This window comes from Tachypleus tridentatus, chromosome 4 (genome assembly GCF_004210375.1).
Source record: "Tachypleus tridentatus isolate NWPU-2018 chromosome 4, ASM421037v1, whole genome shotgun sequence".
NCBI lineage: Eukaryota > Metazoa > Arthropoda > Merostomata > Xiphosura > Limulidae > Tachypleus > Tachypleus tridentatus.
In genome coordinates, this window is record NC_134828.1 from 7,093,028 (window position 1) to 7,165,116 (window position 72,089).

A 72,089-nucleotide genomic window follows, 5' to 3' on the forward strand; every position below is an offset into this window, starting at 1 on the left:
GTGTGAAATTAAACAAATATATAAGAAATAAATCTAACTAATGAAATTCAGCTTCACAATAGTAAACCATGTTTATCAAATTGACAACTTTTTAAAAATGTTTTGGTTTGCAACATATAACTAAAGAGAGTTATCCTATGTAGCATTTAACTAAATAACCATATATAAAATAATGTATTAATAATTAAATAATCCTTCAATGTCTTTCGTGTTTAGGCTTTATACAATAAACCATAATACTCATTAACAATGTTTCAACAATTGAAAAGTAGAATGTTTTTACTTTTCTACGTTCGTCAATAGACAGGTAAATGACAGATATACAGAATGTCTCTCAACAGGTTTTAGGACCTAAGTTTTTATTTTACAAATACAAATTAGAACTTTGTTTATAGGCTCTTTGTGACTATAGGATTCACGATGTAACACTCAGATGTTTTTATGACATAATTTAAGGTGTTTGATAAATCGATGATTTGGTGTTTCCAGCACATTATTTTACAGGAAATTGTCTGTTTTATCAACAAGGTTATTTTTATATATCTTTTCTACATAAATATATTTTGATTATTTTGAATTTTGACCGTTATTGTGTTTGATGTAGCACAATAACAGCTGATCGTTACAAGTGTGTTGTTAGCGGTGAGCAGAGAAATGGGTTCGGGTCCCCTGAAATGTCGTAGTCCACCAAGTCCATTAATCTAATTTAAATTTTGTTTATACCTCCCCTCACTCTGCCAGTTTAGAAAAGTTGAGGCTAGAATTGATTATGAAACTTCTGTAAACCTATTACAGAAGCTACGTCAGTAAAATCAAATAATGAAAATTACTTACTGCTCTTTTTTGGTACTTTTAATTTGCCTCAGCAAGTTCCATCTTCGTAATAAACACTTAAGGTTTGTATACTAAGCGCGCGAACGTATTTCATCTTGGCAGGGCTTGCTGAATGGATAAGGTATCAGCCAATCAGGAAGCGACGACTTTACACGCTTTGTCGAACAGCTAAGTTTCGGGAATGAGCGTTAGACTGCAGTGCTGTGGTGATTTAGGCCTGACGATGGTTGTGGTTCGGCGGGAACGTTTGCCCCATGAGAAAACTAACTCCATCCGACTGTTTCAACAGACGGTCTGCTAATAATGGCAGAAGGGCTACATGGCTTCATGTCCCCTAAAACACTCAGCATACTGGTAAGCATGTTTGCTTATGATTTTCTCGAAGTTCTGTCTCCGTCGTTGCTTTGTGCGGGTGCATGAGTTCACCAACCAACTTCAGGCTGCAGAGTCAGGTAGTCCGGACCTTTCGGGCTGCATCGAATAAGTTACCGGCTTATTAAGAATTCTGTGAAATTTATTTAGAACGTTTTCACTCATTTCACAGTCATAAAAGGTTGTCCGAATGTTGTTGAAATATATTACAATTATTTTATTTACATTTATAAAGATTTAAGAAAAATGGAAAGTGATTTTATCATCAGCAGGCCCTGTATTATCGAACGCTGTTTATTCGCACCGAATTTTTAGATGTCATAGTTCTTTGAAGTTTGTGTGATTTTGCATGCAGCGTTACATCTAAGTAAACGTTTCAGATCTTGTAATGAGGAACTCGTTAATTGCAATGATTCTAAATGCTGGTCTTCTTTTGATTTTGTGTGTACTATTACATTACTGTTATTAGTAAAAGTTTTATACGAATATTTAATAACTATCAAATGCTCGTATGTAAATATTACATCTGTTTAATACTTTTGTTCTCAAATATCTGTTTTTAATATTCAGTTGGCCCGGATTACTGGAAGTAAGAAGAGGATATTTAATTTTTCCCAACCTGTTTCGTAATATTACTGTTTTTTTTTTTCTTCTTCAGATTCTTGGTTTATGTATCACCAAGTTGGCAGGACAATACAGACGAGCTCCACTCTGTGTTAATACAGAGGTAAGTGACGCGGGTGTTGTTTTTTGGTCTGTAAAATGTTGTAAATGCCCCACACATTTATATTTCCTAATGCTTGACTCACACAATCATCAATTTAGTGCGCGGTTTAACTTAAATATTTTAGTTAAGTTGAAACAAATTGTTCGTGTTGTTTGAACTGGTTGAATGCAAGGCTTACCCGAGTAATAGTTTTACATTATCGATAATATCAACGCCCTAATTACCCGTACCTGTTTACATCTGCTCGACTCCATAGCTATGGCTGGGTTATAGAGTTAGTTAGCACGTTCAATGCCACTAACAAGTTGTCGGCTCGACTGAGTGTCACCTGGGCTGTGGGTACTTGACATGGCGACTGCGGGCCTTCGCACTACATCATGTTTAAATGGAGCACTCCCAGTGACAGCGGGTTATCCCGACCGCACGGAGTTCGTAACGTCCCACACAGAGAACACGTACAGCTGCGCCGTGAGCTCGTCTTTGAGTGAAGCCGCCATGGCCACAAGGGGCTTGTCACGTTCCCGAATTGCTAGATGTAAGGGTCGTTCCGCACGGTATCATGGTGCGCCTATGTGGCAATAGTCGCCGCTCAGAGCGTGTCAGAGGTAGGAACAGCGGGAAGTTAGACAGTCAAGTGAACTTGCTGCTCTGTTCGAGTAATGGCAAAACTCTTTGACCTTGTGGTTCACAGCTGAGTGGAAATTAGTCGCAGCGGCCGTCGTAACATGACGTAGTTTGACCAGGGTTGCTGGTATTTCATCCAAAACCTAACATAGCACGTTCTTACATTACATTCTACATGCATTTAATAAATGTGAACAGTAACAAAATACTTGTTTCTGAATACTATTGTCGTGAACGTGTGCCATGCGCCTGTTTTATAGCAGTTAGGCTTCGCTGCACGAAACGTATCAGTTAAAAGTAACGTTTTTTCTCTGACACATTAACTGGTAAAACTGACATATGGTTGGATAACTAAATTTCATATTTGATAATAAATGGAATATTCCTATTTTACGTATTTCAAAATGAATACCTGTTTATGTTAATTAATCGTGTTTTATGCTAAATTTAATCCATTATGACAACACCTATTTTACCTCATCAAAATATATAAATATACAATTTTTAATCAGGTGGCGCTTTTCATTTTGTGACAAGTGCAGCTTTTACACTTAGAGGTGAATGATGTATCCAATGGCAACGAGGCCAAATAAGGTTTACCGAGTTTTCTGGGATAACTACAAATATAAAATAATATTGTGATATTAGTTTTAATATGGGATGACCTAAATTGTCAATCGTGTAGTTTTTAGAAAGTATCCCAGCGGTAAGTTGACAGAGTTATAACGACAAACTTTGGTTCGATTCCTCGTTGTGGCCAGAACGCAAAAGATTTACTCTAAGACAAGAAAGCAAATAAAATCCTGCTTAACATTATTTTGGTGGCACTAATTACCATAAATAACTATTAATGTCAAGGACACGTGCAGAAGTATCATGTTCGGCATTTACTAGTACTTTTAAATTGCTTGTAGAAAGTTATACATTAAAATCGTTAGTGATGTCGAAAAAACCGACTTGTAGAGAAAAAGGTACATGTAAACACAGCTCGTTTGGGTTGAGAAAATATTTTACGTAAATATTTTATGAATATATTTTACATATATTAAAATCGTTGTTATTACTACATGTATTCTAAAAACAAGGCTACGATTTGCCAATCACATCTATTTAACAAACGAGAATGTCTTCTTGAAATGTTTTCGTTTTTGTTTCTTTTTTTACGTTTTTTTTATATTTATTTTCAAGGAAAATAAAAGAAACATAGCAATAAATGAGATGGAAGAAATGGCCCGTTCATTTTTTTTCATTAAATCTTTTAATTCTTTGTTCTTATGAATTTGACAGAAAAACAAACAAATCTTCCTGCTTAGGAGAAGAGCCCCATTAATGTTGTTCATCATCTTACAACATTCTAGTCACTATCAGTCAGTGTGGTAATGAGATTTGCCAATTTGTTTCCGGCAAAGGAAACAACCTCTCTCGCCGGTAGGGCGTTTTTAATTTAACGTAAGACGTAATTATGTGAAAATTCGATTTATACCATTTTAAAACCAGTATCACGAATATTTAGTGTGGATAGTACATATCTGACACAGAATTAGCCGAAACATCCAATATGCTGTTTTTTATTAACGAACGAATGTAAATAGTTATCGTCATTTTGATTCAAGTAGTGGACCAATGAATGGTGAAGTTGACAAACATACACCAAATGTAATATGAGTTGATGCGCTTTAACTTAAGAGGTATTTACTTATTTTGAGGTTTTAATTATCTGATATTGTAATGTGTATTACAGAACAATTAGTGGTATGTAATGTGTACTATAGAGGGATCTGTTTTAGTATGTGTGCTATGGAGGGATCTGTTTTAGTATGTGTGCTATGGAGGGATCTGTTTTAGTATGTGTGCTATGGAGGGATCTGTTTTAGCATGTGTGCTATGGAGGGATCTGTTTTAGTGTGTGTGTGCTATGGAGGATCTGTTTTAGTATAATGTGCGCTATGGAGGGATCTGTTTTAGTATAATGTGCGCTATGGAGGGATCTGTTTTAGTATAATGTGCGCTATGGAGGGATCTGTTTTAGTATAATGTGCGCTATGGAGGGATCTGTTTTAGTATAATGTGCGCTATGGAGGGATCTGTTTTAGTATAATGTGCTATGGAGGATCTGTTTTAGTATAATGCGTGCTATGGAGGGATCTGTTTTAGTATAATGCGTGCTATGGAGGGATCTGTTTTAGTATAATGCGCTATGGAGGGATCTGTTTTAGTATAATGCGTGCTATGGAGGGATCTGTTTTAGTATAATGCGTGCTATGGAGGGATCTGTTTTAGTATAACGCGTACTATGGAGGGATTAGCGGTATGTACTATATACTATTTCATTTTTCTAACATACAGACTGACTAAAAGGTTCACCTATAAGTCACATTGTTTCTACACTTCCTTCTAGAAGTGTTGTAATATCTTCGTCTGATAGTTAGAAACTTTAAGGTGATAATTGTTTCTTATGAGACTTTTGTTTTTTAGACTACTCAAGTTTATCTGTGCTATGCTTTACTAATATTTAAGAGATAAACTAGTGAACCCTACCCACCGACAGCTACTTTATTATTAAACTAGAAATCATACATTACCCTTATAAACATCTGCCTGTCAAAAATGAAGTTTTAAGAAACAGCTACACAGTTTAAGAACTTCCACGATCATGAAATCCTTTCCTAGCCACAGTTATATATTGAGTCGTCAGCAGCGGTAGGATATAGAAATACTTTGTATCTTATATACATGTAAGGAAGCTTTATAAATCGTTGTTTTTAATAAAGTAAAGAATTCGAGTTTATCTGATATGTTGATTTTTGTGTTCCTAGTTTTGGATGTGTTATTTTGTCTTGTATGTGTTATAATTTCGTGTAAGGATCTCACCCATTACTGACTTCTGTCACGTTCAAAACGTTTTATGTAAGTAGTGCAGCAATGTACGATCAGCTGCGTTGTCTAGGCGACCGACTAACTTCCTCAGAGCTTGGCAAGAAAACCCATTTGTTCTTCATCTGTGGAGATAATTTGTCACTTATCGGCATGCAGTTATTTATTATGTAGATTTACAGAAAACGTGGCTGTATATTATTGTGAAAGTGAAGTCGTTGCCAACCACGCCCACGAAGTAAGCCGCTGTGTGGTCGCGCCCCAGGGAGTCGAGGTGTGTAGATTGAAATCACTGATAACAAACTTTCTTATTCATAAGTCTTTCGGAGCCGATGAGCGAGATTTAATTAAAAGTCCTTCTTTCAACGTTTATTACAATAAACAACAGGAAGTCTGCCAATGTCGAGTCAGGGTAAACTGTCAGCTCCCAAAGTACTTTAATACATTGGTTTGTACAGCTTTCATGGTTGATATTAAAAGTTGTTTTATTTCTTCTAACATGTTCAAACATGGGTGTCTACATCGTAACACATCTCGCCCGCGGCTAGTAAGAAAAGCTGTTTTAACGTGGGTGTAATCACAGCTGGTAAGAAAAGCTGTTTTAACGTGGGTGTAATCACAGCCGGTAAGAAAAGCTGTTTTAACGTGGGTGTAAACACAGCCGGTAAGAAAAGCTGTTTTAACGTGGGTGTAAACACAGCCGGTAAGAAAAGCTGTTTTTTAACGTGGTGTAAACACAGCCGGTAAGAAAAGCTGTTTTTTAACGTGGGTACATGCAAACACAGCCGGTAAGAAAAGCTGTTTTAACGTGGGTTACGTAAACACAGCCGGTAAGAAAAAGCTGTTTTAACGTGGGTTACGTAAACACAGCCGGTAAGAAAAGCTGTTTTAACGTGGGTTACGTAAACACAGCCGGTAAGAAAAGCTGTTTTAACGTGGTTACGTAAACACAGCCGGTAAGAAAAAGCTGTTTTAACGTGGGTTACGTAAACACAGCCGGTAAGAAAAGCTGTTTTAACGTGGGTACGTAAACACAGCCGGTAAGAAAGCTGTTTTAACGTGGGTAAAAACACAGCCGGTAAGAAAAGCTGTTTTTTAACATGCCTGGGTTTTCGTACCTTTAGTGTTCAGTTTACTGGTCCTGTTGTGAATTGAGACAAGAGTTCGTTAGGTGCGTGAATATGTGTTCAATACCTTCATAAGGTCGATACTTTGTTTGTTCAGACACCAGCTCCAAGTCAGTTAATTAACAACTCGCTGTCCTGCCTCTAGTGTTAATACGAGATTGTAATCTACACAATAAAAATGTATGTCGAAGCTGGAGCAGGACCCATGAGGCAAACCGTATGGACCGACCAATGAAGTTAGACCTTATTATGATAATCCTTCGGGTTCTTACCAATAGCAGCTTTAGAACCTTACATCACGTGTGTGTGTGTGTCACAACTGGACAGCCTCAATAAGTTCTTGATTTATCCTTAAACACCGGGTTACGCTGACATTGAAAAGACATTACAATATTTTCCATCCCGCTCTATACGGGTAGCAATCTAATGATGAAATCTCTTTTCGTTTTACTTCTTTCTGTCGCTCTAGATTCACATATATTAGTTGGTAGCTTTACCTCGTGGAGGATGATGATTCACAACCACTATTGTTATCAGCTGCTGAAACAAACAAACCTTTATCATGGACAACCGAACCTTGCTTGGCCTTTCGCTAAGTTTGTTAGAACTAAAACAGGAAAGTCAGGATTTTTATCACTACCCAAAGCGACGAATCAAGGTAGTAAAAAAACAAAGGAACGTGAAGCATGTCAGTTAACTTAACTCTAGTATCATTTATAATGACGTCATAATTATAACGATTTTATTTGTGTATTACTAATTACATAGACGTCCCCTTAACGCCATTTTTTTTTTTTTTTTGAGTATTGTGAAAAGCTACACTAGTTACTTGTGCTAGCCGCTAACTAGAGAACAACACTTACCAACAACTATTGGACACTAGTTACTTGTGCTAGCCGCTAACTAGAGAACAACACTTACCAACAACTCTTGGACACTAGTTACTTGTGCTAACCGCTAACTAGAGAACAACACTTACCAACAACTCTTGGACACTAGTTACTTGTGCTAGCCGCTAACTAGAGAACAACACTTACCAACAACTCTTGGAATACTGTTTTATCAATCAATAGTGGTATTAACCGTACGTTATAACGTCCTTCATGACTGAAAAAGATAAACCTGTTGGGTGACATGGATTCTAACTCGCCACCCTCAGTTTGTGGGTGGAGCGCCTTGGTAACAATTATATAGGATATCATTTTTCATTATGTCAACAACAGCCTTTATACAATTATATAGGATAGTTGTCATGGTAACAAAAGCATTGATACCAATAATATAGGATAGTTGTCATGGTAATACCAAGAATAGTATTGATAACAGTTATATAGGACAATTGTCATGGTAATACCAAGAATAGTATTGATAACAGTTATATAGGACAATTGTCATGGTAATACTAAGAATAGCATTGATAACAGTTATATAGGACAGTTGTCATGGTAATACCAAGAATAGCCTTGATAACAGTTGTATAGGACAGTTGTCGTGGTAATACCAAGAATAGCTTTGATAACAGTTATACAGGACAGTTGTCGTGGTAATACCAAGAATAGCTTTGATAACAGTTATATAGGACAGTTGTCGTGGCAATACCAAGAATAGCATTGATAAGTTATATAGGACAGTTGTCGTGGCAATACCAAGAATAGCATTGATAAGTTATATAGGACAGTTGTCGTGGTAATACCAAGCATAGCATTGATAACAGTTATATAGGACAGTTGTCGTGGTAATACTAAGCATAGCATTGATAACAGTTATATAGGACAGTTATTATAGTGGTAATACCAAGAATAGCCTTGATAAGAATTATAGAGGAATGTTTTGATTGTTATCCAAGAAACAACCTTGAGAACAATTATATACGATAGTCAAAACACAGTTCCTATTTGGACAGTGACCGAGCTATGGTTTTGTTGGCTTCTTTACTGTAAGGGCCTGGCATGGCCAAGCGCGTAAGGCGTGCGACTCGTAATCCGAGGGTCGCGGGTTCGCGCCCGCGTCGCGCTAAACATGCTTACGCTCCCAGCCGTGGGGGCGTATAATGTGACGGTCAATCTCACTATTCGTTGGTAAAAGAGTAGCCCAAGAGTTGGCGGTGGGTGGTGATGACTAGCTGCCTTCCTTCTAGTCTTACACTGCTAAATTAGGGACGGCTAGCACAGACAGCCCTCGAGTAGCTTTGTGCGAAATTCCAAAACAAACAAACAAATCTTTACTGTATACATGAGTTTATTACTTTTTTTGGAAAATGACTCCCTGTTTTTTTTAAGGGATGACGCGATGGATTAAAATGACTCCGTGCTTTTTTTAAGGGATGACGCGATGGATTAAAATGACTCCATGCGTTTTAAGGGATGACGCAATGGAATAAAATGACTCCATGCTTTTTTTTTAAGGGATGACGCGATGGAATAAAATGACTCCATGCTTTTTTTAAGGGATGACGCAATGGAATAAAATGACTCCATGCTTTTTTTAAGGGATGACGCGATGGAATAAAATGACTCCATGCTTTTTTTAAGGGATGACGCGATGGATTAGACCATGAACCTCGGTCCTATCCCATCATGCTTCACTGTAGGTACATGTTATACAATATAATTCATACATCTCTCCGAGAAGTTGTTGTCGTGGTTGACAAACATTGGAATAAACTTGTGTCCAATGGTCATCTGTACGTATGTCCACTTTTGATCATTCCACGGTTTGTGGCCTGATGGCCATTTCGATCTTTGGTTTAGTTTTGGAAGAGTTACACGTTCATTGAAACGATGTATAACTTAACTGATGTTTGCAAACGATACCGAAACGAATATTTCAACTAAGATCTGTAGAAACAGATATCCTGAGATAGTTGTCCTTTACGTCCATCACTTCTATTATTAAAAATACGCTCCAGAATATTTCCTTTTTTTTACCACTTTGTGTATTGTTGACGAGTGAACAGTTTCTTCCTCATCTTTTCCATAGTTATTTCCAATACTGTACACATTGCAATGTTCCCAAGGAAAATCGAGTAAGTTTGTGTGAAAGAGATGTTATTTTCTGTGCATCAGGACAGAAGAGAGTTGAGTTGTGGGTTCCACTTGGGGTAATAGCGAAGGTATATGATAAGTATAGTAGTACAGCGGAATATCTGGATAAAAACATCTTAGCTAATTATATGGTTTATATGGTAAGTTATTTAAATTATATATAATATTAGTAGCGTTACAATTTTAAACTAGTATGCGTACATTTTGATCACTTTGAGCTGATGTCGTGAGCACAGAAAGGAAACAAAACGAGTGGTGTGTGGTTACTTATGACGTTAGTTATTTGTGAGGGTAGATAATTCATTAACACTGGAATATAAAATTATTTAGACGTGCGTTTTTAATTTGCACATTTCGTACCAGTATTTCTAAAACTTTGGGTTTCATAGAGATACTTCCACAATATGTATTTAATTAAAAATGTCGTTCCCAAACTATAGGAAGCAGGACGAGCCGCAGTTGAAGTTGTTTAAAAATTACTTTAAAAATTATCATTTCAGGGAAACCTCTCACCATTAGATCTGTTCACTGTTGTCTAGCGGCGCCACCGTGCGAGTAATTGTAAAATCACCTAATGCTTCTATTTTTATACGGTTAACAATGGGAAGAGAGTCCGACTTAACATATTTTAAAAAATTGATAAAAAGTGCTATCGTGACCTAACGTTGTTATCAAATGTTAGAAATGAAAACTAATACATTATTTTAAAAAAAGGATAAAAGCATTTCTTGGAAGGATACGAGGAATAAAAGGATAAAAGCATTTCTTGGAAGGATACGTGGAATAAAAGCCGGGTATGGCGAAGGAGATATGTTTATACTTGCGTATATTCATACGACAGATTTTGTACTATAGATACACTGCTGGCCAAAGTCTTAAGGACAATGAACATAAAGACAAAATATGCATTTTGCGTTGTAAGACTTAACCACTTATTTGAGTAGAGCTTCGAAAGATGAAAATAAGGAAAGGGGAAAAAAATTTTTTTTTTAGCATTTAACAGGGAAAATGTGAACACTATGAAATTAGCCTAAATACTAGCTGGTCAAAAGTTTAAGACCATACTGAAACGAAGCGTTAATCGGTAAACACGTAACGAAATTTAGTCATTTGTGTTCAAGCACTAGCGTTGTCAACATCTCCCACTAACATCTCTTGTGTTACATTGGGTAAAAAAATGGCAAAGGCTAAAACGTTGACAGAGTTTGAACGTGGCAGAATTGTCGAGCTGCAAAAGCAAGGTCTCTCTCAACGTGTCATCACTGGAGAGATTGGGCATAGTAAAACTGTTGTTGTAAATTTCTTAAGACCCCGAGGGATACGGAACGAGAATTTCAAGTTGTCGGCCCAAGAAAATGTTGCCGGCGTTGAGCAGGAGGATTCGACGGGTTGTCCAGCAAGACACCAGCTGATCGTCGAACCAGAATAAGGCCCTTACGGACACAGAATGCAGCTCAAGAACAATAAGACGGCATCTACAAGAGAAAGGCTTTAAAAACCTTAAATGTCTTCAAAGGCCACGCCTCCTTCCACACCACGAAACAGCTCAGTTAAACTTTGCTGAGAAGCACCAAACATAGATGTAGAAAAGTGGAAGAAGGTTTTGTTCTTTGATGAGAAAAAATTTAACCTGGATGATTCAGATGACTTCCAACGTTACTGGCACGATAAGGATATCTCACCGGAAACATTTTCTACATCATGATCTGGGGTGCTTTCTTCTTCCATGGGACAATGGAGCTGCAGGTTATACAGAGGCACCAAACAGCAGCTGGCTACATTGGCATGTTGGAGAGAGCATTCTTATTGACTGAAGGGCCCTCACTTGTGTGGAAATGACTGGATCTTTCAGCAGGACAACGCTGCAATCCACAATGCCCGCAGGACAAATTACTTTTCATGGCGAATAACGTGATTTTTTTTTTTTTTTTACTATCCAGCGTGTTCATCCGAGCTGAACCCCATTGAAAATGTTTGAGAGTGGATGGCAATGGAAGTCTGTAGAAATGGACGTCAATACCAAACAGTGCATGATCTTCGTGAAGCCATCTTCACCACTTGGAATAACATTCCAGCCAGCCTTCTGCAAATGCTTATATCGACCATGCCAAAGCGAATGTTTGCAGTTATTCGCAATGACGGCCGTGCAACTCACTACTGAGACCTCTTGTTGGGCATTTCCTACCATGTTTAGAACACTTTTTTTTGGTATGATCTTAAACTTTTGACCAGCTAGTATTTAGGCTAATTTCATAGTATTCACATTTTCCCTGTTCAATGCTTAAAAAAGTTTTTTATTTTGATTTACCTTTTCTTATTTTCATCTTTCGAAGCTCTACTCAGATAAGTGGTTGAGTCTAACAATGCAAAATGCATATTTTGTCTTTGTTTATTGGCCTTAAGATTTTGGCCTGCAGTGTATAAGTAACTGAGTCCCATACCATTCAGTGTTACTGCTAAATGAAAGAAGACCAGAACTGCTCTTTTGAATGTAATTAAAGGGTGTTCAACCTATTCTTATAATACACCCAAGGTTTCTAAATGCGAAACGTTTTGGTGTTGTTGTTTTTTGCCGGTAACGGACACGAACCACAAATCGTAAGCTCCACAGTCTGGCACGCTGGTCACTGAGCCACGCATAATTCTATTAATAACAGTATAAATCGAAAATCTTAGCTCTTTTTGGGATCATCTCAGTAGATTTACTAGTCTAATATTTCGGTACATTTAACAATGAAAACAAGACCACCTGAAGAGGGGCGTTGGGGGTGGGTGGGTGAGGAACCCTTTGACTTGATGTGCGGAGGTGTCACGCATGTGTGGTTTTCATAATATACAGTGGTTTACTCTACAAACTATTGTTAATGATTGAAAATACATTAAAGCTCAGTCTGAATAAACAATAAAAGAAATGATAAACTGAATTCTACTCGGTGGAGTTTCAAACATAATAAATTAATACTGTGCGTAATTAGCTGCTGTAGTTTACTGATTCTCCCTAGGGTTATTTTGAGAGGTCACAGTGACACGAAAGTCGAGTTTGAAACCATTAGTTTTCCATGCGCAACTGAGTTTTTCAGCTAGATCGGTGGCGTCAAGGCGGCGACACGTATAGTAATCTATATATAGGACCAGTTTAAATTGGTTGATGTCATTTGTGGACTTTTTTGTTTCTATCAAACTGGGGTGATTTAGAGATTATCTTTCCATTCGAATCTTTCAGTAATAAAACGTTCCGAGTAATTGTATACACTGTACATAAGATTGTAACCCGCTGTTGGCAGACGATTCCTGTTGACTAGGGTTAGCTGGCACGTATTACTTCTAATTGTTTTTTTATAGCAGTGTATTATGTTTTTCATGAAAAAGTTCTTTGTTGTGTAGTAATGAGTCAGAGTCTCTGCTGTCCTTCCCCGTCTTAAGAAAAAACCACTATATATTTTACATTAAATACCGAAGAGGTCTTTCCTCAAATCCCAAGGATCTACACGCCTGCAGTATCCTCGTAACTCTCTCATTTCTTTCTTAGGTTATCGCTAAATCCCCTCCATTTGCCACTGTTTATTTACAGCTGACGATAGGTAATGTAATTTTTTATAGTATTATTTAGTGTAAAATCACATCTTGTGTTGACAGTATAAAGCCTATCCGCGTTGCAAATGCTGAACTTATACAATTTATCCTGTAATTACATTTCATCCTGTATTTTCTAGAGAACTTAAATAACTTGGGCTTTGACAGCATTAATGTCGTTATTCTCAGTACTGACTAGTTAAGAACAAGGTGTGTAAACTGTCGCTCTCACTAAGTTGTCAATTATACGTTAAATTGTAGAGTATTTTAGTAACGCCGCATAACCAAAGGCTGTACGTGACCTAGTAAGTAACGAGTCCGGGGTTCGAGACGTAAAGCCATTGAACAAGCTTTGTACTTTCTGTTATGCGTGAGTTATAAAGCAATAGTCGATACCATTTTTGGCTCAAAGGGCTGGACAAAACTGTTTTAATGGCGGATGTTGCTGGTCAGTAGCTAGGGGTGGCTGTGTCCGAACCATAAATACCTTTCTTCTGGGATGACTTGCCCACGTGAGCATGTAAGGTTACGCCTAGGTTTAAATTTCCTAGTCTGTGTTTTCAGATGAAGTCTACTTTATAATCCTGCGTTTTGGGAAATAAAGTCAGCCTCGTACCTGTACTTCCTAGATAGTATTTCCTTTCAGGCTAGACTAATAACTCGAGGGTATCGAGTTAAATTTTGTAGAGGGAGCTCTCGTATTTGAACTCCCGATTTTCATCTTCAGCCATTTTAACAAGTTAACAGGTTAGTAACATTGTACGCTTCTAGCGTACTCAAATGGAAACAGTCCACAGATATTAGGTATCTTATAATAAACTTTTATTAATTTGAGGAACAACCAACAGATAAACACTTTGGGAAGACACTATGAATTATATTGTGGTTTTACGAACCAAACTTCGTTTCAAACGATGGGTAGGTAGCGTTTAAAACACTGATTCTAATATTTATAGTAAATAAAACGTAATGACAACATTATAGTGTTAAATGGTTCAGCAGATATTTATGAAATAACAAGTTCTAAAAACAGTGACAAAAACTTGCAAAATAATATCTCTAAAACTCGTTGTATATAATTTTTATCGTAAACGAGAAGAGATTCCAAAGTAATACACATACAAACTCATTTTGTTACTAGCAGATGCCAGTTACAACTGTTCAACGGTAATTTCCCTAAAAACAGTGACGAATAAATATAAAACGTACAGTCAACTCAGTCGTTTGGATCATAATGTGTATCCAGTATGATTGTCTAGTGGGTTATTTACAATCAACCGTCTTTTGTCATTACCTGTGTTATTTACATAAGAAAATTTAAAGTGTGTTTGTTTTTAAGCAAAGGAAAGCAACTGCAACGTATTGTTGACAAAAGTGCTTGAGTTTCGATGCATTGAGTACATCCAGCAAATCAGATCGCTCAGGTTTGCTTCATAGTCGCTAGGAGTTTTTTTTTGCAATGGATGCTACCGTTCCTTGTTATTTTACTGAGCGCAAGTAAAGATTGTTATTGAAGTGAACGTTTTCTCACAGTTGCCATTTCTGTAAAAAAAACATCAAAGGAGGGATGTGTAGTTGAATTCAAAGCAATTAATTCGACATGGTATAATAAAATCTTGCAAGTATGTAATATCGACACGAGAGAAAAATTAAAAACCTAAAAACAACTCGCACACGTCGCTCTCTTAATGCGTTTTTTTTAATATCTTATGAAATATTTGTTTCAAAGATTCGACGAAGGAAGTCTCGTTTGTGTCGTGAAATTCCATCACTAAAATAAACATACAAAACTCAATATCAATATAAAATTGTAGAAATTACAAAAAATGAACAACATTCATGTAATGTACTCTTGAAAAGAAATATTTTGACGTGTGTGTGTGTGTTCTACAGATCTTTGACTGTTATACACTTATAACAATATTTAAATAAAAAATGATTGTGACATCCAATTGAAATGTCTTCCAGTGGAACAGCGACATCTCGCGGACTTGCAACGTGGTGGGTAGAGCACAATAACTCGCTGTAACTGTGAGTTTAACCTAATTTAAATAAACACGACAGAATTTTCTCGCGGTTAACCAAGTTATGATACAGTTAGCTATTAAAGCATTTTACCACAATATTGACAAAACTCTGGTCGACACATTGTTCACGTTCATCTGTTGTCGTTATTTTATCTTTAGGGGATTTAAAATCAAAATTCACAGTCTTGGGATGTTTTCTAGTAGCCACGTTTCACTGACTTGTTACATTGTTTGTGTTTCTCTCTGTGTGTCTGTTAGTCTCTTTCCATCTTCCTTCCTGCGTGCACGTGACCAGTAGTGCTGCTATCAGTTGGTTATAGAAGTCAATAAGTATGTTAACATATTTGTAAGTTTTAACGTGGGTTTCTTTGATAGCTCAGGGCTTTGGACAAACACTGCGGTCGTTTTTCCCTAAACCCGTACCTAAACCCGTGACGAATTTGTAAATATAATGGCAGGAAGCTACAGAGAATAATTTAATTTGTGTTTTTAGGAGTAGCCTTTGTTAAAATACTCAGCTATTCTGAGTAGGTATTTGTTCGACATGTCCAATTGGTCAGCTTATTTAAGTGTGAAACGGAAGGTTCAATGTATATGCCATGCACTTTCAACTAGGGCCGATTTATAACTGTAACAGACAATCATAGTACTCTTTAAAGGTACTTGAAAAGATGGCAGGCGAGGCTGGCTCCCTCTCGTCAACTGCCCTGTAGGTTTTTTACGAAAGTATTCGTTTGTAAAGAAAATGTTTTAATTATAGCCGAACAAGTAACTATCACGGAGTGAGTTTGTGACCAGGTGACGGTCATATAGTAAGTTCAAAGTTCTTGGTCAGCACCCTAACCTCCGAGATGTGGCCAGGTGACGGTCATATAGTAAGTTCAAAGTTCTTGGGCAGCACCCTAACCTTCGAGATGTGGCCAGGTGACGACATATTGATATAGTTAGAGAAAATTCATATTACTTGCGAATAGTGCTACAGTTTAGGTTCTTATGTTTCATAGGCATGTGACCTTAATTTATGGATTTTATTTCGTTTTACATTTAGTTAATATATATTTCCGATTTTCTCCACCCTTGTTTTTACACGCACATTACGCTAACTTCTCCAAGTTAACTTTCCACATTCAAAACTAACCAGGTTTTTCTTTACAACAGGAAGGTCCCATGTCGTTTCTGTGGTCTGTCAATAAGGATCCGCCTTCGTATTTTTTTGGTACGATTCATGTTCCTTACACAAGGGTGTGGGATTACATTCCTGCCAGTGCCAAACATGCCTTCCAGCAATCTGACAACGTGTTCTTCGAGTTAGATTTGATGGACCCGTATACGTTTAGCGCTCTGAGCAAGTGCCAACTACTACCACAGGGCAAGAATTTGGTCGACGTACTCCCTAAAGATCTGTATAGACGGTTGAAAAGTCACTTAGAGTACGTGAAAATCATGTTACCGTCGTGGCTGACTGCAGACCAGAGGAACCGAGGACTGTACGCTGACTATGTGTTCAACATGATGACGTTTAACTGGGAAAGGAAACGACCAGTGTGGGTCATGTTGATGGTGAACTCTTTAACAGAGAGTGACGTCAAGTCACGAGGAATCCCCGTGCTGGACCTTTACCTTGCTCAAGAAGCTGAGAAACTGAATAAACGGACGGGCGCCGTGGAGCACCCAGAAGAACAATGTCTACCACTGAATGGCCTCAACTTTACTCAGGTAGGTTTAACTCACACAACTTTACTTTCCAAACGTAGGCCTAACGGTGGTTATGTCTCGACATATATTTATAAAGTAAAATTTAAATAAAAGCCTCACATATATATATTAATAATATAATTATTTTGTTTGTCGTGATGTTACCCCTCCCTCGCTGACTCAGCGGTAAGTTTGTGGACTTAAAATACTAAAATCAAGTTTCGATACCCGCAGTGGACACATTGTGTTTAATTCCAACCCATTAAACCCAACATTCTTGTGTATATTTTTCAATACGCTTAACATGTACAAATATGGTCTTTTTTTTTTTTACTTGTTGAAGACAATATGCAGTTTCAGGGGTGTATATGATTTATCAGCAATTTATGGGCGAAGAAAGCTATTCTCTGGCTGATCAGTAGAGAGTCCAGTGTTCGACTGCCCGTTGTGGACGGTAGACAGAGAGAAACCCGTTGTGAAGTTTTGCACTTAGCTGACATCATACGATATAGATTAGAACTAAAATGTAAATAATTCCTACCGACAGATACACGGGTGTGTATCATTAGGAACAATTTTTGATATACAGGGGTCGATATTTGTTCGTTCAGAAGCTGATAGATTTGTTACTAATGTATAAGAGCTTATGTGTTTGTTTTGAACAAAGATCTGTGTTAATAATAGTTAAGGTGCGATACACTGTAGTCTATGTACGTGTTTTTTAGGAGTGTTGTGTGCTATAATACAGTAACCATATGTTCGTTGTGGACAAGATGTGGCATACAGAAGTCTTTATATATCCATTAGAGACAATATGTGGGTCTGTATATATGTTTCATGGCGACCAATTTAAGACATAACAAGTGTATTCGTATTTTGTGTATGTTAATATTTTTCACATTCATGTCAAGAGATGGTGTTGTTCGCACTTGTTATTTGCAGTTTGTGTTTTACGTCAATCGTTTGTTGTATCAGCTGTTACTAACCTTACAGTTTAAAACAGCATGCCTTGGGAAATTTGTGTTTGCTAGAGTTTATCCAACGTTTTCACTCTCTTTTGGTTATTATACATGAAATGCCAAACATCCCAGGTACTCTCGAGTCAGAAGTGCTTTACGGAACTTAGTTCACGGACTCTCAATCGTAGTTATTTCTTTGAATATGTTTATCAGTTAAGTAAAAAGTAGATATGATATTTACGTTTTGTTGTTTCCACTGTCACTAGATCGCGCTGCGAATTCCTTCGCTCGTAAAAATCTAGTACGGTGAGTAATGTTACTAGGAAATACTGTACACTGAAGGCTACGCACGTGTAACTCATTTTCGGCACTCACAATTTATGTCACACTCTGGCACCGTATCGCCTGATATAAAACCATAAAAAGTAGTTACTCTTTGAAAGATGTACTTACGGTACATAAAATTATTATTTGTGGTTTTGTGACACAAAATAATAACTCTAAAGACTACGTTATCGTGTTTTAATTGAGAATATAGGAACGTCGACGTTTTCAGAACTTTGAGATTCTATTAACCGCCTCTCGAAAGGGAGTCATTCACCATGTGGAGTTTAATAACAAAGTCTGTAAATAAAAAAGAATGTAACGTTTGTGGCTTCAGTAAAATATACGATTGACGTGTGTACAAAGTGTAAACAGCTGGAGGACCACTGTTCTAAAGTATAACATTGCAGTCTGAGATAATACTTGATCTGAATCTCACCAGGTGGCGGCACCTCATGTGCTCTGGAGACTTGCGGGTCGTGAGAGCGTGCAAGGAGATGACATGTTAAGTAAAGGTTATTCTTTTTGTAAGCGGTACTCATTAATAGAGTAACGAGAGAAGATAGAGCCCCGACTTGTCGACTGACAAGTTTATGTTACACCCAGAGTGAATGGTACTTACAAAAGATATGAATCAAGCAAACTCTCTTTTAATGGGTGTTTCGGTGTGGGCGAAGTACCTGACTACTGAAAATATCCGTTATGATTCCAGTAGCCCCGGATCATGAAAGTCAAACTTTAAACAAATATGAATACCAAGTAATGGGGAAGACCACACTAGGTTCATGGAGATTTCTTTAAGTATCTTGGGTTCATGTAGATTTAGTCTTTATAAATTAGCCTGGGTTCACGTAGATTTAGTCTTTATAAATTAGCCTGGGTTCACGTAGATTTAGTCTTCTTTGTAAAGTAGCCTGGGTTCACGTAGATTTAGTCTTCTTTCTAAAGTAGCCTGGGTTCACGTAGATTTAGTCTTCTTTCTAAAGTAGCCTGGGTTCACGTAGATTTAGTCTTCGTTTATAAAGTAGCCTGGGTTCACGTAGATTTAGTCTTCTTTATAAAGTAGCCTGGGTTCACGTAGATTTAGTCTTCTTTATAAAGTAGCCTGGGTTCACGTAGATTTAGTCTTCTTTCTAAAGTAGCCTGGGTTCACGTAGATTTAGTCTTCGTTTATAAAGTAGCCTGGGTTCTCGTAGATTTAGTCTTCTTTCTAAAGTAGCCTGGGTTCACGTAGATTTAGTCTTCGTTTATAAAGTAGTCTGGGTTCACGTAGATTTAGTCTTCGTTTATAAAGTAGCCTGGGTTCACGTAGATTTAGTCTTCGTTTATAAAGTAGCCTGGGTTCACGTAGATTTAGTCTTCGTTTATAAAGTAGCCTGGGTTCACGTAGATTTAGTCTTCGTTTATAAAGTAGCCTGGGTTCACGTAGATTTAGTCTTCTTTATAAAGTAGACCTTGTTCAATGAAATACGTTGGAATATTGTTGTTTCACTTACAACTCTGTTTAGTTTTAAAACATCCAACTGTTATTTTTTCATATAAAATGAGAAATGCTGTTCTGTATATTGCTAAGTAGACAGTCTTCGAAACATTTAGTGTTTAGATAATTCCATGTTTGAAAAAAATTCGTAAGTTACCCCTATAATTTCTGGAACGATGTTTGAGGGTACTGACTAGAGAATGTGGAGAATATTGCGTATCACGGAATAATTATTTGTAGCATTTACTCCGTCAGATATATGCGTTTATAATTAATGGTGTCTGAGCGAGGCCTAATGTTCATTGTAACGGACTATGAATTCAACGGTTAATCATTTACGTTCAATTGTCGCAAATTGCAAAACTAACACTTCGCATTCTGAAGCGTGGGTGAGTTGTAGGAGAGAGACACATCTTACGGTTTTATTAAATTAGCTCAACGGTTGGAGCTGCTTTCCCTCCAATCTATCAGTTCGAAATTATAGATGACTGTCGCAGGTATCCCTTGTGTAGCTTTGCACGAATTTGTGTGAAATCCAACCAATCAGACGTCGTTTTCGAAACCGATTGTCCACATCACGCTAGAATAGTGATTCAGCTGTTTTGTAAAGTTTGAAAATCTGCACAAGAGATATGTAATGGGTTCGTAAACGTGGGTTGTTTCTCTGAATATTTTAAACATACACGTACGTGACAGAAACAGAGTGAATAAAAAAAGTTCCGGGAACATGATTTGGGTTACAATGTATCAAATAAACCTGAATGAAAAATAGTGTTCCTTGAAAATACCTTGTTTCCCTTTGTTCTCGTGTATGTCGCTTCACTTATTAACGTTCCCACACTTTAAGGTTTATCCATTTGTTTTTCTGTATATTTAGACATCTTAATATAGTTTCAGTTAACACTTGTCTTCAAAGATTTTGATTTTACAAATGAACATTTCGGATTTTCAGTTATCTGAGCGCCAGAATTAGGGTTATGTGGCTGTCAGAAAACTTGTATGTCCGAGCTCTGTCGTTCATTCTGTCATTATCTCAGTACAGTGTGTATTTATAACCCTGGGGAGTGTAAGGGTCCTGAAAGTGTGGGTTTGAGAGCGACGTATAAAAACTTAATTTTAATGAACTTTTGTTGGTTTTGTGTTTCATGCATTGAGGCTTATTGGAGAAATCTGACAGGCATTCGTTTGTCTTGTAGACGATCTAATGAACCCAAACGTCAAGTAATGAAAGACAAACAATTGTAGTTATTTGATATTTTTTGATAGATAGTTTAGGTAGTGTATTTATATTGTGTTGACTGTGAAATAAGCAACAACTGCCTATTAGAAAATATCTTATATTGGTGACTATATAGTTTCCTGTTCAGGCCCTGAATTAATATATTATCTTTGTTTTCCGCAACCTCACAGGATTCATAAAAAAAAAAAATAATAATAATAAGGTGCAGCCGAAAATATTTTTCCGATTTAATTTATTGTGAGTGTATTATTATTATAATTTACTAAAAGCTAAGTTTAATATGAAAAGAACCACAATAACAAGGAAACTATATATTGAAAAATAAAAAATGTCATTAGATTTTCTACCACCAATACATAACGAGTATTCCTAGTCTAGGAAAGAATATAAGCAGTACACGGCTGACATTAATCATTGTGTTCTACCCCTGGTGCCTTTCATTAGGGCTCGGCATGGCCAAGTGTGTTAAGGCGTTCGACTCGTAATCCGAGGGTCGTGGGTTCGAATCCCGGTCGCACCAAACATGCTCGCCCTTTCAGCCGTGGAGGCGTTATAATGTGACGGTCAATCCCACGATTCGTTGGTAAAGGAGTAGCCCAAGAGTTGGCGGTGGGTGGTGATGACTAGCTACCTTCTCTCTGGTCTTACACTGCTAAATTAGTGACGGCTACCGCAGATAGCCCTCTAGTAGCTTTGCGCGAAATTAAAAAACAAAAGCCGTTCATTAACGAAAACCACAATCTGGTTGTAATGATTTCTATTATTGTACGAATTCTTTCGGATTATTCGATAGAAAATATACGCAAATTAAGTCAACTTTTTTACAACCAGTTCTACGAGTTAGCTTAACTAATGTTCTCCTTTTTCGGGCAATTATTCTTTGAATTACTGGTTTTTGTTTTGAATTTTTGTTGATAATTTGTACTTTTATTTTTACTATCTGTAGGTAATTTTTGCTTTAAATCAAACTTTGTTCCAACACGAGAACATTAGGAGTGGAGAGCTTCAGGTGACTTACACGACCGAAGATTTAATCAGACATTACAATTGTGGAGACCTAAACGCTGTTATCTTTAACCACGACTCAACTTCCGTGCCAAATCTTGTAAATACATCGCTTCTCTCAAGCGATATATCTATCGCCAAAGCTATCGACGATTATTTTAAGAACGAACTTATATTTAAGCGGAATAAGAGAATGGCTGAAAGGGTTTCTGAATTACTGAACACGTATCCGGATAAGAGTTTCTTCTTTGCGTTCGGTGCCGGTAGGTGTCATTCCCTTTGTGATTTGTGTACGTTTTTCTCTCCAAAGTAAATCTTTATTTATCCATATGTTTAAGGTTTGTTAGTTTTTACAATAACTACACTGTTTGAATAGTTAGTGTGACCAGTTATATAATCTTTGCTATTTTACTTTTGTCAAATTATTTTCTGTGTGGTCTGTTTTAAAAACAACAAACCCGTAATAAGTTTGTTAATAGTAATGTGCTTAAAGACACATTGTTTCATTTTGTGGCTTTATCTTTTATCACTCTAGTGAGTAATGAATACTGGCCACGCCCATCTTCAGATTCAAACTCCGGGCGCGATAACTTCAGGGTCACGCCCATCCCAACCTTTTAATGTCATTGTATATCTTTATTGGAAAATTGGTTGGATTTACTCATGTCACCATACTATCTATAAAAGATATTGACATAGTACAAAACATTTATTATACAAATTATTTTGATAACTTATCCGTTTTTTATTGTTGGATGTTCAGTTCAGTTGCTGGTATAAATTTATATATCGTAGACGCCTGTTTATCCTTTTATTTAGTCGACTTCTGTTATGATGTGATGTGTTTTTCTCTCTGTCTATATGCATTTATAGTATTTTTGTGTTTTTTCTCTCTGTCTGTATGTATTCATAGTATTTTTGTGTTTTTTTCTATCTGACTATATGTATTTATAGTACTTTTGTGTGTTTTTCTGTCTATATGTATTCATAGTGCTTTTGTGTTTATTTCTCTCTGTCTATATGTATTCTTAGTGCTTTTGTGTTTATTTCTCTGTCTATATGTATTCATAGTGCTTTTGTGTTTATTTCTCTCTGTCCATATGTATTTATAGTATTTTTGTGTTTTTTCTCTCTGTCTATATGTCTTCATAGTGCTTTTTTCTCTCTGTCTGTATGTATTCATAGTGCTTTTTTCTCTCTGTCTGTATGTATTCATAGTGCTTTTTCTCTCTGTCTGTATGTATTCATAGTGCTTTTTTCTCTCTGTCTGTATGTATTCATAGTGCTTTTTTCTCTCTGTCTACGTGTACTTCTTTGTCGTGTTTTTAAGTAGAAGGTTGTGCGTCTTTGGTTAATTAACAGTTATATATCAGACATTTTAACACCGAGGAGAAATAGTAATTAACTATGTCGTGGCTGCCAAACTTCTGTCATTGGATATTAGGAATTATCCAGACCTGTATTGACCCGTTGTCTCTGATTACCAGACACTCTACTGAACAAAGAGTGCCAAAAACCTTTTACGAACAAAGTATTGCACATCTATATGTAATGATAGATGCTCTTACGAAGAGACCATTTATTTCAAACAATATCACAGAAAGAGAGCACGTGGCGATCACTATTTTTGTGTAGAGTTATTAGGGGCATTGCCTATTGCCACATGAACATAAACCACGTGATTTGTTAATATTGTTACTTCATCGGACACATTTTACGTATACTTTTACAAACTGAAAAACACGGTTTGCGATAATATTAAAAGTAAGAAGATTGTTGTAACAGATTTGTACAAGTCGTGACTAAAGCAAACCGAAATAGATATTTAAGTAATACGATTATAAATGTTTGCTGATTTACGTTCGCAAATTGTTATTTTTTGTTTATTTAAGACTTTACTTAATTAAATACGCGAGAACCAATGATGAGGCCTGCTTCAATTAGATTTTTTTAACGTCTCGTATAAAACATCACCAGTGTCGCTAATGGCAAGGGATGACGTGTTCCCAGCCCATAATTATATACAAGTTATCCAGTTTGTCGCCTATCTCAGTTGATCTCTTGATTTTACCAGTTTCCTTTCACTGAAGCATCTTCAGCTGAAGTGTCTAGGAATTAGCGAAGGGCAACAGTTTTTTAGGTTAATTCGTTTAATTTCTTTAAACATTTCGTAGGTTTGGAAAGGCTTAGCAACATAGCTTGTAATATAATAAACAGCTGTTGAGTTTTGTCGGTTGGTTTTGCTTCGCAATTAGATAAAATTTAAAGTTCATTTCTCGGTTATTGTTGAGTTTTTGAAAACCCAAACTAAAATGAAACAAATCATCAACTTTTAATTCTATCGTAAACCTCACTAGTTGTCCAAAAGAGGGATTGTCCACTTGTTCTTTATTATCTAATATTTTCCCATTAGGCTACAGCAAAACTAGCTGTGACTGTTGTATAAAACATGAACAATGTTACTAGACGCATCATTACACTCTTTGTAGGGTAGTTTTTAAGTTTACTTGACTGTCTTGAAAATAATGGTGGTTGTTAACACCCAGTAGTTTTAATGTAGTTTATATAGAGTTTCATAATCTACTACATGTATATGTAAGTAGTTGCGTGCATGTAATTTAATGTTCATACGGCACACGTACCACACTTACTGTCACGACTGTACTGGTGTCGTGTATCATTTGTTTATATATAGGATCACAATTGTGTTTTTACCACTGCATAGTTGATTTCGGTTATGGTACACAAACGTCTTAAACAACAGAAATGTTTAAACTGTAGTTTAGATAGCATCAAGCTGAATTTCGAGCATCTGATGGTAAGGGTTAAATTATAGCCAACACTTAAGAGTCGTCATATTGATCACCAGGCTTTATAGTAATCACACGTGCAGTGTCAGTTATCACGACCTTATTATAGTCTGTATGAAGCCAATCCAAAAGCTCTTATTCTTTCTCAAAGAGCATAACACACGAACTATTTCATTAAACTATATTAAATAGGACAGTACTGCTGCTACACAGACCAGTGGTTCTTAACCTTGTTGGAGGTACTGAACCAGACCAGTGGTTCTTAACCTTGTTGGAGGTACTGTACCAGACAAGTGGTTCTTAACCTTGTTGGAGGTACTGTACCAGACCAGTGGTTCTTAACCTTGTTGGAGGTACTGTACCAGACCAGTGGTTCTTAACCTTGTTGGGAGGTACTGAACCAGACCAGTGGTTCTTAACCTTGTTGGGAGGTACTGAACCAGACCAGTGGTTCTTAACCTTGTTGGGAGGTACTGAACCAGACCAGTGGTTCTTAACCTTGTTGGGAGGTACTGAACCAGACCAGTGGTTCTTAACCTTGTTTGGAGGTACTGAACCAGACCAGTGGTTCTTAACCTTGTTGGGAGGTACTGAACCAGACCAGTGGTTCTTAACCTTGTTTGGAGGTACTGAACCAGACCAGTGGTTCTTAACCTTGTTTGGAGGTACTGAACCAGACCAGTGGTTCTTAACCTTGTTTGGAGGTACTGAACCAGACCAGTGGTTCTTAACCTTGTTTGGAGGTACTGAACCAGACCAGTGGTTCTTAACCTTGTTTGGAGGTACTGAACCAGACCAGTGGTTCTTAACCTTGTTTGGAGGTACTGAACCAGACCAGTGGTTCTTAACCTTGTTTGGAGGTACTGAACCAGACCAGTGGTTCTTAACCTTGTTTGGAGGTACTGAACCAGACCAGTGGTTCTTAACCTTGTTTGGAGGTACTGAACCAGACCAGTGGTTCTTAACCTTGTTGGGAGGTACTGAACCAGACCAGTGGTTCTTAACCTTGTTGGGAGGTACTGAACCAGACCAGTGTTTCTTAACCTTGTTGGGAGGTACTGAACCAGACCAGTGTTTCTTAACCTTGTTGGGAGGTACTGAACCAGACCAGTGTTTCTTAACCTTGTTGGGAGGTACTGAACCAGACCAGTGTTTCTTAACCTTGTTGGGAGGTACTGAACCAGACCAGTGTTTCTTAACCTTGTTGGGAGGTACTGAACCAGACCAGTGGTTCTTAACCTTGTTGGGAGGTACTGAACCAGACCAGTGGTTCTTAACCTTGTTGGGAGGTACTGAACCAGACCAGTGGTTCTTAACCTTGTTGGGAGGTACTGAACCAGACCAGTGGTTCTTAACCTTGTTGGGAGGTACTGAACCAGACCAGTGGTTCTTAACCTTGTTGGGAGGTACTGAACCAGACCAGTGGTTCTTAACCTTGTTGGGAGGTACTGAACCAGACCAGTGGTTCTTAACCTTGTTGGGAGGTACTGAACCAGACCAGTGGTTCTTAACCTTGTTGGGAGGTACTGAACCAGACCAGTGGTTCTTAACCTTGTTGGGAGGTACTGAACCAGACCAGTGGTTCTTAACCTTGTTGGGAGGTACTGAACCAGACCAGTGGTTCTTAACCTTGTTGGGAGGTACTGAACCAGACCAGTGGTTCTTAACCTTGTTGGGAGGTACTGAACCAGACCAGTGGTTCTTAACCTTGTTGGGAGGTACTGAACCAGACCAGTGGTTCTTAACCTTGTTGGGAGGTACTGAACCAGACCAGTGGTTCTTAACCTTGTTGGGAGGTACTGAACCAGACCAGTGGTTCTTAACCTTGTTGGGAGGTACTGAACCAGACCAGTGGTTCTTAACCTTGTTGGGAGGTACTGAACCAGACCAGTGGTTCTTAACCTTGTTGGGAGGTACTGAACCAGACCAGTGGTTCTTAACCTTGTTGGGAGGTACTGAACCAGACCAGTGGTTCTTAACCTTGTTGGGAGGTACTGAACCAGACCAGTGGTTCTTAACCTTGTTGGGAGGTACTGAACCAGACCAGTGGTTCTTAACCTTGTTGGGAGGTACTGAACCAGACCAGTGGTTCTTAACCTTGTTGGGAGGTACTGAACCAGACCAGTGGTTCTTAACCTTGTTGGGAGGTACTGTACGAGACCAGTGGTTCTTAACCTTGTTGGAGGAATTGAACCCAGAAGTTTCGTACTTGCATTCACTGAACCCTTCGTAATTGGAAAAATAAAATATGATTTTGTTCAAATTCAGAACATAAGTAGATATTTTATTAGTGCACAAAATGAACCATGCATCAGTTGCACACAATATCAGTGTTCAAAGAACAAAACCAACAAAACATGAATTTCACACAAAACAATGAATATTTACTGCAAATCAATGTGACTTTTGCTGTTCCCTTTCAGAGACAAGTTCAGAAATGCGCGGTTTCACCTTGACAAGTGCCACTCTCATATCATTTTCGTAACAAAGTCTGTTCCTTTTCTTCGTTTTTATGTCTATCATCCTCGAAAAGGATTGCTCGCAAAGATACGTGGTAACGAACGGTATGAGTATCTCAAGGGCTTTCTTAGCAATAAGAGTGTAGCTACGATTTGGTGACACCAAAACGTTGAGAGCGTTGCTGTTCTGAAAAGTTGCTGTTGAACCTGGCTCTGCTGGAGTTCAATGATTTCGTCGAGGTATTCATCATTGACATCTGCTGTCGCAACAGTAAACGTGAACTGCTGTCTCACGCATGCTGGATATGACTCTCTGGAGGGGAAGTATCCGTCAAGAGACTTTGCGAGCTCATCTAAGTGCATGGCAATTGCTTGCTTCAGTTCCCCGGGTACAGAAATGTCTCCGATTTCAGACACATCTTCGATCTTACTTCCACAGTCGTCCAGCAGGGGAAAGTTTGCGAAGTTATCATTCTCTGTTCGTCGTTTCCATAACGTTAGCTTTTTATGAAAAGCCTTCAGGTTTTCTTCCGCTCCGATGATGTTGACTCCACCGCCCTGCATCTGCTGATTGAGATGATTGAAGATATCGACCATGTACGCCAAAATGAGAATGAACTCGGAGCACGAACATTGTCATGCAGATTGCTTCGAAAAATCTAACAAAAACAGGTCTAATTCCACACGCATGGCAAAAACACGATTCAGCACCTTTCCCCGGGATAACCACGGAACGTTAGAATGGTACAGAAGTACCTCGAATTCAGAGCCCATTTCATTACACAGCTCTTTGAAGATGCGGTACTTCAGGGCACTATTTCGCATAAAGTTCACACATTCCACTACAATTTTTAATATTTCTGCTAGTTTTGAAGGCAAGGTTTTTGTTGTCAACGCAATCCTGTGCAGAACACAGTGCGTTACAATGATGTGTGGTGCATCGGCTTTCACCGGCGCACGAAAACCAGAGTTTCGTCCCAGCATGACTGGAGCTCCGTCCGAACAAACTGCAGAAACCATATCCTACGAAAGATCGTTGTCTCAGAAGAAGTCATCCACAAGTTTCTTCACGTCTTAGTTGTTGTTGTAAGAGGTTTACAAAATAAAAAAATCTTTTATCTCGTCGTTCTTCACATAGCGCACGAATACAACAAGTTGGTTTAGATTGGAAACGTCGGTGGTCTCGTATAGCGCAGGGCCCGGCATGGCCTAGCGCGTAAGGCGTGCGACTCGTAATCCGAGGGTCGCGGGTTCGCGCCCGCGTCGCGCTAAACATGCTCGCCCTCCCAGCCGTGGGGTGTATAATGTGACGGTCAATCCCACTATTCGTTGGTAAAGAAGCCCAAGAGTTGGCGGTGGATGGTGATGACTAGCTGCCTTCCCTCTAGTCTTACACTGCTAAATTAGGGACGGCTAGCACAGATAGCCCTCGAGTAGCTTTGTGCGAAATTCCCAAACAAAACTCGTATAGCGCACGAATACAACAAGCTGGCTTAGATTGGAAACGTCGGTGGTCTCGTATAGCGCACGAATACAACAAGCTGGCTTAGATTGGAAACATCGGTGGTCTCGTTGAGTTGAAGGCTGAATTTTGCTGGGCTTGAAATCAGATCTGCTACTACTTGAGCCAAGATGTCATCACTCATGTCATCTATTCTCCTGCTGATGGTGTCATTTGAAAGAGCAATTTGGGATAACTTATTTTCAGCAGCTTTTCCCAGCATGATATTCGCCATTATCAACGCAGCTGGTTTTACGAGTGCTTCACCAATGGTGTGTGGTTTGCTCTGCTATGCGATCAAGTACGCAACTTCGCACGATGCTGTGAGGATCGGTTTGTCGATGGGTACAAAGCCGAGAACAAAGTAGCCTTTTCATCGAACCTGGCTCTCTTTACCTTGAATTCAGCAAGCGTTGTGTTCTTGTATTTCTCATCTCCATGCAGCTTTAGGGAGTGTTCTCCTAGTTTTGCCGGTGCTAGACTAGACTTTCTTAACTTGGCATTGCAAATCATGCGTTGAGGACGCTGACTCCTATCATGTTACGTTATACACGTGAATCCATATTGTACGTATTCGTCCGATCACTTTGTTTTTGCTCGACATGAGTATGAAGGGATTGAAAGACTAGGAAAAAAATCACAAATGACGCACGATTACTACAATCACAAGTCGAATGCTAAACGCACAAAGTTCCCTGCAGCACAGATATTAAGGCCAAGTGATGTGACGTGATCAGCTGCAGCCAATGATGGTCAAGTGGAGCATGACGTCACGAATCATACGAGTGGGGTGAATGGGAACGGACACACACACAGTGTGTGTGTCTTGACCTCCGCCGAACCCCTGGGGTTCGATTGAACCCAGGTTAAGAACCACTGTAATAACATAAAAACACTGAAGAATTAAGAGTATTAAAGGTTGTTAATTCAAAAGAGGTCTAAGAGACATCTTGATAAAATACAGACACAAGACAAGTAGCCTGAAGTGGAAATAACCAACTAGACTCGAGGTATATGAGATGTGGTCCTGACATTATGTCCTTAAGCCATACTTTGATTCCGTGTTTAAAATCTGTAATATTTAGGAGAGTCAAAATAGGGATTTCCAGTACCATGTCTCAAACACCATAACTTTGAGTACTTTTCACTTTAAGCTGCCTACCTCGTTTCTGTGTGTTTTGAAGCTCCATATTTTCCCCTTTTAAAGTAGCAGTTTTTAATTATCTTATATTGATATATTGTATTGAAGCATCAGTTAACTCAATCAGTGTCTCGTGCTGAGTGAAATCTACATAAGGATAACTTGGTTCATTTCTTAAGTGCAAAGCTACGCAATAGGCTATCTGTGCTCTGCCATCACGGGTAAAGAATTGCCATTGAACCACTGTGGAGATTCAAAACGATAACCAACAAGGTTAAGTTATACTGAATGGTTTTTACAGTAAAACCAATCGCCTTACAATTCGGTTAAAGTTAAGATTTGCTTATCTACTTCACTTGTGTTTCCAAAATCCTCAGATGCAACTAATAAAACTGTTCTTTCATAAAATTTGGGTTACAAGTTAAAGAAAACTTTAAATAACACTCACGATATGTTTTGGCACGTGAATGGTATAACTTGAAATTGTAGAATATAGCGTAGCCCTGTAAAGTTTTGTTATTTAGGTGTGGTATCACATGTCGCAACACTCAGTTTAAATTTAAAACTAGTTTTAATACCAGAAATAAATCACTTTATAACGTGAATTTATTACTTTGATTGAATTGTACACTCAACGTTTCGCTTTTCAGTTTCTTCAGGAGCGTTAAGAGACCTTCCACAAACTTGTTACGTCACAGGTTGAATGTAGTTTCACTTGCAGTCGTTAGCTGTATTCTGTCTATGGTTAACATTAGTTCACTTTTAAAGGGAAATCCAATAGTTCCGAGGCTGATAAGTGAAAATTATTGTATGTTGCGAGAGACATATTTTTTAAACTGTAAAATACAGGAAAATGTAACGTTTTTTTAAAAAAAAACTTCTTACAATGTCATAATAATAATATTGGGAAAGTAATATGATATGAACGGTTTAAATTAAGTATATTATTAAAATACTTAAGTGAAGAGGTTAAACTGATTAGTTCATTAAAATTAACCTGACCATTTCTTAAAATAAAAGGTTAACTTAAATTATAAAGAAAACTCCCACTGTTTCTGATATAAACAGGTTAAAGAAATTATTTATTATAAAGAATTTCACTGATTTAGATAGGAACAGGTTAAAGTAAGTGGACGTGCAAATATTTTTACTGTTTGTATTTTCACATTCACTGAAGTACATTCGAGAATTGGAAGAAAAGTGGCAAGTTAGACCAATTATAGTTAAAATTTTCACATGTCTTACCGTTTTTCAGGTCATTTTCTTGGTAATGACACAATTCTAGACTTCATGAAAAGTCAAGGATATGAAATTGAACATATTGGAGCCAATGAGAAGTTGATACAGTGAGTATTGTGAATTTCTCACAGTTTGTAAAATTGTTACTAGCGCCATCTACTTATATTTGAAAAGAGAATAGTTAAAATGTAGTATTAACGGACACTAAATTTAGAAATAGTTAAATATCTACGTATTTAATTTCTTTTCTAAAGGCTACACAATAAATATCCTCGTTCTTAACAATGTTATTTAACACTAAATAGTTAAATTACTGCAGTAACATCTCATTGTATGTACAAGAAGTAAAACAACAACAAATAAAAACTTTGCATGCGTAATACAGTAGAGGCCATTTAGCAACTACAGTCAGTTTTCTAAATGTCCAGCAATATATCAAAGCTGAGAATTGTATAAACCGGCCCTAGCGAAGTTTTTAAAGTGCTGTATTGTATACACGCCAATACTGAAAATAGGAACAACTTGTCCCTAGCGGTATTTTTAGTAACTCTCTCTCTATACATTACAGGATAACATAGAATAAACCTATTTATGACGCTATTTTATATATACAATCTATATACCACAATATCGAAAATAGAACACATTTATTCCTAGCGCTATTTTTAGTAGGACTCTTAAAGAAAATCACAACAGCATCCCCTACATATGTTATAGGCACTGCTAGGTACTTACACGAGTCGGGGCTCAGGCCCAGAACTCGTCGGAATTTTCGATGTTTCAATATGATATTAATCATAATTTTCTATTATGATTTTTCAAGAGCAAATGCATTCGGGGTACGAATCTCCTGTGGCAGCGCCTAATGACGTCTCTGATATACGTCAATATGAAAAAGTGTAAACTTGTCGCTAGAGGGAACCACAATACTAGCCACTATATATTTCATGGTTTTAAAGATCTTAGACATGCCTCCAGTGATGTACTTAGTAACAGTGTAAAAATCTGGAATAACTTTTAGTTTTAATTTTTGACGGACTTAACTGACTGTGATAAAGCAGCAGCTGTGTGATGAAGTGTTTATGTAAACCCGTAGACGTACCACTGTACTAGCGGGGGGCTGAAGTGTTTATGTAAACCCGTAGACGTACCACTGTACTAGCGGGGGGGAAGTGTTTAAGTGTTTATGTAAACCCGTAGACGTACCACTGTACTAGCGGGGGGCTGAAGTGTTTATGTAAACCCGTAGACGTACCACTGTACTAGCGGGGGCTGAAGTGTTTATGTAAACCCGTAGACGTACCACTGTACTAGCAGGGGCTGAAGTGTTTATGTAAACCCGTAGACGTACCGCTGTACTAGCGGGGGCTGAAGTATTTATGTAAACCCGTAGACGTACCGCTGTACTAGCGGGGGCTGAAGTGTTTATGTAAACCCGTAGACGTACCGCTGTACTAGCGGGGGGCTGAAGTGTTTATGTAAACCCGTAGACGTACCGCTGTACTAGCGGGGGGCTGAAGTGTTTATGTAAACCCGTAGACGTACCGCTGTACTAGCGGGGGGCTGAAGTGTTTATGTAAACCCGTAGACTTACCGCTGTACTAGCGGGGGGCTGAAGTGTTTATGTAAACCTGTAGACTTACCGCTGTACTAGCGGAAGGCGGGCTGAAGTGTTTATGTAATATTCATATAAAATATATATTTTTTAATTTTTATCTCGTTGTTTTAAGATTTTCTATCAGTATTGTCAAAAATTATAAAAAAAAACAAATATTGTTCAGACACAAAAGTAATAAGATCTGTCCAAAAGGTAGATAAGTGAGATTCGACAACTTGTTGTATTTCTCTTTACTGGAAGGTAATTTTTGTTTTAACAGTTTTGTAAACAATGGTTGGTTTCTAAAAACAACTGTCATTTCATATTTACCACAAGTTTTTACGTTTTGTTTGTTTTTTTTCACTCAAAAAGAAAACATTTACAATTAGCAGTGTCAGATCTTAGTCGACATACAAGGGTTAAAATGTATAGTGAACAGTGAAGATAACATATTGTGTGGTTCTGCGCTGAAATAAACATGTGTGGAAAGGTGTTTTTACTTTTAGAAGCACAGCATTACACGACTGTATACACGTACAACATTACACGTTATAATGGAGTCTGTGTACATGTGATAACATAAAAAACACGAATATGATGATCCATAATGAGTGGTGGTTTTGAAATAGAGGTCATAAAGTATCACTTTTTTATACCGACATCACTTAAGTTTCAGGTTGTAGATTTCATTACTGTCACAAAACGTTTTTACAGCTTCTGATATGTACCTAAAACGATGGTGTGACGTGGTCAAACTTTATAATTTTATAAACACCACAGGGCGGGGAAAAGTTACTGTACGATCTGTAGAGTTTGTATTTTATTAAAGAAAATCAAACACATTAAATCAGTGCTTGTTTCGTTAAAACTGTGTTCTTAATGAAACGAGTGTACAGCGACTTTTCCTTCCAATTTTTATTGGAGTTTCATATAAACTATTTAAAACTTTACACTTGAAATTAAGTATATTGTTTTACCACCTTTCTTTTATTGTTAGTTAAGATTGATCTGAACAATGTACTAACTTATATGGAAACTAAAACTCAACCTGGCACTAACTATAGTTATTAATTTTAAATATTAGCACGTAATGTTTCATCAGATGGGCACCCTCGTTGGTTGCTACATCTTCGTGGTAAATTTATGGGCTTCTTTGACATTTGATCATTAGAATAACTGAGCAAAAACAGGAATAGTTCTACGTTAAGTACGAATTACTTCTTGTATTAAGTTTTTTTTTGCACGTCTCTTTTCCGGTTTACAAGCAGGACCTATGACAGCAAAGAGAAACACTGGCCGTGGCTCCATCTATCCGACGCATCAGGATTTAGCAGCGATTCAAAACTAATTGACACTGAGAAGAGGAGTGGCGCCAGTAGTTTTCAAACTTCCCACCAGGATCATTCACGACTGAGAAAAAAAGGCTTCCAGTCCGAGTTGTACAAATCCAATGTTCGATTATTGCGAACGACACGTGCACCTTTCGCAAAGAAGCCTCGTGGAAAGTTTGAAGACTTGTGGATCAGGCTGGATACCATGACAACTAGGTGAGAAAACAATAAGGAGTAGAGTAACATTAATAATGGACATTTACCTTTACAAGGAGTAGAGTAACGTTTTAATAATGGACATTTACCTTTATAAGGAGTAGAGTAACGTTTTAATAATGGACATTTACCTTTATAAGGAGTAGAGTAACGTTTTAATAATGGACATTTACCTTTACAAGGAGTAGAGTAACGTTTTAATAATGGACATTTACCTTTACAAGGAGTAGAGTAACGTTTTAATAATGGACATTTACCTTTACAAGGAGTAGAGTAACGTTTTAATAATGGACATTTACCTTTACAAGGAGTAGAGTAACGTTTTAATAATGGACACTTACCTTTATAAGGAGTAGAGTAACGTTTTAATAATGGACACTTACCTTTATAAGGAGTAGAGTAACGTTTTAATAATGGACACTTACCTTTATAAGGAGTAGAGTAACGTTTTAATAATGGACACTTACCTTTATAAGGAGTAGAGTAACGTTTTAATAATGGACACTTACCTTTACAAGGAGTAGAGTAACGTTTTAATAATGGACACTTACCTTTACAAGGAGTAGAGTAACGTTTTAATAATGGACACTTACCTTTACAAGGAGTAGAGTAACGTTTTAATAATGGACATTTACCTTTATAAGGAGTAGAGTAACGTTTTAATAATGGACACTTACCTTTACAAGGAGTAGAGTAACGTTTTAATAATGGACACTTACCTTTATAAGGAGTAGGGTAACGTTTTAATAATGGACATTTACCTTTATAAGGAGTAGAGAACATAGTTTTGTTCACCAAAGAACTAGAAAACAAAAGGTAGTAATTTTACTCTCGGGAGCATACTAGACAGAACCAACTGATCCTAGAATGAAACTAAAACTAAAACCAATTCACAGCACTTTGAATTAGAGTTCACAAGTAAGTTGTCATTGTGTGAATAAGGTTCCCATTTTCAAAGTCCAGTTACGGTTATTTTATCATTGTTTTGTCTTAAATACAGACTGTCTATGTTGGAATATTGTTTTTTTATTACAGCTGTTAGAAAGAATCGGGCAGGGCCTCTCCTGGTTGTTAGTGTGCTTGTATTGTGATTATAAGTGTTCAAGTTTTTCTGACTGTTGTCACAATGTTCCCCACTGCAAAGCCAGGACTGTGCTGTGCTTGTTTCAAGACATTTAACTATGATATTTTACTGTTTAATATTTCTGAGGTGCTGATGTCATTGCTGGTGGTATAACTACGAAAGATGACCCTCTACAGCATTAAAACTAATTGGACCCCTTGTATATGTTACCCTTGTTGGGAATTCTTAACTTTGTCAGCTCCTTCAGGACCCCTTTAGACTTAGTCCCACCTCTAGATGCAGGGGGACAAGTTAATAGGTTAATTCATAGTTGTATGTTAGAACAGGTCAGTAAGTTAATATACAGTTGTATGTTAGGACAGGTCAGTAAGTTAATATACAGTTGTATGTTAGGACAGGTCAGTAAGTTAATATACAGTTGTATGTTAGGACAGGTCAGTAAGTTAATATACAGTTGTATGTTAGGACAGGTCAGTAAGTTAATATACAGTTGTATGTTAGGACAGGTCAGTAAGTTAATATACAGTTGTATGTTAGACAGGTCAGTAAGTTAATATACAGTTGTATGTTAGGACAGGTCAGTAAGTTAATATACAGTTGTATGTTAGGACAGGTCAGTAAGTTAATATACAGTTGTATGTTAGGACAGGTCAGTAAGTTAATATACAGTTGTATGTTAGGACAGGTCAGTAAGTTAATATACAGTTGTATGTTAGGACAGGTCAGTAAGTTAATATACAGTTGTATGTTAGGACAGGTCAGTAAGTTAATATACAGTTGTATGTTAGGACAGGTCAGTAAGTTAATATACAGTTGTATGTTAGATATTAAGAGAAATAAGTTCCACTTCATTATTTATTTTTATAAATATAACTATGCAACATAATATATCTGTGTAACTATATATACATACAACATTACACAATATATAACACAATACAACTATATAACATCTGTATAACACACCATCTTGTTTTTCAGACCTCCAAAGAAACTACCTCAACAGGAACCCAACACTGATGTACAAGGGATGGAGAAATCATTACATCTCTGGTATGGATTAACCACTGGGGGCGCCACAGTAGCACGTGAACTTAGGGTTTTTCCATGTACGTTAATGGTCGTTTTAGTTTGGTGGAATTTTGAAAAGATTCACAAGGTCAAATGAACTGGAATAAAGAAAAAATTATAAAGTACATAAGTATCATTATTGAAGGTATCAGTGTAACTTAGAAATATATTAATTTAAAGTAACTACAGACTGTTAGAGGGGATTTTGGTTCTTCCAGTGTAAAATTATTGTACTTGAGTATCATTATTGAAGGTATCAGTGTAACTTAGAAATATATTAATTTAAAGTAACTACAGACTGTTAGAGGGGATTTTGGTTCTTCCAGTGTAAAATTATTGTACTTAAGTATCATTATTGAAGGTATCAGTGTAACTTAGAAATACATTAATTTAAAGTAACTGCAGACTGATAGAGGGATTTTGGTTCTTCCAGTGTAAAATTATTGTACTTAAGTATCATTATTGAAGGTATCAGTGTAACTTAGAAATACATTAATTTAAAGTAACTGCAGACTGTTAGAGGGGATTTTGGTTCTTCCAGTGTAAAATTATTGTACTTAAGTATCATTATTGAAGGTATTAGTGTAACTTAGAAATACATTAATTTAAAGTAACTGCAGACTGATAGAGGGGATTTTGGTTCTTCCAGTGTAAAATTATTGTACTTAAGTATCATTATTGAAGGTATCAGTGTAACTTAGAAATACATTAATTTAAAGTAACTGCAGACTGTTAGAGGGATTTTGGTTCTTCCAGTGTAAAATTATTGTACTTAAGTATCATTATTGAAGGTATTAGTGTAACTTAGAAATACATTAATTTAAAGTAACTGCAGACTGTTAGAGGGGATTTTGGTTCTTCCAGTGTAAAATTATTGTACTTAAGTATCATTATTGAAGGTATTAGTGTAACTTAGAAATACATTAATTTAAAGTAACTGCAGACTGATAGAGGGGATTTTGGTTCTTCCAGTGTAAAATTATTGTACTTAAGTATCATTATTGAAGGTATTAGTGTAACTTAGAAATATATTAATTTAAAGTAACTGCAGACTGTTAGAGGGGATTTTGGTTCTTCCAGTGTAAAATTATTGTACTTAAGTATCATTATTGAAGGTATCAGTGTAACTTAGAAATATATTAATTTAAAGTAACTACAGACTGTTAGAGGGGATTTTGGTTCTTCCAGTGTAAAATTATTGTACTTGAGTATCATTATTGAAGGTATCAGTGTAACTTAGAAATATATTAATTTAAAGTAACTACAGACTGTTAGAGGGGATTTTGGTTCTTCCAGTGTAAAATTATTGTACTTAAGTATCATTATTGAAGGTATCAGTGTAACTTAGAAATACATTAATTTAAAGTAACTGCAGACTGATAGAGGGGATTTTGGTTCTTCCAGTGTAAAATTATTGTACTTAAGTATCATTATTGAAGGTATCAGTGTAACTTAGAAATACATTAATTTAAAGTAACTGCAGACTGTTAGAGGGGATTTTGGTTCTTCCAGTGTAAAATTATTGTACTTAAGTATCATTATTGAAGGTATTAGTGTAACTTAGAAATACATTAATTTAAAGTAACTGCAGACTGATAGAGGGGATTTTGGTTCTTCCAGTGTAAAATTATTGTACTTAAGTATCATTATTGAAGGTATCAGTGTAACTTAGAAATACATTAATTTAAAGTAACTGCAGACTGTTAGAGGGGATTTTGGTTCTTCCAGTGTAAAATTATTGTACTTAAGTATCATTATTGAAGGTATTAGTGTAACTTAGAAATACATTAATTTAAAGTAACTGCAGACTGTTAGAGGGGATTTTGGTTCTTCCAGTGTAAAATTATTGTACTTAAGTATCATTATTGAAGGTATTAGTGTAACTTAGAAATACATTAATTTAAAGTAACTGCAGACTGATAGAGGGGATTTTGGTTCTTCCAGTGTAAAATTATTGTACTTAAGTATCATTATTGAAGGTATTAGTGTAACTTAGAAATATATTAATTTAAAGTAACTGCAGACTGTTAGAGGGGATTTTGGTTCTTCCAGTGTAAAATTATTGTACTTAAGTATCATTATTGAAGGTATCAGTGTAACTTAGAAATATATTAATTTAAAGTAACTGCAGACTGTTAGAGGGGATTTTGGTTCTTCCAGTGTAAAATCATTGCTCAGCATTATGAACAACGGGTTAAAATAAGATTTACAGACGGGTGTGACATCACTGAAGATTTAAAATATACAATATTGAGACTAGTTTTCACTGCTTTTGGGGGTAAATATCACATGTAACAAAATGTAAATTACTCTATCTTCTGAAATGTAAGATAAACCAACGTACTAATTTAAAAAAATTGGAATTATAGTTTGATAGACCACAAAATATTAGTTAGTAGCTGGACTGAGAAAACACAGTAAGTGTTAGATAAGTTTTGATAAATATGATATAATATAGTGAAAACTACACAATCAATGAAGACTTATCATAATGTATACTAAGAAAAGACGTGGTGTAACCTAAATAAGATGACAATATCATTTTTAAATATGACGACATATCGCTGAAAGTAGATGAAAGATATTAAAACAAACTACATCATCACCAAGTAATTTATGTAAAACAACTAAAACATTCAAAGTTACTAAAGAAATAAATTTTTCAAACCTCCAACACTAGTAAAGTGTTGTATATTGAAATGAGTATGTTGTAACAATAGAAATTTGAAAAATTAAACGCACATTGTGCAAACATTAATACCTCGTTTATGTACAAACTGATTTGTGTTTATATCATTGTTTTTTGACAACAAATCTTCAATTGACGATTGTAAATATATATAGTGTACAGTGTTAAAATGTTAATAAAGTTTTGTGTTTCTAACACTTATTTCACTTTCTTTCTCTGGTTCTTGATGGTTGATTCTTTTTTTTATGATTTTGCCTTGTGCTACACGAGGGACATCTGCCATACCTGCCCTACACGAGGGATACCTGCCATACCTGCCCTTATTTTTTAACTTCAGATCACTTGCCAAATAATAAAGACAAATAGAACTTTGTCTAAAATAAAACCAAGGTAATACATGTGGGCTATCACAATTTGAATTATAAGTATAATTTGGATGGGAATAACATTAAGTGTTAGGATGGAAAGTGATCTTGGTGTAATGGTTGATCAGTCCCTAAAGCCATCCAGACAGTATGTTGATAGTAGTACAACAAATAATATTTTAGGTTGTATTTATAGAAATATTGAATAGAGGTCTAAAAGGTTGATTTCATTGTATGAGTCACTATATAGGTTGTATTTGTAATATTCTCTTCATTCTTGGGCATCTTACTTTAGTAAAGACATGAGATTGTCAGAAAGGGTTTAGAAGAGGGTTTATAGAATGGTACCTGGGATGGAGGGTTGTCGCACAAGGAGAGGCTGAAATCTTTCATATTGTTTTCCATTGAAGTGTTTAAGATTGTAAAGGAGTTGACAGTATTGATACATCTTCTGTTGTTATATTTAACAGTGACAACAGTACAATGAGAGGACACAAGTATAGATTTTGTCAGGATAGGATAAATCATTAGTTAAGACAGTTTCATTTTTCTAACAAGGTGGTTGGCCTTTGGAGTGGGTTGTGTGCAGATGTTGTAGAGACAGTAAATTTAACTGAGTTTAAGAAAAAGTTTTATAAGTGTATGAATGATAAAGGTTGGCTTTAAGATTTAAAAAAAGTTAGTTTAGTTTGGAGAATGGAACAGCTGAGATGGGCTAGTATGTCCCATGTTGTCACTAAACTTCATGTTATAAGTTATGTTAAAACAACAGATCTAAACTGTGGTGACTACAACACAATCAAACCTTAAAAACAAGTTACACTATCAGAATTAACACATGCAAAATAACAAACACTGTCAAATGGAAATCAAACAATAAAATGTACAAGGTAATGATTTAGAAAACAAATTGTTACGGCCAGGATATGTTTTGATTCTTAGTAAAATAAAACCCTTTGTAATCAACACAATAAAGTTTCTATTAAAACAACACTGTGCAAAATAATCCCTTTAGTAAAGATGTGCAGGTGTACATAAAATAAATATATAAAACTTTTATTGGTTCACACACTGATGATCCAGTTGAATGTTTAGATACAATGGGAAATTCAGTAACCAGTGTGACCATATCAAAACAACTATTTTTAACAAACATTTATTTACATCAGTCAGTAACTTGAGTTTACAAAAATTAACTAGTAAGGGTTTGTTCAGTACGGAAAAGGTGATAAAAACTGACATCTGCCCTCAATGGCTACCAGTTTGTGACTTTTCTTCTGACCTGTGACCTGCAAGAAGAAATAGTTATAAACAGATATTCAGAGGCCAGGTTTTATGTGTTTTGTTTCATATAAATAAACCATTGGTGTGAATAAAATTATTTATGTGAAAACAGTGATATATCATATCTTGTTTGTTTTAGAATTTATCACAAAGGACAATATGTGCTTTTCCCACTGTCCTTATTGAAACCCAGTTTCTAGCAGCGTGAGCCCGCAGACATACCACTGTGCCATTGGGGGGATATCCCACTTTGATTATGCTGTTCAAACAATTGCTGACCACACAAACAAAAGTAATGTGTCCACACCACAAAATATGCAGGAAATTTAAAGTTCAGTGCATTAGAGGCTGTTACCATTATGTACGGTCCAAGATTGGTAGTGTTCATCTCCAAAGTAACAATGTCCATCTTATGACAAACTATGTTGTACAATAGGGGTCAACTGAGTACATGTTACACCTGGTTATCATCTGATGAATCTCAGCACACAGATGGTAATTAGATTTTAAAAATGAGCTGTTTAGTAAATAGAAAATCATATTGATAGTTGGAAAGTCAAATATTAGACATAGAATCAGTGTCAGCTTTGAAGTGAACTGAGAAAGCATACATGAATCGCTGTCAGCTTGGAAGTGAACTGAGAAAGTACACATGAATCACTGTCAGCTTGGAAGTGAACTGAGAAAGCACACATGAATCACTGTCAGCTTGGAAGTGAACTGAGAAAGCACACATGAATCACTGTCAGCTTGGAAGTGAACTGAGAAAGTACACTTAGAACACTGAATATAGTAGATACACTGAAGTTGAGACAAGATGGGAAGGCATTCCTTTTATATTTCTTTACATTTTGTGTTTATACATTAAGTATATATGGGATGATTTTAAAAGAAATGATGTAGATGCTTAAGCATACATGGTAGCTACGTCACTATTGATTATGCACATGGTAACTACCTCACTGTTTACTACGCATATGGTAGCTACGTCACGGTTTATTACGCACATGGTAAGTACGCCATTGTTTACTACGTACATGGTAACTACACCACTATTTATAACGTACATGATAACTATATCACTGTTTATAACGTACATGGTAACAACTTCAAGTTCATCATGGATTTTGATTTAATGGCGTGCACAAGTTGCAATTTAAATATTTTTATTTTATGTCCACAACAAGAAGAACTAGAAATTGTTTGTTAGCTAGATATACTTGTTTCCTACCATTGTTATTGTAAATCTAACGTCACGTCTATCCATTGTTGCTTTTAGAACTAAGGCCATATTTACATCCTTTGAGGCCATAATACAACTGCAAGGTTGCACCCTTTTAAACTAGGAACTGGCTGGATATTGAAACAGCATTCTGTTTTTTATGAAAACGTTTTGGTATTCCATGATACAGAGACGAATCTAGAAACGATAAGATATTAAAATACGTTTAAAGCATGCACTTTCTAACTGTCAACATGTTTGACATCTTCTGGATACCTGTGACAATTTCACTTTCATTCATCTTTTTTTGAGTTATTTTATTATGACCTCAACAGTGGATGGGTTATGTGACATCTAGTCACTACTAATATAGTTGATGAGTAACATGATATCTCTAGTCCCTACTAGTATAATACATGGGTAACGTCACATCTCTAGTCCTACTACTGTAGTGGATGGGTAATGTGACATCTAGTCCCTACTAATATAGTTGATGAGTAACATGATATCTCTACTCCCTACTAGTAAAATAGATGGGTAACGTGACATCTCTAGTCCTACTACTGTAGTGGATGGGTAATGTGGCATCTAGTCCCTACTAATATAGTTGATGAGTAACATGATATCTCTAGTCCTTACTAGTATAATAGATGGGTAACGTGACATCTCTAGTCCTACTACTGTAGTGGATTGGTAATGTGACATTTAGTCCCTACTAATATAGTTGATGAGTAACATGATATCTCTAGTCCCTACTAGTATAATAGATGGGTAACGTCACATCTCTACTCCTACTACTGTAGTGGATGGGTAATGTGACATCTAGTCCCTACTAATATAGTTGATGAGTGACATGATATCTCTAGTCCCTACTAATATAGTTGATGAGTAACATGATATCTCTAGTCCCTTTAAACAACTTATATTTAATATGTTTACAAATATTCTAAATAAAGCTAAAGGATTTGGAGAAGAAAAAGTAAAACTCATAACAACTTGAACTTCAATTTGTGGAATAAACTGGTAATTTTATAAACATAACGTACGTTGTAAACTATGATTCTACTCCATGAATATTTATCAATCTAATCATAATACAGTGTTTTTCTGGTCGTTATAATACTTTACGTTATAATATCTAATCATAATACAGTGTTTTTCTGGTCGTTATAATACTTTACGTTATAATATCTAATGATAATACAGTGTTTTTCTGGTCGTTATAATACTTTATGTTATAATATCTAATCATAATACAGTGTTTTTCTGGTCGTTCTAACACTTTACTTTATAATATCTAATCATAATACAGTGTTTTTCTGGTCGTTATAATACTTTACGTTATAATATCTAATCATAATACAGTGTTTTTCTGGTCGTTCTAACACTTTACGTTATAATATCTAATGATAATACAGTGTTTTTCTGGTCGTTATAATACTTTACGTTATAATATCTAATCATAATACAGTGTTTTTCTGGTCGTTCTAATACTTTACGTTATAATATCTAATCATAATACAGTGTTTTTCTGATCGTAATAATACTTTACGTTATAATATCTAATCATAATACAGTGTTTTTCTGGTCGTTATAATACTTTACGTTATAATATCTAATCATAATACAGTGTTTTTCTGGTCGTTATAATACTTTACGTTATAATATCTAATCATAATACAGTGTTTTTCTGGTCGTTCTAATACTTTACGTTATAATATCTAATCATAACACAGTGTTTTTCTGGTCGTTATAATATCTAATCATAATACAGTGTTTTTCTGGTCGTTCTAATACTTTACGTTATAATATCTAATGATAATACAGTGTTTTTCTGGTCGTTATAATACTTTACGTTATAATATCTAATCATAATACAGTGTTTTTCTGGTCGTTATAATACTTTACGTTATAATATCTAATCATAATACAGTGTTTTTCTGATCGTTATAATACTTTACGTTATAATATCTAATCATAATACAGTGTTTTTCTGGTCGTTATAATACTTTACGTTATAATATCTAATCATAATACAGTGTTTCTCTGATCGTTCTAATACTTTACGTTATAATATCTAATCATAATACAGTGTTTTTCTGGTCGTTATAATACTTTACGTTATAATATCTAATCATAATACAGTGTTTTTCTGGTTGTTCTCATACTTTACGTTATAATATCTAATCATAATACAGTGTTTTTCTGGTCGTTATAATACCTTACGTTATAATATCTAATCATAATACAGTGTTTTTCTGGTCGTTATAATACTTTACGTTATAATATCTAATCATAATACAGTGTTTTTCTGGTTGTTATAATACTTTACGTTATAATATCTAATCATAATACAGTGTTTTTCTGGTTGTTCTAATACTTTACGTTATAATATCTAATCATAATACAGTGTTTTTCTGGTTGTTCTAATACTTTACGTTATAATATCTAATGATAATACAGTGTTTTTCTGGTCGTTATAATACTTTACGTTATAATATCTAATCATAATACAGTGTTTTTCTGGTCGTTATAATACTTTACGTTATAATATCTAATCATAATACAGTGTTTTTCTGGTCGTTATAATACTTTACGTTATAATATCTAATCATAATACAGTGTTTTTCTGGTCGTTCTAATAATTTACGTTATAATATCTAATCATAATACAGTGTTTATCTGGTCGTTATAATACTTTACGTTATAATATCTAATCATAATACAGTGTTTTTCTGGTCGTTATAATACTTTACGTTATAATATCTAATCATAATACAGTGTTTTTCTGGTCGTTATAATACTTTACGTTATAATATCTAATCATAATACAGTGTTTTTCTGGTCGTTATAATACTTTACGTTATAATATCTAATCATAATACAGTGTTTTTCTGGTCGTTATAATACTTTACGTTATAATATCTAATCATAATACAGTGTTTTTCTGGTCGTTATAATACTTTTACGTTATAATATCTAATCATAATACAGTGTTTTTCTGGTCGTTATAATACTTTACGTTATAATATCTAATCATAATACAGTTTTTCTGGTCGTTCTAATACTTTACGTTATAATATCTAATCATAATACAGTGTTTTTCTGGTCGTTCTAATACTTTACGTTATAATATCTAATGATAATACAGTGTTTTTCTGGTCGTTATAATACTTTACGTTATAATATCTAATCATAATACAGTGTTTTTCTGGTCGTTCTAATACTTTACGTTATAATATCTAATCATAATACAGTGTTTTTCTGGTCGTTATAATATCTAATCATAATACAGTGTTTTTCTGGTCGTTATAATACTTTACGTTATAATATCTAATGATAATACAGTTTTTTCTGGTCGTTATAATACTTTACGTTATAATATCTAATCATAATACAGTGTTTTTCTGGTCGTTCTAATACTTTACGTTATAATATCTAATGATAATACAGTGTTTTTCTGGTCGTTATAATACTTTACGTTATAATATCTAATGATAATACAGTGTTTTTCTGGTCGTTATAATACTTTACGTTATAATATCTAATCATAATACAGTGTTTTTCTGGTCGTTCTAATACTTTACGTTATAATATCTAATGATAATACAGTGTTTTTCTGGTCGTGCTAATACTTTACGTTATAATATCTAATGAAAATACAGTGTTTTTCTGGTCGTTATAATACTTTACGTTATAATATCTAATGATAATACAGTGTTTTTCTGGTCGTTATAATACTTTACGTTATAATATCTAATCATAATACAGTATTTTTCTGGTCGTTCTAATACTTTACGTTATAATATCTAATGATAATACAGTGTTTTTCTGGTCGTTATAATACTTTACGTTATAATATCTAATGATAATACAGTGTTTTTCTGGTCGTTATAATACTTTACGTTATAATATCTAATCATAATACAGTGTTTCTCTGATCGTTCTAATACTTTACGTTATAATATCTAATCATAATACAGTGTTTTTCTGGTCGTTATAATACTTTACGTTATAATATCTAATCATAATACAGTGTTTTTCTGGTTGTTCTAATACTTTACGTTATAATATCTAATCATAATACAGTGTTTTTCTGATCGTTATAATACTTTACGTTATAATATCTAATCATAATACAGTGTTTTTCTGGTCGTTATAATACTTTACGTTATAATATCTAATCATAATACAGTGTTTCTCTGATCGTTCTAATACTTTACGTTATAATATCTAATCATAATACAGTGTTTTTCTGGTCGTTATAATACTTTACGTTATAATATCTAATCATAATACAGTGTTTTTCTGGTTGTTCTAATACTTTACGTTATAATATCTAATCATAATACAATGTTTTTCTGGTCGTTATAATATCTAATCATAATACAGTGTTTTTCTGGTCGTTCTAATACTTTACGTTATAATATCTAATGATAATACAGTTTTTTCTGGTCGTTATAATACTTTACGTTATAATATCTAATCATAATACAGTGTTTTTCTGGTCGTTCTAATACTTTACGTTATAATATCTAATGATAATACAGTGTTTTTCTGGTCGTTATAATACTTTACGTTATAATATCTAATCATAATACAGTGTTTTTCTGGTCGTTATAATACTTTACGTTATAATATCTAATCATAATACAGTGTTTTTCTGGTCGTTATAATACTTTACGTTATAATATCTAATCATAATACAGTGTTTTTCTGGTCGTGCTAATACTTTACGTTATAATATCTAATGATAATACAGTGTTTTTCTGGTCGTTATAATACTTTACGTTATAATATCTAATCATAATACAGTGTTTTTCTGGTCGTTCTAATACTTTACGTTATAATATCTAATCATAATACAGTGTTTTTCTGGTCGTTCTAATACTTTACGTTATAATATCTAATGATAATACAGTGTTTTTCTGGTCGTTATAATACTTTACGTTATAATATCTAATGATAATACAGTGTTTTTCTGGTCGTTATAATACTTTTACGTTATAATATCTAATCATAATACAGTGTTTTTCTGGTCGTTCTAATACTTTACGTTATAATATCTAATGATAATACAGTGTTTTTCTGGTCGTTATAATACTTTACGTTATAATATCTAATGATAATACAGTGTTTTTCTGGTCGTTATAATACTTTACGTTATAATATCTAATCATAATACAGTGTTTTTCTGGTCGTTATAATACTTTACGTTATAATATCTAATCATAATACAGTGTTTTTCTGGTCGTGCTAATACTTTACGTTATAATATCTAATGATAATACAGTGTTTTTCTGGTCATTATAATACTTTACGTTATAATATCTAATCATAATACAGTGTTTTTCTGGTCGTTCTAATACTTTACGTTATAATATCTAATGATAATACAGTGTTTTTCTGGTCGTTATAATCCTTTACGTTATAATATCTAATCATAATACAGTGTTTTTCTGGTCGTGCTAATACTTTACGTTATAATATCTAATGATAATACAGTGTTTTTCTGGTCGTTATAATACTTTACGTTATAATATCTAATCATAATACAGTGTTTTTCTGGTCGTTCTAATACTTTACGTTATAATATCTAATGATAATACAGTGTTTTTCTGGTCGTTATAATACTTTACGTTATAATATCTAATCATAATACAGTGTTTTTCTGGTCGTGCTAATACTTTACGTTATAATATCTAATGATAATACAGTGTTTTTCTGGTCGTTATAATGCTTTAAGTTATAATATCTAATCATAATACAGTGTTTTTCTGGTCGTTATAATACTTTACGTTATAATATATAATCATAATACAATGTTTTTCTGGTCGTTATAATACTTTACGTTATAATATCTAATCATAATACAGTGTTTTTCTGGTCGTTCTAATACTTTACGTTATAATATCTAATCATAATACAGTGTTTTTCTGGTCGTTCTAATACTTTACGTTATAATATCTAATCATAATACAGTGTTTTTCTGGTCGTTATAATACTTTACGTTATAATATCTAATCATAATACAGTTTTTCTGGTCGTTCTAATACTTTACGTTATAATATCTAATCATAATACAGTGTTTTTCTGGTCGTTCTAATACTTTACGTTATAATATCTAATGATAATACAGTGTTTTTCTGGTCGTTATAATACTTTACGTTATAATATCTAATCATAATACAGTGTTTTTCTGGTCGTTCTAATACTTTACGTTATAATATCTAATGATAATACAGTGTTTTTCTGGTCGTTCTAATACTTTACGTTATAATATCTAATGATAATACAGTGTTTTTCTGGTCGTTATAATACTTTACGTTATAATATCTAATCATAATACAGTGTTTTTCTGGTCGTTCTAATACTTTACGTTATAATATCTAATGATAATACAGTGTTTTTCTGGTCGTTATAATACTTTACGTTATAATATCTAATGATAATACAGTGTTTTTCTGGTCGTTATAATACTTTACGTTATAATATCTCATCATAATACAGTGTTTTTCTGGTCGTTATAATACTTTACGTTATAATATCTAATGATAATACAGTGTTTTTCTGGTCGTTATAATACTTTACGTTATAATATCTAATCATAATACAGTGTTTTTCTGGTCGTTATAATACTTTACGTTATAATATCTAATCATAATACAGTGTTTTTCTGGTCGTGCTAATACTTTACGTTATAATATCTAATGATAATACAGTGTTTTTCTGGTCGTTATAATACTTTACGTTATAATATCTAATGATAATACAGTGTTTTTCTGGTCGTTATAATACTTTACGTTATAATATCTAATCATAATACAGTGTTTTTCTGGTCGTGCTAATACTTTACGTTATAATATCTAATGATAATACAGTGTTTTTCTGGTCGTTATAATGCTTTACGTTATAATATCTAATCATAATACAGTGTTTTTCTGGTCGTTATAATACTTTACGTTATAATATCTAATCATAATACAATGTTTTTCTGGTCGTTCTAATACTTTACGTTATAATATTTAATCATAATACAGTGTTTTTCTGGTCGTTCTAATACTTTACGTTATAATATCTAATGATAATACAGTGTTTTTCTGGTCGTTATAATACTTTACGTTATAATATCTAATGATAATACAGTGTTTTTCTGGTCGTTATAATACTTTACGTTATAATATCTAATCATAATACAGTGTTTTTCTGGTCGTGCTAATACTTTACGTTATAATATCTAATGATAATACAGTGTTTTTCTGGTCGTGCTAATACTTTACGTTATAATATCTAATCATAATACAGTGTTTTTCTGGTCGTTCTAACACTTTACGTTATAATATCTAATGATAATACAGTGTTTTTCTGGTCGTTATAATACTTTACGTTATAATATCTAATGATAATACAGTGTTTTTCTGGTCGTTATAATACTTTATGTTATAATATCTAATGATAATACAGTGTTTTTCTGGTCGTTCTAACACTTTACTTTATAATATCTAATCATAATACAGTGTTTTTCTGGTCGTTATAATACTTTACGTTATAATATCTAATCATAATACAGTGTTTTTCTGGTCGTTCTAATACTTTACGTTATAATATCTAATCATAATACAGTGTTTTTCTGGTCGTTATAATACTTTACGTTATAATATCTAATCATAATACAGTGTTTTTCTGGTCGTTATAATACTTTACGTTATAATATCTAATCATAATACAGTGTTTTTCTGGTCGTTCTAATACTTTACGTTATAATATCTAATCATAACACAGTGTTTTTCTGGTCGTTATAATATCTAATCATAATACAGTGTTTTTCTGGTCGTTCTAATACTTTACGTTATAATATCTAATGATAATACAGTGTTTTTCTGGTCGTTATAATACTTTACGTTATAATATCTAATCATAATACAGTGTTTTTTCTGGTCGTTATAATACTTTACGTTATAATATCTAATCATAATACAGTGTTTTTCTGATCGTTATAATACTTTACGTTATAATATCTAATCATAATACAGTGTTTTTCTGGTCGTTATAATACTTTACGTTATAATATCTAATCATAATACAGTGTTTCTCTGATCGTTCTAATACTTTACGTTATAATATCTAATCATAATACAGTGTTTTTCTGGTCGTTATAATACTTTACGTTATAATATCTAATCATAATACAGTGTTTTTCTGGTTGTTCTAATACTTTACGTTATAATATCTAATCATAATACAGTGTTTTTCTGGTCGTTATAATACCTTACGTTATAATATCTAATCATAATACAGTGTTTTTCTGGTCGTTATAATACTTTACGTTATAATATCTAATCATAATACAGTGTTTTTCTGGTTGTTATAATACTTTACGTTATAATATCTAATCATAATACAGTGTTTTTCTGGTTGTTCTAATACTTTACGTTATAATATCTAATCATAATACAGTGTTTTTCTGGTTGTTCTAATACTTTACGTTATAATATCTAATGATAATACAGTGTTTTTCTGGTCGTTATAATACTTTACGTTATAATATCTAATCATAATACAGTGTTTTTCTGGTCGTTATAATACTTTACGTTATAATATCTAATCATAATACAGTGTTTTTCTGGTCGTTATAATACTTTACGTTATAATATCTAATCATAATACAGTGTTTTTCTGGTCGTTCTAATACTTTACGTTATAATATCTAATCATAATACAGTGTTTATCTGGTCGTTATAATACTTTACGTTATAATATCTAATCATAATACAGTGTTTTTCTGGTCGTTATAATACTTTACGTTATAATATCTAATCATAATACAGTGTTTTTCTGGTCGTTATAATACTTTACGTTATAATATCTAATCATAATACAGTGTTTTTCTGGTCGTTATAATACTTTACGTTATAATATCTAATCATAATACAGTGTTTTTCTGGTCGTTATAATACTTTACGTTATAATATCTAATCATAATACAGTGTTTTTCTGGTCGTTATAATACTTTACGTTATAATATCTAATCATAATACAGTGTTTTTCTGGTCGTTATAATACTTTACGTTATAATATCTAATCATAATACAGTGTTTTTCTGGTCGTTATAATACTTTACGTTATAATATCTAATCATAATACAGTTTTTCTGGTCGTTCTAATACTTTACGTTATAATATCTAATGATAATACAGTGTTTTTCTGGTCGTTCTAATACTTTACGTTATAATATCTAATCATAATACAGTGTTTTTCTGGTCGTTATAATATCTAATGATAATACAGTGTTTTTCTGGTCGTTCTAATACTTTACGTTATAATATCTAATGATAATACAGTGTTTTTCTGGTCGTTATAATACTTTACGTTATAATATCTAATCATAATACAGTTTTTCTGGTCGTTCTAATACTTTACGTTATAATATCTAATCATAATACAGTGTTTTTCTGGTCGTTATAATACTTTACGTTATAATATCTAATGATAATACAGTGTTTTTCTGGTCGTTATAATACTTTACGTTATAATATCTAATCATAATACAGTGTTTTTCTGGTCGTTATAATACTTTACGTTATAATATCTAATCATAATACAGTGTTTTTCTGGTCGTTATAATACTTTACGTTATAATATCTAATCATAATACAGTGTTTTTCTGGTCGTTCTAATACTTTACGTTATAATATCTAATCATAATACAGTGTTTTTCTGGTCGTTATAATACTTTACGTTATAATATCTAATCATAATACAGTGTTTTTCTGGTCGTTATAATACTTTACGTTATAATATCTAATCATAATACAGTGTTTTTCTGCTCGTTATAATACTTTACGTTATAATATCTAATCATAATACAGTGTTTTTCTGGTCGTTCTAATACTTTACGTTATAATATCTAATCATAATACAGTGTTTTTCTGGTCGTTATAATACTTTACGTTATAATATCTAATGATAATACAGTGTTTTTCTGGTCGTTATAATACTTTACGTTATAATATCTAATCATAATACAGTGTTTTTCTGGTCGTTATAATACTTTACGTTATAATATCTAATCATAATACAGTGTTTTTCTGGTCGTTCTAATACTTTACGTTATAATATCTAATCATAATACAGTGTTTTTCTGGTCGTTATAATATCTAATCATAATACAGTGTTTTTCTGGTCGTTATAATACTTTACGTTATAATATCTAATCATAATACAGTGTTTTTCTGGTCGTTATAATACTTTACGTTATAATATCTAATCATAATACAGTGTTTTTCTGGTCGTTATAATACTTTACGTTATAATATCTAATCATAATACAGTTTTTCTGGTCGTTCTAATACTTTACGTTATAATATCTAATCATAATACAGTGTTTTTCTGGTCGTTATAATACTTTACGTTATAATATCTAATGATAATACAGTGTTTTTCTGGTCGTTATAATACTTTACGTTATAATATCTAATCATAATACAGTGTTTTTCTGGTCGTTATAATACTTTACGTTATAATATCTAATCATAATACAGTGTTTTTCTGGTCGTTATAATACTTTACGTTATAATATCTAATCATAATACAGTGTTTTTCTGGTCGTTCTAATACTTTACGTTATAATATCTAATCATAATACAGTGTTTTTCTGGTCGTTATAATACTTTTACGTTATAATATCTAATCATAATACAGTGTTTTTCTGGTCGTTATAATACTTTACGTTATAATATCTAATCATAATACAGTGTTTTTCTGCTCGTTATAATACTTTTACGTTATAATATCTAATCATAATACAGTGTTTTTCTGGTCGTTCTAATACTTTTACGTTATAATATCTAATCATAATACAGTGTTTTTCTGGTCGTTATAATACTTTACGTTATAATATCTAATGATAATACAGTGTTTTTCTGGTCGTTATAATACTTTACGTTATAATATCTAATCATAATACAGTGTTTTTCTGGTCGTTATAATACTTTACGTTATAATATCTAATCATAATACAGTGTTTTTCTGGTCGTTCTAATACTTTACGTTATAATATCTAATCATAATACAGTGTTTTTCTGGTCGTTATAATATCTAATCATAATACAGTGTTTTTCTGGTCGTTATAATACTTTACGTTATAATATCTAATCATAATACAGTGTTTTTCTGGTCGTTATAATACTTTACGTTATAATATCTAATCATAATACAGTGTTTTTCTGGTCGTTATAATACTTTACGTTATAATATCTAATCATAATACAGTTTTTCTGGTCGTTCTAATACTTTACGTTATAATATCTAATCATAATACAGTGTTTTTCTGGTCGTTATAATACTTTACGTTATAATATCTAATGATAATACAGTGTTTTTCTGGTCGTTATAATACTTTACGTTATAATATCTAATCATAATACAGTGTTTTTCTGGTCGTTCTAATACTTTATGTTATAATATCTAATGATAATACAGTGTTTTTCTGGTCGTTATAATACTTTATGTTATAATATCTAATCATAATACAGTGTTTTTCTGGTCGTTCTAATACTTTACGTTACAATATCTAATCATAATACAGTGTTTTTCTGGTCGTTCTAATACTTTACGTTATAATATCTAATCATAATACAGTTTTTCTGGTCGTTCTAATACTTTACGTTATAATATCTAATCATAATACAGTGTTTTTCTGGTCGTTCTAATACTTTACGTTATAATATCTAATCTCGCAGCTCTAATTGTCACGCTCTTATTTTCGTGTTTTTAACATTTCCTGTCTGGAAATTGTTTGTTATCACGACTTTACTGGATCCAAGGGCCACTGTGGTTCACTAAAAAGGAGACAAAAACAAACGGAAAGCCCCCCCTAGTGGCTCAGCGGTATGTATGCGGACTTACCACGCTAAAAACCGGGTTTCTATACCCGTGGTGGGCGGAGCATAGATAGCCTATTGTGTAGCTTTGTACTTAATTTAGAATAACAGCAAACAGAAAAATAACAGAAAAAACACACACTCAACGACTGCTAACTTCAGAACTCTGATGATAATTCTCAAAATTAGGACCAACATTTGACTAACGTGAAATATTAACTTGTTGCACACTTCAACTGATTTGACTTTTATTTGGTTTTTATTCATCACACTTGAGCACTTTCCCAAAGTTTAAGTTTCATCAAAGAATGATTTGAAAGAATTATTTAAATATAGAATGGATACTAAGGTCATTATTTATGTAGATAACAAAACTGTATTCCTAACATAACAAAGGTGTTAGCAAATATACACATTTCCAGGAAATAATCAAATATTAACAAAATCATTTAGTGAAATCTGCATACAAATTCCCACGACGAAAAGACAAAGTTGACAATATTATGGTTACTTTCACGAATTTATCCTACTCTTACAATCAAACAAAAACTTAGAATATGTTTTAGACAATGTACATTTTAAATAATATGTCTTAGACAATCTACATTTTAGATAATATATCTTCGATAATCTACATTTCAAATAACATATTTTAGACAGTCTATATTTTAGATAACAGGTCTTAAACAATCTACATTTTAAATAACATGTCTTAGACAATAAAAATTTTCAATAATATATCACAGACAATATACACTTAAAATAGCATGTCTTAGACAATCTCTATTTTAAATAACGTATCTTAGACAATTTATATTTTAAATAACAGGTTTTAAACAATCTGTATTTTAAATAACACGTCTTCAACAGTCTACATTTAAGATAACAGGTCTTAAGCAACCTACATTTTAAATCACGTGTTCAACAAACTACATCTTAAATAGCATATCATTGACAATCTTGATTTTAAATAAAATATCTTTGACAGTCTACATTTTGAAGAAAAGGTCTTAGACAATCTACATTTTAAGTACAGTATCTGATAAAATCTATATTTTAAATAACATGTCTTAGAAAATCTGCATTTTAACTATAACCCCTTAAACAATATACATTTTAAATAACATTTCTTAAAAAAATCTACATTCTAAATAGCAGATCTTAAACAATCTACATATTAAATAACCACGTAAAAGATTGTAGCAAGAAGAAAATTGTTTGCTTTACCTTCATGGTTTATTGTTCTATAATTTAAGAAAAATATTTTAATAATTGAAATGTGACTATATATTCCAAAAATATTGTCCACTAAAATACAGCAAACATAGGGAAGACTAAAGGTCGATTTTATATTAATGGATACGTGACCCCGAGTGCACACATACCACGTTAGTGCAAGTTATGTAATGTTAGATAAGCATGACTGGAAGTCAGTATAGAAAAAAAATTAATATGTATGTTCATATACAGTGTTATGAGACTTAAACTACTTAAACTAAACAGTTGTGTTTTCATGTTATAATATGTATTCATTCTAGTACAAAGAAAGCATAATTTAAATTTCCTAATTTCTTTGTGATGGTTATGAGGTTGGTTAAGTGACAGACTCCACAAAGTTAGGGTTTATAAAATAAAATAAAAATAGTCGTATTGAAAACAAATATTTGAAATGCATGTAGTGGGTTTCATAAATTATGCAAATATCTGAGATTCTTGGGATGAAGAACAGTTTTTTCAATCATAAGATAAAATCACTTTGCACTCACCCTAGTAATGAAACAGACTATTTTCAAACACATCTTTAGAAATAATATTTCATTAAAAAATCTGATTTTTCTATATAATTATTGACATCTTATAGATAACAGCAATTAATTAATGTCCCTCCATTATTGATATCTTATAGTTAACAGTAATTAATTAATGTCCCTCCATTATTGGCATCTCATAGATAACAGTAATTAATTAATGTCCCTCCATTATTGACATCTTATAGTTAACAGCAATTAATTAATGTCCTTCCATTATTGACATCTTATAGTTAACAGTAATTAATTAATGTCTCTCCATTATTGACATTTTATAGATAACAGTAATTAATTAATGTCCCTCCATTATTGACATCTTATAGTTAACAGTAATTAATTAATGTCCCTCCATTATTGGCATCTCATAGATAACAGTAATTAATTAATGTCCCTCCATTATTGACATCTTATAGTTAACAGTAATTAATTAATGTCCCTCCATTATTGACATCTTATAGTTAACAGTAATTAATTAATGTCCCTCCATTATTGGCATCTCATAGATAACAGTAATTAATTAATGTACCTCCATTATTGACATCTTATAGTTAACTGTACTAATTAATGTCCCTCCATTATTGACATCTTATAGTTAACAGTAATTAATTAATGTCCCTCCATTATTGGCATCTCATAGATAACAGTAATTAATTAATGTCCCTCCATTATTGACATCTTATAGTTAACAGTAATTAATTAATGTCCCTCCAATATTGACATCTTATAGTTAACAGTAATTAATTAATGTCCCTCCATCATTGACATGTTATCAATTGAAAATTGACTCCAAACATTGTATTTTGGAAAAATAAAATGGTATGCAAGTCTTAAGTTAATATGAATTAGTTATCAAATTTGGATTCTGAAATAAACGTGATTTATCTTAGTGTTTGACTTTAACATTCTAATCAGAAGACTGCTAACACTGATGGTTTTAATCCTCAAAGAAACTTGGACCGTTCCAAGGTTGCTACAGATGTATGAATACTTGATTTAGTTCATTTCTTTCAATGTTTAACAACAATCCATTTTTGAAGAAATGTTTATCTTGTCTTGGAAACCTAGGAGAAAACGGGATATTCTAATTTATAATTATTTACAAATATGTTAACTGTTTCTAAAAAAAATAGTATAAGAGGTAGCAGTAAATGCTCATTACTGAAAGTATGTTCAACATTAATAAGATGTTAAATAACCACCTGGCCATGTCGGACCCGAAAATATGTTGAATATTAAGATAGTAGTGTTAACAGTCGTACCGCTACTAAACATAGGCCTCAGTGATGTCGAGAAACCCACTTGTAGAGAAATTTATATGCAAAAACGGCTCGTTTGGGTCGAGAAAATATTTTACATAAAATTGTGTGTGTATTATAAAAAATATGTAAAATATTTTCTCAACCCAAACGAGCCGTTTTTGCATATAAACTTAGGCCTATTCGATCATACATTCAGTCATTATTTTGTACAATTGTTGCAACACACGTACTGAGTAATGACTGTAGTATACTGGTCACGATTAACTTAATTTTAAAATACTTAACAAGCAAATGGAAAATTAACAATACTTACATACCTACAGTACTATACACAAGTGTTAAGACAAAAGAATACTTTGTCATCTTTTCAATTTTATGGGGCTAATTCTTCCATGCCATTACAGAATGTAAATTTCAACATTATGGTAATACTTACGTTTATAATGTTGAGGAAGTGTTCCGTGTGTGTATTATATTTTAATGTGATGTTTACTAACCAACACATGTTCCTATAATAAGAGTTATGTAAACATGTTTGTTATTTGTATTAATAACTATATCTACTATTTTATTAACTTTCACTTTTATAATGATAGCTACAGTCACTTCTAGGTTAACCTTCATTTCTATAGTAATAGCTACACTCACTTCTAGGTTAACCTTCATTTCTATAGTAATAGCTACACTCGCTTCTTAGTTAACCTTCATTTCTATAGTAATAGCTACACTCACTTCTAGGTTAACCTTCATTTCTATAGTAATAGCTACACTCACTTCTAGGTTAACCTTCATTTCTATAGTAATAGCTACACTCGCTTCTTAGTTAACCTTCATTTCTTTACTAATAGCTACACTCACTTCTAGGTTAACCTTCGTTTCTATAGTAATAGCTACACTCACTTCTAGGTTAACCTTCATTTCTATAGTAATAGCTACACTCACTTCTAGATTAACCTTCATTTCTTTACTGATAGCTACATAAGTGAAGGTTAACTTAGAAGCTAACCTTTACTAATAATTAAATTAACCATCACTTCTATATTCATAGCTATATTCACTGTAAGCCTACTTTCGCTTCTGTATTAATTGACACATTCACTATTAGGTTAATCACTATCCACTTCTAATCATGATTGTACCTCGCTTTGAGTCCATGATAATGCACAACAGAAGTTTCTCAGATCCATAGATTGTCCTCATATATAATGTATCGTCTTTTTACATAATATTTCTGAACCATATCCATGACTGTATAAAGATATTAGAAACCATCAAATGGTTGATAGAGACAGAAACGTCAACTCTTAAAACATAGAAAAGAATAGCACGTGTTATGATACTTGTGTGAAAACAACCAAGAGAACGTTGCGAGTTTGTTTAGAACGTCTCGAAAAACTTCAAATTATACGAAATGAGAACATCCAAAGTGTGATATATCTTTATATGAACATATAAACCGCTCAAAGAAAGTGTGATATTTTTATTTATATATGTAGTTTGAGATGAATTGTTATAGATATAACCAATGATGTTTGTTGATATAAACCACTCAAGGAAAAATGTGATATTTTTATTCATATATGTAGGTTTAGATGAAGTATCATGGATATAACCAATGATGTTTGTTGATATAAACCATTAAACAGAAAGTGTGATATTTCTATTCATATATGTAGGTTGAGATGAAGTGTTGTACATATAACCAATGATGTTTGTTGATATAAACCACTCAAGGGAAAGTGTGATATTTTTATTTATATATGTGGGTTTAGATGAAGTATTATGGATATAACCAATGATGTTTGTTGATATAAACCATTAAACATAAAGTGTGATATTTCTATTCATATATGTAGGTTCACATGAAGTGTTGTTGATATAACTGATAAAAGAAAAGTGCAGGTTATTTAAGAGAACACATAAAACAGTGCTTAATGACTCAGTTATAACAGAACGTGTTTTATGGTTACTATCACTGTTACTGTTCTATGGTTACTTTCACTGTCACTGTTTTATAGATACTATCACTGTTACTGTTTTATGGTTACCATCACTGTTACTGTTCTATGGTTACTTTCACTGTCACTGTTCTATGGTTACTTTCACTGTCACTCTTTTACAGTTACCATCACTGTTACTGTTCTATGGTTACTTTCATTGTCACTATTTTATAGTTACCATCACTGTTACTGTTTTATGGTTACCATCACTGTTACTGTTTTATGGTCACTTTCACTGTCACTGTTTTACAGTTACCGTCACTGTTATTGTTTTACGGTTACCATCACTGTTATTGTTTTACGGTTACCATCACTGTTACTGTTCTATGGTTACTTTCACTGTCACTGTTCTATGGTTACTTTCACTGTTACTGTTTTATAGTTACCATCACTGTTACTGTTTTATGGTTACCATCACTGTTACTGTTTTATAGTTACCATCACTGTTACTATTCAATGGGTACTTTCACTGTTACTGTTTTATAGTTACCATCACTGTTACTATTCAATGGGTACTTTCACTGTTACTGTTTTATAGTTACCATCACTGTTACTCTTCTATGGTTACTTTCACTGTTACTGTTTTATAGTTACCATCACTGTTACTCTTCTATGGTTACTTTCACTGTTACTGTTTTATAGTTACCATCACTGTTACTGTTTTACGGTTACCATCACTCTTATTGTTTTACAGTTACCATCACTCTTACTGTTTTACAGTTATCATCAATGTTACTATTTTATGGTTACCATCACTGTTACTGTTCTATGGTTACTTTCACCGTCACTGTTTTATGGTTACTATCACTGCCACTGTTTTACGGTTACCATCACTCTTATTGTTTTACGGTTACCATCACTCTTACTGTTTTACAGTTATCATCAATGTTACTATTTTATGGTTACCATCACTCTTACTGTTTTACAGTTATCATCACTGTTACTGTTCTATGGTTACTTTCACTGTCACTGTTCTATGGTTACTTTCACTGTCACTCTTTTACAGTTACTATCACTGTTACTGTTCTATGGTTACTTTCACTGTCACTGTTCTATGGTTACTATCACTGCCACTGTTTTACGGTTACCATCACTCTTATTGTTTTACGGTTACCATCACTCTTACTGTTTTACAGTTATCATCAATGTTACTATTTTATGGTTACCATCACTCTTACTGTTTTACAGTTATCATCACTGTTACTGTTCTATGGTTACTTTCACTGTCACTCTTTTACAGTTACCATCACTGTTACTGTTCTATGGTTACTTTCATTGTCACTATTTTATAGTTACCATCACTGTTACTGTTTTATGGTTACCATCACTGTTACTGTTTTATGGTCACTTTCACTGTCACTGTTTTACAGTTACCGTCACTGTTATTGTTTTACGGTTACCATCACTGTTATTGTTTTACGGTTACCATCACTGTTACTGTTCTATGGTTACTTTCACTGTCACTGTTCTATGGTTACTTTCACTGTCACTATTTTATAGTTACCATCACTGTTACTGTTCTATGGTTACTTTTACTGTCACTGTTTTATAGTTACCATCACTGTTACTATTCAATGGGTACTTTCACTGTTATTGTTTTATAGTTACCATCACTGTTACTGTTTTATGGTTACCATCACTGTTACTGTTTTATAGTTACCATCACTGTTACTATTCAATGGGTACTTTCACTGTTACTGTTTTATAGTTACCATCACTGTTACTATTCAATGGGTACTTTCACTGTTACTGTTTTATAGTTACCATCACTGTTACTATTCAATGGGTACTTTCACTGTTACTGTTTTATAGTTACCGTCACTGTTACTCTTCTATGGTTACTTTCACTGTTACTGTTTTATAGTTACCATCACTGTTACTCTTCTATGGTTACTTTCACTGTTACTGTTTTATAGTTACCATCACTGTTACTGTTTTACGGTTACCATCACTCTTATTGTTTTACGGTTACCATCACTCTTACTGTTTTACAGTTATCATCAATGTTACTATTTTATGGTTACCATCACTGTTACTGTTCTATGGTTACTTTCACCGTCACTGTTTTATGGTTACTATCACTGCCACTGTTTTACGGTTACCATCACTCTTATTGTTTTACGGTTACCATCACTCTTACTGTTTTACAGTTATCATCAATGTTACTATTTTATGGTTACCATCACTGTTACTGTTCTATGGTTACTTTCACCGTCACTGTTTTATGGTTACCATCACTGTTACTGTTTTACGGTTACTTTCAGTGTTATTACACTTAAAGTATAAGGTAAGAAACACATAAATATGTTTAATAATTTTTTTTATACTGATCAATTCTTAATTCTACATTGTTTAAAATATTTGTAAAAGAGAATCCATGTAATGAGTTTTAAATCTGGCAGGAAAAAAAATACACAACAGGCGTGGCCTTTTAGTTAATGTGCCCGAGTTGTGGATCTAATGATTCTTTGTTTCCAACCTGTTGCCAAGAAAATACACCACGGTCTGTGAGAACATGTTCGTAATATAAAAGTGACGGTGAAATTCTACATTATCCGATGATACAAAGGTTGGTTGTAGCCAGTCTATCAGTTCAAAATTAAAGACGGTGATGTATAGATGACCTATTTGTAAAGTTTTGTCAGAAATTATGAAATAAAGAAATAAATGAATACGAAGAAAGGGCTGAGGGTAGTTAGGATACCTATTAAATTATAGAAAATTAATTCTAATAAAAACCTTTTGAAATAGCTAGTCGGTGGCACTACGGTAAATCTGGGGGCTTGTAACACTGAAAATGAAGTTTCGATACCCGCGGTTGGCTGAGCATAGATATACCATTGTATATTTTTGCACTTAACAACAAACAAACAATAAATCTCTTCAAACAACAAATTTGATGTTTTTGTTCTTATTGTAATACTTACACCTTGAATAATGTAATTTGTTACTACTTACTCAGGTGTGATTTCATAAAATCAGTTGTTCATTCATTTATTTAATTTTTAATATTTTAATACGTTCACGTTATAGTTAATGGTTCAGTTAACATGCTTAGCTGTAACTGTAAAGATTCATAAAACCCTCACGTCAGAGATGTTTATAGGTGTTTAATTGAGACTTTAATGGAAGAATCTAATTGTTTTGAAAACCTTCGTTTTTCATTTGAAATTGAAGATGTTATAAGAGTATGTTATCACGTGTTTAGTATTGTTTATCTGAAACATGGATATGAACTAGTTCATTATGTTTCTATGTAAACTTTGGTTTATAAATATTATCACGTAGCCTAGATAATCTTTCAGAGAGCTTTATCGTCTCTATCAAAATGTTGTTACTTTTCTTTCGTAAATGTATAAATTGTATGTTTTAGTTATTTAGAAATGTTAAAATTCTCATAATCTTGCAAATGTATTATAAAGTATTTATTATTAATACCAAACCATGTTTGGATGTTCATTCAACCTGAACACTAATCACATCTGGAACAACATTTCTATAAGTCTCTGTTGTTGTCACAGTTACCTGCAAGACATCTCTTCGATATATTGAAATTGTTTTATTTGTTGTAGCGTGTTACATTAAAATATATAACAAACTAGTAAATTAACAATGCTGTATTATAAATGATAATTCAGTATTTCTAGATACAATGAAACTACCTTCCAACTCGTGTTGTTTTAACATTATTACTGAAGATAAAGTCTGTATAAATATATTGCTTTAATTTATTTCTAGTTAATTGATTTAACTAGAAAAACCTTCTTTATCGTTATATTTTTATTTGAAAACGATCGCACCAATGATAGTAACGCAGTAATTTTTCAAAAAAAAATTTTCTCCATTCTAAAAACTAAACATACATACAATACTATCCATTTCTATAGGCTATAGAACCACTTTCACATTGTTTAAAACACACTTTCAACCTTGTAAACTGTACATATCTTAGATTTTAATGTCGTGTAACACTAACCTAATGATTAATATCACTTGTTATTGCCCTAGTGGTTAATGTTAAGACACTTCTTTTGCATTCTCTTGTAAACAAATACTTCATGACAAATCAGAAAACACCTTATATGGTCCAGTTTGTTAAGAAGCAAACAATTTGGACTTCCTCAGAATATTAACTAACATTTAATTAATGAAGTTTCATTACCTATAAGTAAATTAATGAATCAAGGTATTTTTGTAAGCTATATTTGTAATGGTTCGATTTAAAGGCCAACAAAACAGCGTGTGATGTTAAATTAAGCTTAGATTAATGTTTGTCAACTTTTCGATTCTTATTATTGTTACACTGCCTTCGTACACAGTTAGATACAAAAACAACTGAAACACTTAGCGATCTCGTATTTTCTCTGAATTTGTACAAGATTCTTGAGTGCAGGAATCCACAACGTGTGTTTTGTAAACATTAATGACTGCCAGTTTTGTTACCAACGAAACTCTTTATAAATCGAAACACGCAGAGACCGTTATATAAATTATTTTGATAAGCTATAGTCACAATACTTTAAACTTTGGAAGGTATATCCGTGAAAAACGCCTATTAATCCGAACACTACAGATATTTGATCAGAAGCGTTTATAGATTTCGAACATTACAAACTGTGTGACGTCAGTGAATTAAGTTACTACATGTAATTCTACGAACACGTCCTATAACTTCAGCGGAAAAACTTGCGTGTGAGGACTAGTTACCTTTCTCGTTACGTGAAATCTTTGTTTTTATTTTGTTTCTTGAATTTCGCACAAAGCTACTCGAGGGCTATCTGCGCTAGCCGTCCCTAATTTAGCAGTGTAAGACTAGAGGGAAGGCAGAAAGTCATCACCACCCACCGCCCTGGGGGGCGTTATAATGTGACGGCCAATCCCACTATTCGTTGGTAAAAGAGTAGCCCAAGAGTTGGCGGTGGGTGGAGATGACTAGCTGCCTTCCTTCTAGTCTCACACTAGTCTTGCGAAATTCACAAAAACAAACAAAAACAAACTAACCTTATAAACACATATTGTAGGAGAACAGGTGTTCTAGAACTTAATACCAGGTTTACGATTGTATTTCTTTAACCGATAAGATAGAAACAGACACATCTACAAATATTACCAAATAAAGAGAAACCTTACTACCTGCTGATAACAGTGGGCTTCACGTCTTATAGTTAATGACGTCATGGGACACTATTCTTCAATGGTTTCACTTTTGACTAGCGCCTATGACTGATTATGGCGTTTTTGTTTTGGTAAGTTACAATTCTCATATAAACATTTATCTATCTTCTTATAAGCAACTCCAAATTATGCCAGTAGATAACTCATACTCGGATATTTCTTTTTTAACAGCTTAAGAGAGAAATATGTGAAAAAAATTAATTGAAAATGACTTCTAATCAATGATTATATTCCCAATGAAAAGGGTCTGCTATGTGTGTGTATTGTATTTTAATACCATGTTTACAAACTCACATGTGTCTAATAATACGAGTCATATAAACATGGCACACTGTAAACATGTTTGTTACCTGTATTAATAACTACATTGACTAACGGACTAAACGTCACATTAATAAATACATTAACTATTACGGTAAGCTGCACTTTCATATCAACATTCACTTCCAGTTTAACCCTCATTTCTATATTAATAGCTACATTCACTACTAGGGTGACCTTCACTTATATAGTGATAGCTGCATTTACTACTAGGATAACCTTCACTTTTCATCGATGTAGGTACCTCGTTATTATCAGCAGTTCATCACAATTCCCAATAGAAGTGTCTCAGATCCTTCAGTTATTAAAATATATAATGATTTATCGTTTTGCATCAGATTTTTCTACCATATCCATAATTGTACCAGAGTCTTTCTAACAATGGAATGCTTGACAGAGAAAGAAAAGTTAAATTTTGAGAACTCGAGAAGATTATTAAATGCAGAATTAAATTATCTATGTGAAAACAACCAACTGAACTTGGCAAGTGAGTATGTTTTATACACTTGTAATGGTTACATGTTAACCATAATGTTTAGGGACAACCAGTGATCTTCTGGTCCATCTTTATAGTATTATATTCTAAATAAAACTAAAACTATCAAATAAATATAAATATTAGAGCCAATTCTTATTACTCGTATATATATCAAACTTTTGTTAAAATTTTCTGTCTTCATAAATCCGAAAAGAAGGCCTTCTAAAGGCCAACTACACTTTCAGAACAATGAAACTGTCTCAGTAAATCAAACAGAGAAAGTGTCCCAAGAACATGAAACGTTTAATATCAGTGTTAACTAAAACATACAAATCTAAAGAACCTCATTTAACAATAATTCTAATTATTATAAGTTTTTAGGTAACCTAAGTAATTAGGACATATTTACAGATAAATAAGTTAATTACAACGTGTTTAGAGATAAACTGTGTAATGAGAATGTATTTACAGATAAGTAACTAAAATGTATTTATACATTCCACGTAAACAACAGTAACAAGTAAAAATTTTATGCCATTAAAGCCATCAGAAGTTATCAACGTTTCATTAAATACATCAGAAGTACAGATATAAAAATTACCGTGTTTCTCCGAAAATAAGACAGGGCTTATATTAATTTTCACTCCAAAATATGACACTAGGGCTTATTTTCGGGGGATGTCTTATTTTGATATATTAAAAAAATGAAGTTACAAAGTAAAACTATTAAACTAACCATTTAAAATAAACTATTATTAAACTATTAAACTAACTGATTAATACTTAAACAAACTAATTAACTAACTATTAAACTAATTAATAAATTAATTTTTTTTATTTCTTTCCTCTTCCTGCCACTCTTAACTAGGGCTTATTTTAAGGGTAGGGCTTATATTAAAACTATCCCCAAAAATCACACTAGGTCTTATTTTATGGGTAGGTCTTATTATCGGAGAAACACGGTATTAACGAATTACAATATTCAAGGTATAACTATTACAATAAGTACAAAAACATCAAACTTGTTGTTTGATAGATTGTTTAGGCAGAGTATTCATTATGAAACGTTGTAGAATGGACGACAACTGCCCGTTGTGGAGACACAAGTGTAGACCTGAAGAGGAAAGACAGAAGAATTTCGAAACATCATCCTCTCCACTTGTGTCTCCACAACAGGCAGTTGTCGTCCATTCTACAACGTTTCATAATGAATACTCTGCCTAAACAATCTATCGAAGAATACCTAAAGAACTGTTATGGACCAGCCTCTATCAAAACACGTTGTTTGAAATGATTTCTTGTTTATTTGTAAACATACACAGTCTGTACAGTTTAACTCTACAGTTGTTATAATGTATTAATTGTTATCTGTAGGATTTCAAACTTACCTACAATCTAAATGTATATGGAATTATGGAAATATATATAAAAATAATGTTTTCTGAACACATTTATCATAGTGTTTTCTGTGTACAAATCACAGTATGTTCCATTTCCATTGAGAAATTATGTTGGAAAATTAAAAAATAACAAAAACCTTCATTACACACATTAAACGTAACTAATGAGCATTGAAAATTACAAAAGTGAACTATTCACTCACATGAAACGTTGATAATTTTTATATCTGTACATCTGATGTATTTAATGAAACGTTGATAATTTTTATATCTGTACATCTGATGTATTTAATGAAACGTTGATAATTTTTATATCTGTACATCTGATGTATTTAATGAAACGTTGATAATTTTTATATCTGTACTTCTGATGTCTCGAATGAAACGTTGATAATTTTTATATCTGTACTTCTGATGTATTTAATGAAACTTTGATAATTTTTATATCTGTATTTCTGATGTATTTAATGAAACTTTGATAATTTTTATATCTGTACATCTGATGTCTCGAATGAAACGTTGATAATTTTTATATCTGTACTTCTGATGTCTCGAATGAAACGTTGATAATTTTTATATCTGTACTTCTGATGTATTTAATGAAACGTTGATAATTTTTATATCGGTACTTCTGATGTATTTAATGAAACGTTGATAATTTTTATATCGGTACTTCTGATGTATTTAATGAAACGTTGATAATTTTTATATCTGTACTTCTTATGTATTTAATGAAACGTTGATAATTTTTATATCTGTACTTCTGATGTATTTAATGAAACGTTGATAATTTTTATATCTGTACTTCTGATGTATTTAATGAAACGTTGATAATTTTTATATCTGTACTTCTGATGTATTTAATGAAACGTTGATAATTTTTATATCTGTACTTCTGATGTATTTAATGAAACGTTGATACCGTGTTTCTCCGATAATAAGACCTACCCATAAAATATGACCGTGATTTTTGGGGATAGTTTTAATATAAGCCCTACCCTTAAAATAAGCCCTAGTTAAGAGTGTCAGGAAGAGGAAAGAAATAAAAAAAAAATTAATTTATTTATTAGTTTAATAGTTAGTTAATTAGTTTGTTTAAGTATTAATCAGTTAGTTTAATAATAGTTTATTTTAAATGGTTAGTTTAATAGTTTTACTTTGTAACTTCATTTTTTTAATATATCAAAATAAGACATCTCCCGAAAATAAGCCCTAGTGTCATATTTTGGAGTGAAAATTAATATAAGCCCTGTCTTATTTTCGGAGAAACACGGTACTTACTCAGGTGTGATTTCACAAATCATCACATGTCCATCAATTTATTTATTCTTTAATATTTTGCAGTGTTCATGTTATAGTTAGTGGTTTATCTTACATGCTCAGCTATAACTCTGAAGGTTCATAAATCCCGGGTTTCTATACCAGTAGTAGACACTGAACAGATAACCTATTGTATAGGTTCGTGTTCATCAAATAAACTGTCATGTTCATTTTATTTTTACAGAATAGCTGAAGACGCTTTAGGATGTATAGACACTATATTCACCACTTGTAGCCAGGACGTCAGAGATGTTTATAGGGGTTTAATTGAGACTTCATGGAAGAATCTAATTGTTTTGAAAACCTTGGTTTTCCTTTGAAATTGAAGATATTTTAAGAGTATGTGGGCAATGAGTATGTTGTTCCAATTAAGGAAACATAGAGGGCGATACCTGTGTTTTCTTAAATTAGATTTTAATTCATGAGTAATTAAAGTTTTTAAGAAGTTATCAAAAGTAGCAATTGCATGTGAGTGATTCTACCAAACGTTCATAAAACCTCAGAAAGTTTTAAGAGCTGTTGGGTGTGTTGAATATATTACTTGATTTTCAGTGCTTAGTTTTTAAAATATAATGTTCCATGTAATTGTTTACATTATTTTAATTATCAAGTTACAAGACCTATATTTACTTTGATTCTTCCATAGCTAACAGATTCCTGTGTCACATATAAGGAATAACCCATCCTTTACGATTACATTATCGGAGAACTTCTGTAAACTGTGAACCATGTTTTATTGTTAATGTCATTGCTCTCATACGTAAAAACTAAACGTATCTGCTTAATTTGTTGCTCACTTTGATGGTTTTATCTTTCAATAATTCGTTTTGTTTTTGGGATGACGGATAATTCAGATTAATTTTACCGATTTATATCAAATGTATCAGTTTTGAACTTCTATATTATAATATACACTGCTGGCCAAAATCTTAAGTCCAATGAACATAAAGAAAAATATGCATTTTGCGTTTTTAAACTCAACCACTTACGACTGTAGAGCTTCAAAAGATGAAAATAAGAAAAGATAAAATAAATAAAAAACTTTTTTAGCATTTGATAGGGAAAATGTGAACACTATGAAATTAGCCTAAATACTAGCTGGTCAAAAGTTTAAGACCATACTGAAACGAAACGTAAATCGGTAAACACGTAACGAAATTTAGTCATTTGTGTTCAAGCATTAGCGTTGTCAACATCTCCCACTGACATCTCTTGTGTTACATTGGGTAAAAACATGGCAAAGGCTAAAACGTTGACAGAGTTTGAACGTGGCAGAATTGTCGAGCTGCAAAAGCAAGGTCTCTCTCAACGTGTCATCACTGGTGAGGTTGGATGTAGTAAAACTGTTGTTGTAAATTTCTCAAAAGACCCCGAGGGATACGGAACGAGAATTTCAAGTTGTCGGCCCAAGAAAATGTTGCCGGCGTTGAGCAGGAGGATTCGACGGGTTGTCCAGCAAGACACCAGCTGATCGTCGAACCAGAATAAGGCCCTTACGGACACAGAATGCAGCTCAAGAACAATAAGACGGCATCTACAAGAGAAAGGCTTTAAAAAACCTTACATGTCTTCAAAGGCCATGCCTCCTTCCACACCACGAAACAGCTCGGTTAAACTTTGCTGAGAAGCACCAAACATAGGATGTAGAAAAGTGGAAGAAGGTTTTGTTCTCTGATGAGAAAAAATTTAACCTGGATGATTCAGATGGCTTCCAATGTTACTGGCACGATAAGGATATCCCACCGGAGACATTTTCTACACGACATAGTGGAGGAGGTTCCATCATGATCTGGGGTGCTTTGTCCTTCCATGGAACAATGGAGCTAATACAGGGGCGTCAAACAGCAGCTGGCTACATTGGCATGTTGGAGAAAGCATCCTTATTGACTGAAGGCCCTCGCTTGTGTGGAAATGACCTTTGTCCTTTTTCATGGCGAATAACGTAATTCTTTTGGACCATCCAGCGTGTTCGCCCGAACTGAACCCCACTGAAAATATTTGGGGGTGGATGGCAAGGGAAGTTTATAGAAATGGACGTCAATTCCAAACAGTGATCTTCGTGAAGCCATCTTCACCACTTGGAATAACATTTCAGTGAACCTTCTGCAAATGCTTATATCAACCATGCCAAAGTGAATGTTTGCAGTTATTCTCAATGACGGCCGTGCAACTTACTATTGAGACTTCGTAATATTCGTGTTGAATGAACATTCAAATATGGTTTGGGATTAATAATAAATACAATGTAATACATTTGCAAGATTAGGAGAATTTTAATAAAACTGAATACAAGAAACAAAAATTCCTAGATTTACGACAGAAGATAAATAATAATATTTTGATAAAGATGAAATATCTCCACAAAACATTAAATCAATTTTAAAGATTATCTAGGCTCTGTAATAATATTTATAAACCAGATTTTACATAGAAATATTACAAACATAATGAACTAGTTCATATCCATGTTTTAGATAAACAATAGTAAAACACGTTATCATGTTCATGTTGCCCATATACTCTTAAAACATCTTCAATTTCAAAGGAAAACCAAGGTTTTCAAAACAATTGGATTCTTCCATGAAAGTCTCAATTAAACCCTTGTAAATATCTCTGACGTCCTGGCTACAAGTGGTGAATATAGTGTCGATGCATCCAAAAGCGTCTTCAGCTATTCTGTAAAAATAAAATGAATGTGACAGTTTATTTGATGAACACGAACCTATACAATAGGTTATAACCTTCAGATTTATAGCTGAGCATGTTAAATAAACCTTTAACCATAACGTGAACACTGCAAAATATTAAAAATAAATACATTTATGGACATGTGATGATTTGTGAAATCACACCTGAGTAAGTAGTAACAAATTACAATATTCAAGATATAAGTATTACAATAAGAACAAACACATCAAAACTTGTTGTTTGAAGAGATTTCTTGTTTGTTTGTGAACACCTACGGTTTGAACATTTTGACTATATTGTTGTTACAATACATTAATTATTACCTACAGAAGTTCAAACTTACCTACAATCTGATGACATGTGGAACATACGTTGGAAATTTTTTATAAAAGTTAATAATTTATCAACACATTCATCATGTTTGTTGTTGGTGTTCACATCACAGGAAGACGCATTCCCATTGATAAGTGCTGTTAAAAAGTAAACCAAAAACCTTTATTAACACAGTAAACATAACTAATGAATGTTGAAAATTACAATAGTGAACTGTTGACACAGATAAAACGATGATAATTATTATGTCTACACATCTGATGTCTTGAATGAAAAGCTGATAATTGTTATGTCTACACTTCTGATGTATTTAATGAAACGCTGATAATTGTTATGTCTACACATTTGATGGCTTTAATGGCCTAAAATTTTTACTTGTTACTGTTGTTTACGTGGAATGTATAAATACATTTTAGTTACTTATCTGTAAATACATTCTAATTACACAGTTTATCTCTAAACACGTTGTAATTAACTAATTTATCTGTAAATACGTCCTAATTACTTAGGTTACCTAAAAACTTATAATAATTAGAATAATTGTTAAATAAAATTCTTTAGATTTGTATGTTTTAGTTAACACTGATATTAAACGTTTCGTGTTCTTGGGACATTTTCTCTGTTTGATTTACTGAGACAGTTTCATTGTTCTGAAAGTGTAGTTGGCCTTTAGAAGGCCTTCTTTTCGGATTTATGAAGACAAAAAATTTTAACAAAAGTTTGATATATATACGAGTAATAAGAACTGGCTCTAATATTTATATTTATTTGATAGTTTTAGTTTTATTTAGAATATAATACTATAAAGATGGACCAGAAGATCACTGGTTGTCCCTAAACATTATGGTTAACATGTAACCATTACAAGTGTATTAAACATACTCACTTGCCAAGATCAGTTGGTTGTTTTCACATAGATAATTTAATTCTGCATTTAATAATCTTCTCCAGTTCTCAAAATTTAACTTTTCTTTCTCTGTCAAGCATTCCATTGTTAGAAAGACTCTGGTACAATTATGGATATGGTAGAAAAATCTGATGCAAAACGATAAATCATTATATATTTTAATAACTGAAGGATCTGAGACACTTCTATTGGGAATTATGATGGACTGCTGATAATAACGAGGTACCTACATCGATGGAAAGTGAAGGTTAACTTAGTAGTGGATGTAGCTATTAATACAGAAGTGGGGGTTAATATAGTAGTAGATATACCTATTAATACAGAAGCGAGGGTTCATATAGTAGCAGATATACCTATTAATATAGAAGCGAGGGTTAATATAGTAGTAGATATACCTATTAATACAGAAGTGGGGGTTAATATGCCACTTTAATTCATGACTACAACAATATATTGTTTAGTTATTCAATACTGTCATCTCTGTTGACAATATTTTAGTCTTTAATTCAAGATGTATGTTACCAAGATAATAGATGTAAAAAACAGCACGAAATGATTCTCATAATAATAAATGAGTGTGTTTCTTTATAGCAAAGCCACATCG

General features: G+C 33.4%; 2 protein-coding genes and 1 long non-coding RNA gene across 5 annotated transcripts in view; 2 read left to right on the forward strand and 1 right to left on the reverse strand.

The window, feature by feature from the left end:
* The first annotated feature begins 1,007 nt into the window (after nt 1–1,007).
* On the forward strand, nt 1,008–37,566 carry LOC143248516 (metalloprotease TIKI1-like). 3 transcript variants are annotated; one of them, XM_076496935.1, is made up of 7 exons: nt 1,008–1,188; nt 1,865–1,933; nt 16,361–16,918; nt 21,847–22,168; nt 31,072–31,162; nt 33,921–34,199; nt 36,265–37,566. In XM_076496935.1, the coding sequence occupies exons 1-7, from the start codon at nt 1,138–1,140 to the stop codon at nt 36,449–36,451; spliced, it is 1,557 nt and encodes a 518-aa protein (XP_076353050.1). In that variant the 5' UTR covers nt 1,008–1,137; the 3' UTR covers nt 36,452–37,566. The 3 variants fall into 3 exon arrangements, with proteins under 3 accessions (XP_076353050.1, XP_076353049.1, XP_076353051.1); XM_076496934.1 differs by having other exon boundaries at nt 33,918–34,199; nt 36,265–36,679; XM_076496936.1 differs by lacking the exons at nt 1,008–1,188; nt 1,865–1,933 and adding an exon at nt 15,554–16,126 and having other exon boundaries at nt 33,918–34,199; nt 36,265–36,686.
* Nucleotides 37,567–64,025: 26,459 nt separating this feature from the next.
* Nucleotides 64,026–68,253, forward strand: LOC143248223 (uncharacterized). The gene is made up of 3 exons (XR_013026822.1): nt 64,026–64,109; nt 64,698–64,846; nt 67,742–68,253. It is a non-coding gene; the product is annotated as an uncharacterized LOC143248223 (long non-coding RNA).
* Nucleotides 68,254–69,810: 1,557 nt separating this feature from the next.
* Nucleotides 69,811–72,089, reverse strand: part of LOC143248517 (uncharacterized) — a 4,809-nt gene continuing 2,530 nt past the window's right edge. Inside the window, exons 3-5 of the mRNA XM_076496937.1 lie at nt 71,465–71,613; nt 70,589–70,715; nt 69,811–70,233 (exon numbers count right to left, since the gene is read on the reverse strand). Of these exons, the coding sequence (XP_076353052.1) occupies nt 70,080–70,233; nt 70,589–70,715; nt 71,465–71,613 (430 nt within the window). The 3' untranslated portion in view covers nt 69,811–70,079. The remainder of the gene's footprint in view (nt 70,234–70,588; nt 70,716–71,464; nt 71,614–72,089) is intronic.

Coding starts and splice junctions, on each gene's coding strand:
- LOC143248516 (XM_076496934.1), top strand. CDS start 1,138: ATGGCAGAAGGGCTACATGGCTTCATGTCCCCTAAAACACTCAGCATA. Junction 1,189..1,864: donor CTAAAACACTCAGCATACTG/GTAAGCATGTTT, acceptor TTTCTTCTTCAG/ATTCTTGGTTTATGTATCAC. Junction 16,919..21,846: donor ATGGCCTCAACTTTACTCAG/GTAGGTTTAACT, acceptor TACTATCTGTAG/GTAATTTTTGCTTTAAATCA.